The following is a 57,984-nucleotide window of genomic DNA, read 5'->3' as shown; positions in this document are numbered from 1 at the left end:
GTGAAACAATTTCAGATTAATGTTCCTCAATGTAAAACTGCGAATCTTTCTTAATATTTATACAAGTACACCAAGAGATTCAGAGGATCTGGAGAATTCTCTGTGCTCACGGACAAGACTGAAAATCAATATTGTAAAGCTGAGACTTCAGACTGTGATGGAAATCAGTGCACAGGAAGACTTCCAGAAATCCCGTCTGTGGTCACGGATCACCATGAAGTCCACAAATGCAGGTCAAAGCTCCAAGAAGGCAGAGAGAGAACATTCAGCTCGTTATCAGCACTCAGTACCAACCCACCAACCCACTGAGGGAGACGCAGACAGTCTGTACACAGCAGGAGATCAGTGTGTCATGATGCAGAGTGTTGATGTGCTGAGACTTTCATGTTTTTATTTTTATGGTGCTTTATTGTTTTAAGTCATTCTATTTTAAGGCCTTAGCATAGGTTTGGTTTTATTTGTTTTAAAGTTTTATTTTGTGGTGTAAAGTCTGACTGATTACGTTTCCCTCACTCAAGCTTGACTAATTTACTTAACTGAGTAGTCTGACACGAGGCATAAGGGCCAATCAGCAGTCAGGATGCGTTGCACCAGATGTCATCGTTAAGAAGGTCTGAACAGAGGAGACTTGATGTTTCCTGGAGAGATTTGTAGAGATGGGCTGAGTACTGGAGGGAGAGGGTACTGGGTTCTGGTTCAGCAGAACTTGGGACGAGAGAGAAGAACCCGAGAGTGGAACTTGAGTTGGGGCTGATCGGATTCTTCCTGTCTCTGACTCTGAGGCTGATGTGGCTCACTGCCTCAGCCGCTGATGGAGAACCTTGGAAGCGGTAATGGGAGGAGCTGCTACAGTCATGGACGTACTGCTGCTCTGCTGAGGACTCGTGGGTCAGAACCGAGGGAAGCTGAGCTCCTGAACGGTCGCAGGATTTAGGATTTCAACAAATTCTGGACTGAGTGGTACCGAACAGTCTGCTGGACGTCTCTGTTGTTTTGTCCTTTTATCGACTGCACCATTTTTTTCTGCACATTGTCTGGAAGTTTCTCACTGATACCAGTTTTAGGTTAACGTCAACTGTTTTATTGTTTTTTTATATCTTGTATTTATCCACAGGTACTTTGTTTATTGTGTGTGTGTTTTAATTATTTTTACAAATAATTATCTGCTTCACTCTCTGTCCGTGGCACTGTTCACACTGCTCTCCCCTGTCGAACCTAAATTAAAAAAAAAAAGAGATCTAGACTCATTTAAACCCAGGTGACATTGTCCACGCCATCGTTTGCAGCGCCACCACCTGCTCCATCGCCTGCAGCCACCATGCTGCCACCGGGTCTCGTCTTGACCCAGCCAGAGGTGTCGCCATGCCTGGTCTCATCTTGCCTGCCAAGCCACGTCCACGTCCAGCACATCCATGTCCGGGGCCTGTCAAGACAGCCCGTCCACGGAAACCCACCAAACCACCCAAGGTGTCACAGTTCGCATTCACACTATCGTCGACCACCTGCAAAGCCACCCGAGGGTTTTCGTACACGCCCATGTCACCGCCAGCCAAGCTGTCCAAGTGTGGTCAGTCATGCCCGCTTAGCCACCGCCACATACCATGTGGTCGCCCCCCTGATCTGCTCCGTGGCCACTGTTGGACTCTTGGTTGGCCCCCTGAACATTTGAACTATAGACCGTTGTGCCCTCGACCTCCAGGTCGGCCCCCTGAAAGGCTGAAGAACTGTCTGCTGAGCTTCAGTGCCTTTCACAGACTTTTGTTTTGCACTTTTTCATGACCTCCAGTTTTTTTGCTCTGACTTTGGTCAGTTTCAGTCTGTCATGTTATCATATGTAAGAGTGCAATAGAAGTGTTATAAAGTGTGACTCACAGCCTTCAGCTGAATTATAAAAACACACAGAGTCTCATGTATCTTAATCAACAGGTAGACTTCAGATTTTATGACATAACGCGTCATTTACAACAACTTAAATAACAGTTAGAGCTTTTTTATATCCGGCAATATAATGTTTACTGACAACCTGAGAATGTGGGCGTGGTTACAGTTTGTGTCCAAAGAAATTCAAAGCATAAAGTGAGCTATGATTCATCCACCCACTGAGCTGAGCTATAAACCTATTAACCCTAACCCTATTATGGTCTCCACAGGAGGCTGAAATGTTTTTATAAGACTTAATGCATGTGGTTTTTACGTCTGTAAACCTGATCCCAGAGATTTCCTGCTGAAGTCAGGTCTGAATGTAAACCTTCATTTGGACAGATGGTTTTTCATGTCCTACTGTCTTCCTCAGAAATCAATATGAATATAAATTTTCATTATTTCAGACTTTAGTTTTTACATGTTTTATAACACAGATTTTGTACTTTTTAAAACACGTTTCCTTCTTTTTATCTTTTTATTATTGTTATTTTTACAGATTTCAGAAAATCCCGGCACTGCCACTTTTCCTCTGAATGACACACCTGTGAGGAAATTAGATTTCACAACAAGCTGACTGCGTACAGAAGCCCTGATTTCCCAGATGTCACAGCCTGTGGAATAAAAGCCTTGTACGTCGGCCTTTGTACAGCACGTTATCTTGACTTCATAAAGAATCTGTAGGCGTAGAAGTTTCCAGTGACAGTTGTGGACTGAAGGTAGCCAAGCTTGAAGCTTGGTGGTATGAAACTCCCAAAGACACGAGATCCCTTCATCTCTACTACACAGCAAAATCTCCAGTGTTAAATTAACACTAGAGAGTGTCTATATGGGTCCACACCTCTGAGTGTTAAATACAACACTGTTGAGTGTTAAATTAACACTTTTGACAGTGTTATATGTTTAAAAGTAACCTAGTCAGTTTTGAAGATTAACAAAGACTAACACTGAGCAGTGCTGATTTTCTAACACTGGAATATTTCTAACATTTTGAGTTATTTTCCAGTGTTAGAAAATCAGCACTGCTCAGTGTTAGCCATTGTTAATCTTTAAAACTGACTAGGTTACTTTTAAACATATAACACTGTCAAAAGTGTTAATTTAACACTCAACAGTGTTGTATTTAACACTCAGAGGTGTGGACCCATATAGACACTCTCTAGTGTTAATTTAACACTGGAGATTTTGCTGTGCAGGTCTCATCTTAAATTTGTATTATTAATCACAACTGTTGCATATGAGCTATATATAATCTTCCCAGCAGCCCTGATAATGAAGATGATGGTGGTGATGCAGCATTAATGAAGTCTGATCCTGCATCTCTGCAGGATGGAGACAACACCCTCAGACGCTGCGCAGCTCTTTGATTCAGCTGCAGTAAAAATCCAGGAGGATGTAACCACATGACCTCAGCTGATGTTTCAGTATTGATTGGTGCAGTGTTGGGCGTAACATGCTCCAAAGGAATCTGTAACTTTAATCACGTTACATTTTTCAGTAATCCAATTTCAGTTATACATATAGTAGCTTGTTACTTCTATTACAAAGGTTCTTCAGTTATCTGCACACTGGCTGGGTACAAAGGGGGGAAAAAGTCAAGTTTTTTCTTCCTGGTTGTTCACACTGCAATCAGAGTAATTTAGTTCATGTGCAGAAGGTGGTGGTGTGATCTACAGCTTTTCAGGAGTCAAGATATGGACACCAATTTTAGTTTTATAGCACAAAAGGACATTCTAATGTGAAGCTAGCCAAGAACCCAGAGTGATGTTAAAGCTTAGTGAGTGCTGACCCGAGCCCAGGAGCCAGACCCTGAACTTCAACTGATGAGCAGTCAGGCTGTCTCATTAGGCTAGGGACTTGTGTTAGTTAAATAGTAATTATGCAACAATACGGGTGATGCAAACGTAATGTAACAAATTAATTTCTCTGGCAAGTAATTAACTAAGGTAAAGCACTTTGAGGGGCAGCACCTCATAGCGAAGAATCATATGTTAAGGTCTTCACAGTCATCCATTGCTGTGGAAGTCATCTGAGGAGGAAGCATCGCTTTAACACCGTTGGATCACTAATGAACAGTTACCGACTGCTGACAGAGAAACACTCATCCCAACACACCCTGTCAGTTAATAACTTCTATCTTCCTTTACAAAGGTTTGAACACACAAGCACATAAAAAAGTCACAAGAGTTTATTTTCATGTTTTTTGTACACTTGCAGAAATCTTTAAGCACTTTGTGAAATAAGTTTATAATACACAATCATCAGTTACAGCAGAAACACACTTACAGTACAAATGCAGTATCATCCATCCGCAGCATATGAGCAAGTTCAATAAGGAAGTTCTGTAATCACTCATCTTTGTAATCACTGTGTGTTCAGCTGCTAGTCTGACCACTACCACTTTTTGTCAATACTGACATCATTATTCTAGTCCAATCATCTTCTTGCACACTATCTTTAAGCCAATGAGCTTGCATGATTTAATTCTGTGTGCTCTGTATTCTCCCTTCTAGACTCTCAATTATGTAACCCACCTACTCCCCATCTCCACATCACCCAGTCACTCTGAGTCACTGGGATAACTGGGATTCCATTCTGCCATAAGATTATCATAGTCTAATTATCAATAAAACTGATTAATTTCTCAATAAATCATATTAAGTTCTCCCAAAGGATCTCTCCTTAATGAAATACTTTTATAAAAAAAAAAAGCATACAGGCTCATTTAAGATAATAGCAAAGCGATATGCATACTAAAGGAGGCACATTATACAGAGGTTCACCGACATTTAGAGCAGTTTCAGGGCTAAGTTCACCTTTGTTTTATCAGTTTAAGTCGGCTGATTCAGTGTGAGCTGCTGAATGTATTTCAGTCACTGAGCAATTTTATTTAACATGTTCACAATTCACCTTCAGATATTCATTCACACATAATCAAATGAACTGCTATGCAAAATGCAGTGTAACTCAATGAAAGGCTGAATTTCAACCTTTTCTTTCAAAATTCAAAAAAATTCAAAACAGTGATTTAATGCTCTTTGAAATTTGTTTGAAATTAATTTGCAAACTGATGATGATTCAGTTAATCAATGACGACACAATGCTCTCCCTACATAGGCTGCATTTGTAAGTTAAAAGTATCAGCATTAGTAATACTGACCCTGTAATGACTTAGTATTGGATCAAGATCAAAATTTGCTGTATCCCACAACCACTAAACTAACACAGAGAGGCAGACAATCTTGTTTCACTGTTGTAGCTTATTATATGATCCTGCTTCATCATCACATTACTTTTATAAAATGTCAAATTAAAATAAGACAACTTGCATTAAACAGCTCTGGAACAATTTTTAATTCTTCATAAAATTTGTCCAGGAAATAAAGAGTTCTTTATAACACATGAGTTAAACATTCTGGATAAAAGACATGGACACATACACGCATGCAAACTCACACTGAAGCAGCTGACTTAAATCCCCAAAATAGAACTGGATTGTGATGTGTGACATGGAGCTTTTCTTCCATCCTTTGCTTCAGACAACGTCAGGAGAATTTCAGAAGTGGAGAGATAATTCGATGAACTATAACACTCGTCTGTCAGACCCTCCTGGTGCTTTTGATCCCATTCGATTTGCTGTGGAATTGCAGAGAAAAAAAGCAAAACAAAAAACTAATGAATCTCAATAGAAATTTGTTTTCTTTAAAACAGGGTCAATGAATGAATGTATTATCCACACATCATGGGTAAGCTGATATTAAAGAAGACGATATTATACAAACTTACCTCGAGCATTGAGTAAAATTACACAACAACTATTCCAATTATTCCAAAAATGACTGAAACAATAGTAGCTCTCATCATCCCAGTCCCAGACCGCTCACCTGAAACACAACAAAAGATGAAGTCACACTCAAGATGTTACAGCAAACATGTACTTAACATAGGTTACAACCTCTGCATCGAAAACATATAAAAGGTGTTATAAAGTATATGGAAACTAATAAGTTAACAGTAAAACATGATTTACTAATGAAACCACAATAGCTAAAATCTCAGTTAAATTAAGAGAGTGTAAATACAAGTGTGTGGAAGTGTTTGACTGGGTCAAAGGAGCTTTCAAAGAAAAGCGCCTGAGAAGTCCAGACGCTTTTCTTTGAAAGCTCCTTTGACTACGATGACCTGGATGACTGAGAACCTTCACAGACAAGTGTTTGACTGTGCTGCCAACACCTGATGATTTATATATATGGATGTTCAAATTCATGCTGCCAACGGTCATTTTATTCACTTGTGATCAATCAGATAACTTCAAAATGTTTCAGTCTGTGTGATGAATACATCAATGTTACTGAACTGTATGACTCTGCAGGACAGATCAGAATATTTTTTTATGTTTTAAAGTCCAAGAGTGGATGGAAACTATTGGTGAAACTGCTAAAGAGGCCTAATTTTAAGAGCCACCAGTACCCCCAGCTTCCACTAAATTCATCACTGACTTTGAGTGAAGTTCACTGCATTGCTGAGTGTGTCATGCTCATTTAATACTATTACTTGTTAAGTTTGCAGACCTATAAAGTAGGTGATTTTTTGAAGTATAAAAAACAAAATACTTGCTTAATTTAACTTTAATGTTCTGAAATGTAGGTTTGTTTTTAGTTCTCATCCAAAGTTTTGAAAATCAGGAGACAAATAAAACGTAAAAGTTGCACAAATCGAAACTATTTACATTTACAGCTAAAGTTATTTTTGCTTTTCACCAAAACAGACTGTCGGGCTCATCAAAATGTGAGCTGAACTAAACCTGCTGCAGCCTGTTGGGCAGTGGGTTTACGGTTGAGTGGAGCGGCAGAAGTAAATGAAAAAGATTAGCTAGAGGCAAAAAAGAACATAATATTGCCACACAGAATGTAGCAGACTAATTATTCTATCTCGATTATGTTCTTTAGAAAGAATAATTGAAATTCAATTATGAGTTTTCAGAGATCTACTATACTAAGTGTTATAGTAGATCTATAACACTTAGATATGACAGACAAATCTTTCAGCTGCATATACACTTATACACAATAGAGTTTAAGCTTCACACCCGTTCTGTTACAATACCTATATAAAGTATTTACCCCGATGATCTGGTACCCTTTACTGCTTTAATATAAAAAGTCAGTATAGTTTGGCTTAAAACAAACAAACACTTTTCACTGGACATCCTACACAGGTCAGTTAAAATTGTCACTAAGATATGGTGGGAGAATGGCATTTGTCTAAATCTGCGTAGAGCTGGCTGTCCTCACAAACTGAGTGATCAGGTAAGACGACAAGTGTGTGTGTGTGTGTGTGTGTGTGTGTGGGGGGGGGGGGGGGGGGGGGGGGGGGGGGGGGGGGGGGAAGAGACCAAGACCAATGACCACACTAAAGGCCTTAAAAGCTTCAGTGGCACAGATGGGAGAGACTGTATATACAGAGTGTCAAAGAGAGCCCCTGTTGAATCAGGCTCATACTAAATATCCTGTGAAATTTGCCCAAACACACGTGGGTAAAGGTCAAGTGGCAGAAGGTTCTTTGGCCATCAGACTAGATGCTTTGTTTCACAAACACCAAACACTGCTCATCACCACAAACACACCATCTCCACTGTGGTGGTAGCAGCATCGTGCTTTTGGGATGCTTCTCAGCAGCTCTGGAACGCTTTAATATGTAGAGGGGAATATGGATGCAGAAATATAACACTAAATCCTGGAGGATAATGTCACTTACAAGAGAACTGCAACTTGGGTAAAGATTTATTTTTCCAGCAATGGTTCACAGACAACAAGGTTCTAGATTAGCCGAATCAAAACCCAGATCTCAATCCAGTCAAGAATTTGTGGTTGGAGTTGAAAAGAACCGTTCATGCTGGATCCTTAAATAACTTGACTAAGCTTGAGATTTTTTGCAAGAAAGATTGCAGTGTCCAGATGGGCCAGCCCGATTGAGACATATCCACACATACTCAATGACGTGACTGGAACTTAAAGTGCATCTACTAAATACTAACCTAAAGGGGGTTAATATTTATGAAATCACTTCTTTTACCTTACATATTTATAATTGTTTTAACTGAACTCGGTAGTATGTCCACTGAGTTGGAAATCTTTTTGTAGCCATCTCTTGACTTATACTTTTCAGTGAGCTGTTCTCCAAGTTGCTTGGTGTCATGTTGTCTTCATGTTGCAATTGTAGCAGAAATACCAATGAACCACAGACTGGACCTCACAGACACACGTGTTTTTACCGCAATCACCTGACACATACATCAATTGCACTCAGGCGATTTCCATTTCAGTAATTGTGACACTGATGGAGTCAGCTAGCTGAACCTCTGCTGAATTACATCAATCACTTTTATTTTAGACTATATATTTTTAATTCTTTCATTTAACTCAAGCTGAATTATGTTAACCATGATTTCATTGATTAATCCATAAAATAATGAAATATCCTGAGTAAATACTTTTTATAGGCATTATATAAAGTCTAATTGCATTACATTTGTTATGTTCAAGCTATCTGATAATGCTATTAAGGTTTTTATTCAATTATGTGTTTTAGCTCTAGTCTGACCACAAATGTCTTATTTTTGACACAGATTTAAAGCCAGTGGAAGTATACAGACTGTATAGTCTCAGGTATACAGTCTCAGATCTTCTTCTTCATTCTTCATTCACCACATGTATAAGAAAACAGCACTTCAGCTCTCTTATTCTATGACCTCAATAAGCACATAACTTAGGAGATTATGAACTTACTCACTGGTTTCAAACCTTGTAATGCAACATTTTTTAGTTATTTTGCAAATTACCATTAAAGCCAATTTGATTGGCAAGTCACGAGCCTATCAGGATGCAGTGGTTTCATAACACCATGCCAAAAACTCTCAGTTTGGGGCATCACTGGCATTCACTAACCAATCAGTGATGTGACTGCGGCTAAGTCTTTCTTATCCATTCACATCGATACACATTATAAGTCCTTTTTGTATTAAGTGTACGGTTGGGACGTTCTGGGAGTCCGTTTTCATCTTTGGTTTTCTTGTTTAATTTATTGATATTAGTTTAAAAACTGTCAGAACTCTCTCTCTTCTGTTTGTTTTTGTCTTTCTCTGTTTATATTTGATGCTATTTTTGTATTATTACATATTCTTTGGGTTTCAAGAACAATTTGGCACTCCATTTGTTGGGCTACTCTTAGCCTGGATTTAGGCACCAAAACATGACCTATTTTAAAAGGTTTGATGATTTCTTATCAGGAAACTTCCAGAAAGAAGAAAATTGAATTTTTTCATGAGACAGAGCTCAAATGTGTAATGTGTGTCATCTTACTTTTACTATATTGCCTCAGACATGTGCAAGACCACTGTGTATCATGTGTAACACTGATATAACAGCTTTTGTTTTTTCAGCTTAGTAGCATTTCCAGACAATTCACTACATGTCTTCACGAGTTAATTATTTGACCCTTTGTTTCTGTGCAGACATAATTCTGGGCATATATTCACATCTTTCAAAAGCAATAATTATCAGAATTGTTTAATGTTTAAAATGTCACTCACCACTAAAATATACATAGATATTCGTATGTGCCTGATGGTTGATTTCCTTCTGTGTGGCGACACAGCGATAGCGGTCAGTTTTTTTCACAGTAGTATTGACGGTGATGTGGAAGCGATCTCCAGTTTTAGAGACATGTGGCTTCCAAGAAGGAATGATTTGATTCTTACTGTCCTGCCACTCCACTGTAGGTTTGGGGTAAGCATTCTTAACATCACACTGAAGCAGCGCCCAGTCACTTGTATGATCACAATTTGTAACATAAGGCTCTTGAGCCGCACCTGTGAAAGCATAACAGACAGATTATGTAAGAACAATAGCAGTTAATTGGTTACTGCATTTTCTTTTCTAACACCACAGTTCTGACGCTTCAAGAGAAATTTAGTGTCTGAATTTTTACTCTAAACAATATTTGTGACTCACATAAAGAAATTTATACAGAGAAAAAGTTTGGACGTCTCAAAGTTTGAGTCATATAAAAAGATTAAAACGTTTTAGGCAATTAATAATGTAGTAACTGTTGAGGTTACAGAAAAGCCACTATCTCCAAAATAAATAAATAAAAAAAACACACATTTGAATCCACGTTTCCCTTAAAAAATTTGAAGTGGAGATAATTTTAATTTTTTAATTACACTGAGAGGGATGAGATACATTTTGAGCATATGCACCTTTAAGGTATTTTTCTATTGGACTGAACAGCTATGTCTAACAAACACAATGTCCGGATCAATAACAGATTTTGGGTTACTCAACTAATAATGAATTAGATAATGTAGCAAAAATAAAACAAAATCTATAAATATTTACACAAATTACAATATTTACAAATACAATTAAAACTGGTTTAATAAAAAAATGGGTAAATGCTTTGCAGGCTTCTAACCAACAGTAAAGTCGCTGGTGGATCAATGCATAGCTGGTTTAAGTTCATATACACACACAGAATATGACCATCAGTGACGCCATCTCAAACGTGACTCACCTGGCACGTTTCGGACCTTTAATATGCCCTCTGAAAGGAAACAAACACACACATGTTAGAGGTGACTGTGTTATCAGTAACTTGGCAGTCAGTTTGAACAGTCGTGCGTCTGATATATAAGGAAGAATTCACATTTATTCATTAAGTTATAGTTTATTTTATTTATTCCAATTTATTTTGTTTATTGAACCCTATGGACAACTCAGATCTTTGATAAGTAGACAGGTGCAATGTGTCACCAGGGTGCAGGGGAGGCATCCCCCCCTCTGTCCCCTTCTGGCTTCTTGTGCCTCAATTTTATCTCACAACTTAGACATTCACATTACTCACACTCTCATAACACATACATATAGGATCTTGGGGGTGGGCATGCTACACGGACTCCAAATTACCATCAGGGTGTACAACCTTACCCCTGGCGTCGTTGCCCACCTCTCAATTTTAAATACATGTAGACACTGAGGGCTATCAGGAGGGGCTATGCGTTTACCTGCTGCTCTCTGGCAGGTAGCTCCATGCCCTCCTGGGTTTTAAATGCACCTTAGAACACACATGCATCAACACTACATATGAGCGGGCGGAGGGAGGTTTTGGAGTCTTCTCTCACCCCCGTTCTCTGCGACCTGCTGGAGTGTGGGGCCTCCCTGCTGCTGCGGAGTTGGGGCGGTCTGCTTCTCCCCACCGCAGGGAAAAGGGTAACACCACCTGGGTCTGGGTGCAGTTTCCCCCTCCAGGGGCAAGGGTACCTAGACCCGGTTCGTAGAGTACGCTTGGGGAGTGTGATTGTGTGTACAGTGTCTCTTTATGTTTGTCTCCACGTTGGTTGAGTGTGGAGTAAGTGCATATGAGAGCATGAGGGTGGGAATGGATGTTTGTATCTGTGTGTGCCTGTATGTCTGTGTCTATATGTCAGGTTGGGTATCAGACGCCACCTCTCTGGGGACATCTCAGGCCCTCTAAGGTATGGAGGCCTATCTCCCCCCACCACTTCCCCTGCCGGTGGCAGACTCCCTCAGACATCGGTGTGTTGGTGGTTCTTTGTGTCCGGGGATGGGCGTCCAGGTACACACCGGCTCACTCCTTGGCGGCTGCTTATCGGGGCCTGGAGCCTGGGGCTCACTCGGGCCCCTTCGGAGGTGGGGTGCCCTCGGCCTCTCGGCCTGGGGCTCGGTCACTCAGGCGCAGCTGGCTGCCGGCGGAGCTCACGGGCATGTCACTGCAACCCCCCCTGGCTTCTGCTCCGCGGCTGCTGAGTGACCCCTCATCTGGGACTCTCCTCAGCTCTTTCTGGGACAGTGGCGCGGCTGCCCCTCTGTTGGTCTTCCTTGGTCTCTTGTGTTCTGGGGGCCTCTGGATGTCTGGAGTCTTGATCTCCTCCATACCTGCTTCATGCCCTGGAGGACGGGGCTGTGGCCCCCCCACACCCTCTAACAGATCATTACATGAAGGAACCTTTTAAAAACAAGCGCGTCCATGCTCACAGGTGTACACACGGGTGCTCACACACACAAACTACACCCTTTTTGGCTCCTACCTCAAAGCACACTGTGCGCTGTCGATCTTACGTGCTGCACAATAATGTTTAACATTTAGTATTTACTGTTATCCATATATCATCGTGATGTTGTTTATTGTATTACTCTCGTTTTCTTCTGCTTGTTTTCTTTTTTCTTTCTCAACAGGTGATCCAGGTGATTGATATTTGTATTTTTTTGTCTGCTTATTTAGTTGGTTTTTGTTTTTTTGCCCTTTATCCCCGTCCCTCTTCTCCGCTGTTTTTCCCCCCTCTTCCTTTCTCCCTTTTCTTTTCCTCATTCAAGTCTGTCCCGTATCTAGCAAGTGAAAATAAAAAAATAAATAAAATAAACAATAAAATGTGAATCAAATAGACCACTACGGCAAAGCTGGGATGGTCAATTTGGTAAAGTAAATCCGTTGGGCATCTTTCCTCGCCTTTAGACAATAATTCTGATGGCAAAAGAGCCAAACGGGACAGGCAAAAAAAAAAAAAAGTAGACAGGTGCAGGGCCAGCATGCACATGGGAAAGTCTCAGCTTTGTTCACTAAATATTGCAAATTTCACTGCAGGTGTACTATGGGGGTGAGGCCCTGCCAGATGTGCATGCTGACTGTTTCATCTGTAAATAATCAGCTGATTTATAACAGCACTCACCAACAACAAGCTCAATGCGGGATGTTTTTACACTGGACTGGATCATTGGAAAACTACAGGTGTAGATTCCGTTGTCCTCCAGCTTAGTTTTATTCATTCTTATGGAGGCGTTGCCGTGCTTCAGCTGTTCTGGAAAATGTGAGACTCGACCTTTGAATTCATCATCTTGACCTCTGCTATATGTGCCGGCATCAAACATGAACACCTCCTTTAGAGGAACTGTTCCTTCCTTCTTCCAGACAAACAGTGCTTTCTCAATGTTCTGATGGGTGCTGAGGGAGCAGGGTAAAATGACATCATCATCTTCCATCACAATCACTCTGCTGTCAGGTGGTCCTGAAAGACAAAACATGAATTAAACAATGTGTTCAGATACAAAGTGATGAGGATATAATGAGAGTCATTTATGAGTCAGAGACAGCCAATCAGAAGAAAGTTCATGCTTGATTTTTACTAATCATGAACGTAAAAAAAGGTCTAAGTTTAATTAAAAAAAAAAAAAGAAAAGCCAGAAGAATATAATCAGCAAACTTTTTTACTATAAAAATCATATATTTTAGCTCAGTTCCCCTTCATAAAAACAAACTGATTAAACTGGCCTGGACAAAAATTATGGTACCTCTAGAAAAGAGTAAAAATAAGATGACTATAGGGAACTTAAACCGAGGTGTGTCCTGTAATTATTGTCACAGATATCTTCTAACTTGTAATCAGTCGGCCTATTTAAAGGGTGAATAGTCGTTAATGTGCTGTTTGATGTTCCTGCACCGCACTGAACATGAACCACAGTGAGCTAAGGACAGAGCTGTCTCAGGTGATGAGACTGACAATTAAAGACAAGCATGTTAAAGGTAAAAGCTATAAGACTGTCTCCAAGCAGCTTGATGCTTCTGTGAATACAGAATAATATACTGTATCATTCATGTTTTTAGGGACACACTGGATATGAATGCAAGAGGAAAACTGATGACAAATTTCATCAATAAGTTCCAAGAGAAAAGAGATTATAGGTGAACTAAAGTGTAAAATCACACCAGCCGTTACTGTTTGAGCCAAAGTGGACTTAATGGAAGACGACCGAGGAGGACACCAGTGTTAAAAGCAAATCACAAAAAGCATGAATAGAATTTGCCATTTAGTCATTTTCTGCAATGTCAAATCAGCTCAGATGCAAAAATAAGGCTTATAAAGAAAATAACACAGCGCCTGCTCTGAAACATGGAGGAGCCTCGGTTATGTTCTTGGGCTTGCTTTGGTGCATTTGGCACAGCAGGTTTTAAAAATCTCAAGACTATCAAGGCATCCTGGAGTGAAACGTAGTCTCCAAAAGGCACCCTTCAAACCTGAGACAGCTGAAGCAGTTTTCTCCTGAGGAGCGTCGACGAGTGCAGACGTCTCACATTACAATGATCGCCTCCGAAGGTTGTGTAGTAAAGTAATTAAGGGGACCATTTTTGTCCAGGACAATTTCATTTTTTAATCATTCTGCTGAACAACAATTCAAAAGCAGTGTCTGGTTTTCATTAGTTAATTTTCAGTAAATGTTTATTGTCAGTTTAAAGTTTCTTTCTTTTTAATCGAAGGGTCCATATTTGTGTATTTGATGATACTGAAAAATGATTCTTTTTGTGTTTCCTGTATTATTCATCCTCTTCAGTCTCAAAAATACTGATTCCCAGTATCTCAGCTGTAACAGTTTTCTATAAGAGTTTATGCCAGGAGTTCAGGGCAGCTGTTTTTTGTTGTTGTTGTTTTTTTAACCACACAGACATGCTCTAATCATACAGCAATAATCAATAACATCAACAACTTCAAAAACACAAAGTGCTCAAATATCTAATCTTCATCTTTTGGGCACTCAGCAAAGTCTCTGACAGCACAGCTCAAATCCAAAGTCTTCGTCCTGCTCTCTGCTCTCCTTCCTCTTTTCAGCAGCACGTTTTTGCTTTGCTGTTCTTGTTAAACATAATTTAAAATGCTGTTAACTGCTCTATAAGACGCTCACTGAACAAAGTGCTGCATCACTGACAGAACACAGAGGGAGAGGTCCATTAAAGTGAACTCTCTCTCTCTTTCGGGAAATGGACTTCTGCTAATATGACTGCATCCGCTTGATGCGGTATTTTTACACAAACGACTGCATGTGAAGTAGAGGCACACTCCTTGATAGGCACTTTGACTGGCTCCTTCCTGCCTTTAGTGCTTCTTCCCCATCACACATTGTGCTTTGTGTGCAGGGGTGACAGAGGTGGAGAGGAAAGTGAACAAACAAGAGATTCTTAGAAACAGATGTGCATGTGCAGGACACACCTCATCCGTTTCCTGAAGATGCTGAAACTTGACTTTCTCGCTCAAGCGTGACTGAAAACAGACAAATATCTAAACTACTGTTGTTACCACAAAGCTGCGTGGAAAGATTGTAATGTCATTTCTTAATTTCTGATTTGATGCAAAGATCTTCACACTTTTGTGTTTATGGGGAAAACAAACACAGGAGAATTTGGCAAGATAACAAGAAACATATTAAACTCATAAACATCCAGCAGGTCACCAGTGAGCTACATGTGCTGGTGTTAGGTGTAGACTGGCTTTTAGCTACACGCTAAACAAGCAGTTTCAGAAAGTAGAAGATGTTGCCTCTCGGTTCAAGTGTCTCATGAGCATTTTGGTCTTGCAGTTCTTCTGGGATGATATTTCTATTTAAGTGTGGCAAGTGCATAAAAAATCCATATAAAGAGATAAAAGTGAACATAACCCTGCCTCTAACCAGGTCACTGGTGACCATGTGGCTCATCAGAGGTTAACGAAAGTTTCTGTGACAGCAGGTTTCTTCATTTCCACTTGATGAAATATCACCAATTCAAGCAGCAACAGTTTCAACACTGTGAGGCCAAAAATGTTTCACTGATAAAGATTTGAAACACATCCAATCTGTGTCCTTTTCACCAGCTGAGCTCTCAAAAATCTTCCTGAACCTGCACATCGCAGTCAGTAACAGCCTCATGTTAATGGGCCACAGAGTGTTTTAACTCTGACTGTAGAAAACCTCAGGAAATGGAAATGGAGCCTACTGTTCATCTTTGTAGTCATATTACTCCTACGGGCCTCTTCACTCATTGAATCACTCGCTCTGAGAACTGGGACTAAAACACAAACAGACCCTGAAAGAGTTAAAAAACTAAATAAAATTATATGTTATGCATGAGAGACCTGTGGATGAGTAAAAGCCAACATCCACTCTGACAGCATCCAGTAACTCAGCGCAACATTAGCAGAAAACAGCTGCTATTGAGACTGGAGATCCAGAGCCCACAGCTCAGTGGGATCAGGGCTGGACTGGTAATCCGGCCCGATGGGTCAATTTTCTTTTCCTTGTCAATATAATTATTCAGGCCACCTTCTCTGTGCACTGGTGCACCTTGCAGAACAGAGTTTAGTGTGGAAGACGTGTTTGATAAAGATGGACAAAGAAAAGAAAAAAAAGTGGAGCTGAAAAGCTGAGAGAGAAACAGAAAAAGAAAATGGAAACAGATGCAGCCAAATGTGTCACGTTAATAGTCAGGGCTGCTGCACCGTCACCAGCAGTACCACCAACACTTTTAACAAACCCTGGAGGTTCCACGTAGGTTAGCACTAGCTAACAAAATTAACTGCCATCACCCCTGTCTGTAGTTGGGCCAGATTGTTGGGGTAGAAGTGAAGGAGAGAGACACAAAGAGCTATTTTACTTACCTAAGTCCTGCTAAGTAATGCATCTTTTAAACAGAAAATAATGTAATTATATGACTAATTGTTCGATTTCCCTGTTTTTTTTTGCATGCACTACTCAGTGTTATCATTGCTTCATGTGCACATATTTAACCTGGGTGACCGATCATGGTGGGTCACCTGGGCCAAAATTGCTAGGGACAATATTTGTCCAAGTCCGGCTCTGAGTGGGATCAATAGTGAGCAGCATGGAGATAATGAGCTGACCCTGATAGAAAGGAGGAGTGGATCTGAACTAGATGATGTCCAGCAACCTCCAATCACAGATGAATGTACTGAGCTGAAGATGGAGATTGTGCCCAAACTCAAGGTAACCACCCAACTGAGAGCACAAGTCCCCAGGCTTACAATATCAAGGGAGATGCTCAGAGATGTGAACATTGACCTGGGCAAAAGGACGGTACAGAGGCTCTGATCACACTAACACCAGAACAGGATAGCGTACAGTGAGCACCACAACCAAGAAGCTGGGAAAGTGTACAAGAACATCTGTGCTGCATTGAACTGGAAGTCCAAATGTCCTGATGGGAGACACCACCAATGATGGTTGAGAGCAGCAGGGCTGTGGTTCTGAGGGACAAGCAGCTGCTGAACAACCAACCAGATACTGTGGTGGGTAACAAGGAGCAGAAGACTGCAGGTGTGACAGAAGACAGTGACAGGAAGAAGGAGTGTGAGGAAAAAAAGAGTACAGGGGCCAAAGAGCTCCAACTCTGAAACAGGAAGAGAGACAGAGAGACAGAGTGTGTGTGTGTGTGTGTGTGAGTGTGTGTGAGAGAGAGAGAGAGAGAGAGAGAGAGAGAAATAGAGAGGTTAATTATTCTCTGTTCTATGAGTCGTTTTATTGTTGTCGACCCACTTTAAGAGAACATAAAACTTTAGTTGCATTAAAAAAAATCGCATTCAGACACAAACAAACGTCACACCGTGTCAGCAGGATGAAAGCAGAAATGTGTTTACAGGAAGCGGCGCACCTGAGGTTAAAACACGTCAGGATGGAATAATGAGCATCTCTGATAACTGATCATAAACACTAAAGAGAATAGTTTCGTTTCATTGTTGAAGATGCTGCACATTAATCTGCCCTCTCATTATTTTACTCTGAAACGCGGCTGCGTTAAAAGCTGATGTCACAGGTGTAGACTCCGCAGTCATCCACCCACTAACGCAGCAGCCTGAGCAGCGTTAAAGCTCCATCCTCTGCTGTGGTTATCAGTCTAAATCAATGAGTTTCTTACCGGATTCAGCAGCAAACGTCAGTCCGGACAAAGTCAGGAAACAGAAGCTCAGAAACAGAAGTGGTGGAAGCTCCATGTCTGCAGAAACCCTCTGAGGATCAAACGTTACAGCATCTCTTTTTTAAAAAAGAAAAAAAAAGAAAAAAGAGCTCGGAGCCACTCCTCCTCCCGCACTGACGCACTCCACAACACTTTGAGTTTCTATTCTCTTAAAGCAGGAAACCATAACTGCACTTCCGGTGTGATATATCGCAACATCAGCGCCTTTTAGATTGAACTTGTTTAACAGCGACAGTTACACAGAAACGCGGAGAGAAGAAAGATTAATGAGCAGAGATGGCATATTATTATAAAAAGGTTAGGCTGAGGTAAAGAGAAAGGACGCTCCCACCACGGAATCTGCAGCCTTTAAGGTCAAAGACAGCTGCAGGTTTTTTTTTTTTTACACTAATATGACCTATATGATGAAAACACACACACACACACACACACACACACACACACACACACACACACACACACACACACAACTGAGGCTGTTCCTGCTCCTCCTCGTAATAAATACAGATTAACCAGGTTGTTCATCTAATACAATAAAAACTAAAACCGTGTTGTACAAATGGAAACATTAATGTAAAGCGCTCACACAGATTCATACAGTGTTTTGGACACTAAACTACTGCACAGAGCTTTTCCTCTCATATTGCTGATTTGTCTGCAGCATCTCTCTTACTTCTTCTAACCTTTTCATATTTTTCTAATATTATAATTTTAGTCTTTATTTGTAAATTCAGCTGCTGTTGCTGTGATGACTGTGATTGGTTGGATGTTTCCAACACCACCTCTTTCACATGAACACGTTCATGCTCAGAAACTTAAAGACTTTGGGTCAACTTAGCTGATAATCAGCTTTATGTGCCATCTTATCCTGATCAACAATCTCAGGTGAAATTAATCCAGATAACACAAAGAGACCCTGGTTATCTGCACCTTGCTGAGCAGAACGGTGTCCTGGTATTCAAAGTCACTGCCTCTGTTCCTTCCCCGTTACACCTGCCTCCCTCTCATTCACACACATGTATTCAGTCTCACGTCTACTGACTTCCATTCCTCTTCTCTCCAGCACATACCTCCACCTCTTCAGGCTCTCCTCCACCTGCTCTCTACTCTCACTACAGATCACAGTGTCGTCTGCAAATATCAGAATCCACAGAGACTCCTGCCTGACCTCCTCTGTCAGCCTGTCCATCATCACTGAACAAGAAGGAGCTCAGATCCTGATGTAATCCCACCCCCACCTTGAACCCACCTGTCATTCCTACTGCACACCTCACTACTGTCTCTCTGTCCTCACACATGTCCTGCACCGTCAGTTAGTCATCTGGACTAACCGTCTTTCTGCTCTTCATCGTCTTCGCGGTCCTCACTTCCTCTTTCATAAAGCTCTGTACTTCCTCATTCACTAACTGTCCTCCATCCATCCTCATCTCTCTCATAGAGCTAGAAATGAACAGAATAGATCAGTTTTAACCAAAATGTTGTATTTCTTCTATTTAACATGGACACATTAACGATAAGCAATAGGTCCACATTTCTGTCCATAATAGGAAAACACAACGAACCACTCATGAATCCTTGTGCACAGAGCTAATCTAATCTAACACTATCTTAATTAATAGGATGTGGTGGGAAATGACGTGGGTTAGATTCTGAAGAACAGACTTTATGACTCACTTGGCCTCATACCAGCGGATTTTTCAAATTGTGCTTTGTGTAAACAAGGTTTAAATAAAGTTTAAAGTCTTTTTACAGCCAGTAATGTAATGTTTACTGAGAACCTGAACATGTGGGCTGATAGTTTCATCCACCCACTCAGGATGAAGGAGTTGAACTATGAATCTACTAAGCCCCCACAGTATTAACTGACTGTTAACTGGCTGTAAGGTTAATAGTTTAAAATTACTTTGGGATTGCTACTGAAGGTGTGTATTTTATTATTATTGCTGAGTGTTATCTCAGGATTAAATACAGGAATGATTTATGACAAAGGCTACAAAGTCAATGAGGAAAAAAGATCCAGTTCCACTCTCATGTTCACTTTGTACCTCAGTTTGACAAAAACATGTGCAAGAACTGACGGCCTGTAGAATAATGGCTTTATGTGTCAGCATTATTATACACACATGCACTGACAGCATATTATCTTCAGTTATCAGAGAAAACTGTGGCACCTGTGACAGTGGAAGAAGTATACAGATATAGGAGTTATATTTTCTGTAGGACTGTCTGACCTTTGTTTCTGTGGAGGAGAAAAAGGAGATTATATTTTTTTTACAACAGAGCCATATCTTTGTAAACATGTGGGACGCACTAGTTATTAACCTGCAGTGACTCAGGAATGTGCAACCATATAAACAAGGTGAGTCATGAAGGTGGGCGAGTAGAAATAAAGAAGCATGAAATTTCCTGTTCAGTGTAAAAGACCAACCTTTGTTTAAAGATGAAGAATGAAACCCTGCGTGAAATGTTTAGTTGTGTTTGGTTTCTGACCTCGAGCTCAAAGCACAGATGATGGCATGAAAGGATGATGCTGACTGAATGTGACTGAAGAGCAGAGCTGGAGGAAAGCTGCATGTGTTTGCTGTCATTCAGGGATTCAGGCTTTTTTGTTAACAGTCAATCAAGTTTTTAATCAAAGGATTTCATCGCTTGCTCGGTGCATTTAAGACATTTTAAATCGGAGTGTTACCAGAGCTGTGACCTCTTCAGACCTCATCCTCTTCTCCAACATGAACCTTTTCCAAAATGTGTCTGTGACTCTCAGAGTAGAGCTTTGGGCCAATTCATACAGCAGCCACGAGGCTTTATGGTTTATATTTCCTGAAGATCATTTCAGCTCTACTACATGCCAGAGAGTGAAGATAAAACCTCTCGTGGCTGCAGTCGCCTCTCTTCCTTCTCGCTTATTCTGGGGTGATCCACAGTGACAAACATAAAAAAGGTTAAATTTCAGAGCAGGAGAAGGACGCATACTTTCTCTGAGAAAGTCTAAAACGATTCAGCGAATAAGAAGTTAAACCAGCTTCAGCTCAGATGAAATTCTGCACATTTTCTGAAAGAACTGCAGCCACATGGCGCCAGACTGGGAACAGGTTCGTGAGGATGTTTGGGACTAAGGAGGTACACAAGTCAAGACAAGTCATTTTATTTATTTAGCACATTTATGCACAGCCAACATTGATCAAAGTGCTTCACAGCAAATACAAACAGAAGAAACAATAAAAAGATTTAAAGCAATAATAGTAATGTTTTAATTAATAAAATTGGAGGATAAATACAAATGATAAAAGTAAATAATGATAAAAAGTCATGTAATAATAGCAAAAGAGATGCACTGTGAAAGTGACACAATAAACTGTAACTCATCTGAAGCTCATGAGGAGACGTGTGTTTTCAGGGGGAGTGGAGACGGTTAGTGAGGAAGACCTAATCTGAGGAGGAAGATGATTCAAGAGTTTTGGAGCTACAAACCTGGAATTACTAGAAGCTGCCGATCAGTGGACCTGCTGCACCATCATTATCTCAGAGCTGCAGTCCTCTGGTGAATTTCACCGAGCAGTGTCAGCATCCACGTCCTCCACAGGAAGTTGTAGCACTGACACATCAGCTCCCAGTTTATGTTTATCCAACCGACTGAATGCATCTTTTCCTCACATGGTATTTAATTAAATTCATTTTAAATGGCACCAAATCACAACAAAAATGACCTCAAAGTGCTTTATATTGTAAGGTAAAGACTCTACATTAATACACAAAAACCCCAACAATCAAAAAAAAAAAGAAAGAAAAAAAACCCTGTGAGCCAAGCACTTGGTGACAGAAAGAAAGAAAAACTTAATTTTAATAAAAAGAAATCTTTAGGAGAGACAGGCTCAAGGAGGAGCGGACAGCAGCCATGATGGGTGAGGGGTGAGGGGAGGAAGACAAGATAAAGACTGGCTGTGGAGGAGAGCCAGAGATTAATAATAACAAATAATTAAATGGAAAGTGATGTATAAACACATAGTGGCTAAAGAAGAAACACCCAGTGCATCATGGGAATCCCCCGGCAGCCTATGCCTATTGCAGCATAACTAAGGGAGGATTCAGGGTCACCTGGTCCAGCCCTAACTATATGCTTTAGCAAAAAGGAAAGTTTGAAGCCTCATCTTGAAAGTAGAGATAGTGTCTGTCTCCTGAATCCAAACTGGAAGCTGGTTCCACAGAAGAGGGGCCTGAAAACTGAAGGCTCTGCCTCCCATTCTACTTTTAAACACTCTAGGAACAACAAGTAGGCCTGCAGTGTGAGAGCGAAGTGCTCTAATAGGGTGATATGGTACTACAAGGTCATTTTCAGGGAGTTTTTATGACTCCTTGATAATTAATACATTACAGGAGACCGTCACCCTGAGACAGGACGCTTCTAATTTTGCAGATATTGCACTGATGGAAGAAAGCAGTCCGGCTCAACAACGACACAAAGACTCCTCAGAGTGTTACTGGAGGCCAGGGTAATGCCATATCTGGTTAGATACCATATTTCTAAGATATTTACAAAAACAATAAAAGTCTTTGTATTGCCTTTGCAGCAGTATTCTCTTCTTGCAAAATCTGTAATAAAATCCTTTGGTTCGCAGTCACACACTGCAGCAGCGCCAAGTCCTGTTTCTGAAGAAAAACCACAAACCCACACATTAAGTAAGAGTGCACCCTCAGGCTAATCTTCAGAAAGATCAACCACACGAACAGGTTGTGTTGCAACACTTGTGTTTGTTGCACGTCAGGTTTGCACACAGCGCTCAGAAACATATTAGCATTAAGCAGGTTTATAATCTGCAGCAGTGAGGACATCAAATGTTAACACTGACGTGTCTGTGAAGGTTCTCATTCATCCAGGTCATCGTAGTCTAAGGAGCTTGGAAAGAAAAGCGTCTGGACTTCTTTGAGTTGCTTGAAGACGTTTCACCTCTCATCCGAGAAGCTTCTTCAGTTCTAAGGTCAAATGGCGGAGAGTCCCAGATTTAAACCCAGTGGGAGTTTCCCCCCAAAGAGGGACAAAAGGACCCCTGATGATCCTCTACCTAATTACATGAGCCAAGGTGTGAAATCATGTGATTTCCTGAGGTCAGATGGCCCAGGATGTGAGTGGGCGTTAAGGCATCTGGGAAGGGAACTCAAAACTGGATTATAGATGGCAGACAGTTGGTGTCGTAAACCACCGCCTCTGTTCAAAGATGGTCGCTCACAGTGGACGTAAATGGCTTCTTTCACTTCTCTTTCAAACCATCTGTCCTCTCTGTCCAAAATGTGAATGTTGGCATCCTCGAAAGAGTGACCTTTGACCTTTAGATGCAGATGGACTGCTGAGTCTTGTCCCGTGGAGGTGGCTCTTCTATGTTGTGCCATGTGCTTGTGAAGTGGCTGTTTGGTCTCTCCGATGTAGAGGTCTGGGCATTCCTCGCTGCACTGTACAGCAAACACCACATTGTTAAGTTTGTGTTTTGGAGTTTTGTCTTTCGGGTGAACCAGTTTTTGTCTGAGAGTGTTGCTGGGTCTGAAGTACACAGCAACACATGCTTTATATGCTTTCACAACACATGAAGTACATATGCTTGGAGAAAACTCTCCTGAGTTTTATCATACAAATGATAAAAGTAAATAATGATAAAAAGTCATGTAATAATAGCAAAAGAGATGCACTGTGAAAGTGACACAATAAACTGTAACTCATCTGAAGCTCATGAGGAGACGTGTGTTTTCAGGGGGAGTGGAGACTGTTAGTGAGGAAGACCTAATCTGAGGAGGAAGATGATTCCAGAGTTTTGGAGCTACAAACCTGGAATTACTAGAAGCTGCCGATCAGTGGACCTGCTGCACCATCATTATCTCAGAGCTGCAGTCCTCTGGTGAATTTCACCGAGCAGTGTCAGCATCCACGTCCTCCACAGGAAGTTGTAGCACTGACACATCAGCTCCCAGTTTATGTTTATCCAACCGACTGAATGCATCTTTTCCTCACATGGTATTTAATTAAATTCATTTTAAATGGCACCAAATCACAACAAAAGTCACCTCAAAGTGCTTTATATTGTAAGGTAAAGACTCTACATTAATACACAAAACCCCCAACAATCAAGAAAAAAAGAAAGAAAAAAAACCCTGTGAGCCAAGCACTTGGTGACAGAAAGAAAGAAAAACTTAATTTTAATAAAAAGAAATCTTTAGGAGAGACAGGCTCAAGGAGGAGCGGACAGCAGCCATGATGGGTGAGGGGTGAGGGGAGGAAGACAAGATAAAGACTGGCTGTGGAGGAGAGCCAGAGATTAATAATAACAAATAATTAAATGGAAAGTGATGTATAAACACATAGTGGCTAAAGAAGAAACACCCAGTGCATCATGGGAATCCCCTAGCAGCCTATGCCTATTGCAGCATAACTAAGGGAGGATTCAGGGTCACCTGTTCCAGCCCTAACTATATGCTTTAGCAAAAAGGAAAGTTTGAAGCCTAATCTTGAAAGTAGAGATAGTGTCTGTCTCCTGAATCCAAACTGGAAGCTGGTTCCACAGAAGAGGGGCCTGAAAACTGAAGGCTCTGCCTCCCATTCTACTTTTAAACACTCTAGGAACAACAAGTAGGCCTGCAGTGTGAGAGCGAAGTGCTCTAATAGGGTGATATGGTACTACAAGGTCATTTTCAGGGAGTTTTTATGACTCCTTGATAATTAATACATTACAGGAGACCGTCACCCTGAGACAGGATGCTTCTAATTTTGCAGATATTGCACTGATGGAAGAAAGCAGTCCGGCTCAACAACGACACAAAGACTCCTCAGAGTGTTACTGGAGGCCAGGGTAATGCCATATCTGGTTAGATACCATATTTCTAAGATATTTACAAAAACAATAAAAGTCTTTGTATTGCCTTTGCAGCAGTATTCTCTTCTTGCAAAATCTGTAATAAAATCCTTTGGTTCGCAGTCACACACTGCAGCAGCGCCAAGTCCTGTTTCTGAAGAAAAACCACAAACCCACACATTAAGTAAGAGTGCACCCTCAGGCTAATCTTCAGAAAGATCAACCACACGAACAGGTTGTGTTGCAACACTTGTGTTTGTTGCACGTCAGGTTTGCACACAGCGCTCAGAAACATATTAGCATTAAGCAGGTTTATAATCTGCAGCAGTGAGGACATCAAATGTTAACACTGACGTGTCTGTGAAGGTTCTCATTCATCCAGGTCATCGTAGTCTAAGGAGCTTGGAAAGAAAAGCGTCTGGACTTCTTTGAGTTGCTTGAAGACGTTTCACCTCTCATCCGAGAAGCTTCTTCAGTTCTAAGGTCAAATGGCGGAGAGTCCCAGATTTAAACCCAGTGGGAGTTTCCCCCCAAAGAGGGACAAAAGGACCCCTGATGATCCTCTACCTAATTACATGAGCCAAGGTGTGAAATCATGTGATTTCCTGAGGTCAGATGGCCCAGGATGTGAGTGGGCGTTAAGGCGTCTGGGAAGGGAACTCAAAACTGGATTATAGATGGCAGACAGTTGGTGTCGTAAACCACCGCCTCTGTTCAAAGATGGTCGCTCACAGTGGACGTAAATGGCTTCTTTCACTTCTCTTTCAAACCATCTGTCCTCTCTGTCCAAAATGTGAACGTTGGCATCCTCGAAAGAGTGACCTTTGACCTTTAGATGCAGATGAACTGCTGAGTCTTGTCCCGTGGAGGTGGCTCTTCTATGTTGTGTCATGTGCTTGTGAAGTGGCTGTTTGGTCTCTCCGATGTAGAGGTCTGGGCATTCCTCGCTGCACTGTACAGCAAACACCACATTGTTAAGTTTGTGTTTTGGAGTTTTGTCTTTCGGGTGAACCAGTTTTTGTCTGAGAGTGTTGCTGGGTCTGAAGTGCACAGCAACACATGCTTTATATGCTTTCACAACACATGAAGTACATATGCTTGGAGAAAACTCTCCTGAGTTTCTCTGATACACCGGCTACATAGGGGATGAGAATTTTGTTAACACTGATAACAGCTTCAGAGGTAAACATGAACTGTCCCAGGAGTCTTTGCACTTGTTTGGTTCACTGCAGTCCTGTTTCATCAGGTATGTTTTCTGATCATCAATTAGCAAAAGGAAAAATTAAACCCATGAAAAAAATATTTAAAAAGTGGAAGAAAAGAGAACCTGAGAAAGTTTATTAAAAGGAAAAACGTGAAATATTCTCGGGTTGGCGTGAGACCCTGAATTAATTTAAATATGAGTTTCTGAAGAAAAGCCATAAAACCAAACAACAACTCTGACTGCAGCCTCGGGTAAGTTTTCCTCAGAAACAGCTGGCACGCGAACAGGATGTGTTCAGCATCCACTTCAGGTCTGGACACAGAAACATCTTACAAGCATCAGCCTAAAATTTATAACCCGCTCCGGATCAATAAGGAGAAAACATTTTGGAAAGACTGAAAATGAATTATTGTGATACAAAATTCAGCTCTCTGGCAATTAGACTCTGATGACCAGAGTCCAGATGCTGCTGGTGACGAAGATGAAACTGTACAGTACAATGCAGACAGTAAGTCATATTTTGATTGATAATACTTTATTTATCCCGAGGGAAATTGTTTTAAAGGCTGTCAGATGATCCAGCGCCAGGAATAAGTTGAACAAAGGGTTTTACTTTGAAATTAATTAAAGCTGCCAATCCCAGTAATGCTCCAGTTTTTTGTGGTTTGGGGTAAATGTTGTTTCATGTGGAGTCAGAGGATTGATATCAGAGTCACTCTGGACTCTGACTCACTGATGTGCCAAACCTGACCACCACAAATATGATGCATTCAAAATTTATGATGGTGAGATTTCATGAAAGCAGATGGTTGGATGGATTTAGGTGTACAACATCAGCACAGTCAGCTGAACGTAGTGGGCGTCTGTCAGCTGAAGTCACTGAAGTGTTTGTGGTGACTTTTGGAACATTTAATGCAATTATGACCTGCTGTGTGGTGCACTCCATTTAATTGTCATGGTTTTGTAGTTTCTGGACTGATGAGCAGATTCGGACAGCCGGGAAAATTTGAACAGTTTATTTAAAACTGAATAATTGATGGAAGCAGACTGATGGAACAGGTGTTCCTATGTAGGATGTATCAGAGGATTCACAGAGAGGGAGAGATGATATTAGCAAGAGCTGATAATAAAAGGTTGTCTGTATGTACAAGAGTCTAACTTATGTGTCCTTACTTGGAGTTAGATTAAGTTGAGAAGAGAGAGGGGGCACAGGGGATCAGGCTGGAATCTGGAGATGATAGAAGGCTGAGTGGAGACTGGGCAGGCAGGTGTGCTTCTGTGAGCTGAGAACTAGGAAGCAAACAGAGCAAAGGAATTATTGAGGGGTAAGAACAACAGCTAGAGATTAACAACCATGGTGGAGAAAATGATCTGGCAGAGAGCGACTTACACAGCAGGTCCTTAAACACTCAGCTAATGAGGAGCTATGAGCTCCAGATGGATGAAAGCAACTTAAGGAAGGGTAGTTTCACCCACAGGTGGAGACATGAGGAATCTGCCCACCTCTCCACCTGACAGAAGAGAGAGAATCTGATCACAAACAAGCAGTTACCCGTGCACTTTATGAACACAACCTGCTGATCTAGTGTTAGTGTACAGTTTAACTACAGTGTCAGCTCATGAGTTAGCAGCCCAGCCTCCACATTGTGTCACTTATGGAGTTATTGTAGTTTTGTTTTTTCTGCTTAGATTGTATTTTTATTTATTTTTATTGCTGTTTAGTTTCAGTTTGTTTCCACAGTAAATTGTCTTATTTCATCCCAGTTTATATTGTTTAGTCTTTATTAGTTTCGGTATTAATTTTATTATTATTATTTATTATTATTGTATGGAGGTCATATGTCAGAGGCAGGATTTAGAAAATCAGTACAGACATTACAATACCAACACAGAACCTTCTGAAAGCAGCCGACTCACAGTGTTGTAGACATTCAGAGGCTCAGTAAACATCAAAGCCTCATCAGACACACTGCAATAATATTTTTACCAAACTAACAGATAATTAAACTAAGAATATTCCCTCTGTAGCTTTTATTACATGTTGGTTGGTTTTCTAAGTTCACAAACTCATTTCAGTTAGTTTACTTTATGTTCGGACTCTGCATTTAATGGTCACAGGACAACAGACTCTGGACAGGTCACTGACCTGTCACATGGCTTTTTGACAGTGTGGAACGAAGCCAGAGTACAGAACACAAAACTCTGACTGGATCCTTGTTGTTGAGAGGGAACCATAATAATCACTGCACTATCCTGAACACAGTAAATCCTAAGATGCGGTTTTATATTGTTAAAACCAACAAACTCTTTATTAATATTTGTATGAACCCTATTGTTTAAGTCACAAATGACAAGTAATGCAAAGCCGAGCTGACATGAAAACATGGACAAAGTCCACTGCACATCAACACTGCAGTAAACCTGTGAGAGGCTCAGACTTCACCTGTGTGGGACTCAAGTAAATGTTAAAGTAAATGAATGTAAACACTGCATGAAAAGGATCTGGGTGGTGATCCTGATCCTTCTGTGCTGCACAGATGGTGAACGTAATAATAACTTTCACACAGAAAGGTGCTGAGTGACACACATAACTGCCCGAACAGGTACAAACAAAACCTGAGTAAACTGAGACTAACTACCTAACGAACCAACTGAACAACTTCACCTGTATTTTACTGCATTCAGCACCTCTGTAACGGTTAGAATATCAGCTCCAAAGTATGTGCTATGCAAAGACACCAATAATCATGTTGCTACACTGATGTTTTTATTCTTGACTCTTTACTATATTTACAATTATTTGATTATCTGCAAAATACACAAAAAGTATTAAAAGTATTCATTCTGTCTGAAAATGAAGAATTACTGTGATATTTTAATAGTGATGTGAACATCTAGTGTTGTGATGGTAGCTCAGTGGTTCCTAACCTGTCATGGTCCTGTGTTTTTTTTAGTTTGGGAATTTCTATTTTTAATTTTTTTAAATATTCTTTGTCAGTTCTTAGTTTGCTTTCATGTTCTATTTAGGAGCTTCCATTTATTTATTCATTCATTTGCAAGTTAAATTTCATCATTTATAGTAATCTCGCATTTTGAAGGTCAGTTAGTTTTCTGTGTACTTTCTGTTCTGAGTCAGTTTGCACGCATTGATTTCCTTCTTTCAGTTCTCTCGCCCTCTCTAGTTTCCTGTGATGTTAATTCTCAGTTTCTATGTTAGATGTTCTTTTATTTTATCACTTCCTGTTTTATTCTGACAGCCTCCTGTTCTTACATTTAGTTTTGCATCCTCTGCCTCAGTTGTGTCACATGTGATGCTGTCCTGGCCTTTCAGAGACTGCAGATCATTGTCTTTCACTTTGTGATCTGTGTTGGTTTTAGCGTTCCTTGTACAGGCACATTCAGTGAGATCGGGTAAAATGATTCAGGCCAGGCATTTGACATCATCCCAGGCTACTCTGTTCACAATGTAACAATGCAAAGAAGCTGTTCCTGTTTCAGCTCCTGTTTTAGTCTGACCTGATTTCTAACTGGCATCTTTCTCTTTTCAGTTCCTAACTCCCCATCTTTCTTACTTTATGTGATCAACCTGGTTCATCCTGTCTGCCTTGGCAAAGAGAGAGGGAGACACCAAAAGTGTGCAGTCAGAGTGGTCCATGAGCTGCTCGTTGATTGAGCTGACTGTCCATAACAACCCTTTGGCCTCAGGCAGGTACTCCTCATTGGTCTGTCCACTCCTGGTCCTGTGTTAACAGGGTAACAGGTCACATCCTACACCCCCAAGAAAGAAACCAGTGCTCACAGAAATGAGGTGAAGGTCTTAACATTCATATTAGCTAAAAATATGCTAATCAAACTAAGACTGTAGACAGACACTGCCACATGTAGAGTATTTGTCAGTTATGTACTGACCCTTTTTCCTTCACTATGAAATTTCAGCTTGAAAAAGAACATCACAAAGTCCAGCTTCAAAATAAAACTGAGGACCACCTCCACACCAACAACTCAAGGGGTGTATGTGATATTTAGTTAGTGATGTTCACTAACTAACAAACCCAGACCCAAAGTGGTGCTGCTGTGCTGGCAGATGATCAGACTGCTTCTTCACTGCTTTGAACAAAAAACACCAGAAGGAGCTACATCCCATCCACCACCAAACATCAACCACATCTTTACAGGTTTTTGACCCAGTGTTTTTCAGTTTGAGTTCAAATTTTTACTAAATATTCTCCAACCTCTAGTTTGGTTTTTATGTATTTTAGAGCTTTTGTTTTATTTCTTTTGTATGCTTATTTTTGTTATTTGTGGTTTTGAGTTCGGTTTTCATTTAAGGCAACTGGCAAGAGTGAAACATTTTCTTTCCAGGCAGTACCTTGAAACAGTGATCCATGCTTTTATTTCTTCCCATCTGGACTACTGTGACTCACTTTATGTGGGGGTCAGTCAGTCGTTGCTGTCTGCAGCTGGTTCAAAATGCTGCTGCATGACTCCCAACATCCATCCATCCATCCATTCGCTTCCGCTTATCCTTTTCAGGGTCGCGTGGAGCGCTGGAGCTGGTTATTTTAAAGTGCCTTATAAATAAAGGTGATGATGATGATCAGTTAATTTTGCTTTGTAGTTTCTGTTCTTGGTTATAGTTTGGTGTTCCCTTCTCCTGCCTCCTGTTCTCCGTTTCCATGTTAGGAGTCCTGTTGTTTTGCTTCCTGTTTTATTTTGGGAACTTCCTGTTCTTTGTATCTGCCTCATTTGTACCATCTGTTCATAATGTCTTTACCAAATACTTTGGAATTTTATATTTCTTCTAAAAAGATAAATCCATCCATTCTTTTTCACTTATCCAAATCAGGGTCACTGGAGCCTATCACAGCTGCGAGAGGCAGGGTACACGCTGAACAGGTCACCTGTCTAACACAGAGAGACAGACAACCATTTGCACTCACACTCATGGACAATTTAGACTCCAATTAACCTAACCCCACTAACTGCATGTCTCCACACAGAAAGGCTAGATGGTAGAGTTGTTTGAATTCAGCTCTCTGTAGATATATAAATTTAATTTCCATCCAACTATGTAACATCCTTTTGTTGGTAACATATTACCCAGTTCCTATCAGTGTAGATATCCAGCACGATTTGTTTCCCCTTAAGATCTGATGTGCCTTTACGTTTTTAAGCTGTATATTTACTACAACTGAAAACCACGGTGACTGGCTTGGCGACTGACGAATGAATCAAATCAGAAAACTTAGAATTCATCTTGTCACATCATCAGTAAACAATAATGACCCAGTTTTCACAAAGCCATACAATAATACTGCCTCCACTTTGACAGATGATGTGATGTGCTTTAAATAATAAGTCATGTCTCTCCTTCTTTATACTTTTCTCTTCCCATTATTCAGATAAAAGTTCAACTTGGTTTCTTCTGATACTTTTCCTGATCTCTGCAGGCTCTTTTTTAGGTGTTTTCACTAAAAGCATGAACATGATTTTCAATATCAAACATCAACAACATTCAATGGAGTGTGTGTATCCTGATTCACATTTATTTACAGCAGACCAGCTCAGGGTTATAGTTAATGTACGTTTAGGGTTAGAAAACAAAAGAAAAACGTTTCCCTTGTTTGGAGCATTCTAAAGGAAAGAATTAACTTGAGACAGTTGTTTGACAAACCTGCTGTTATCAGACAAATTTATTTTTAAATATTATTTAGATATTTACTGAAATATGAGTGCAGCTGGAAACACAAATCCATCCAGAGTATTGATTGTGTGTCCAAATCAAACATGCGGCGCTACCCACTGTGGCAACGGAGCAGCTAAAAGTAGTTTTCTTTATTAGTAACATGTTATGCACCAAGAGAAGGTGGAGCCATTTCTCTACTCCGTCCTATTAAACTGCTGCAGAAGAGGAAAAAACAGGAGGATGACCTCTGATTTCTTATGGAATAAATACAACAGTTTTTATTTCATGAAGAAAGCATTGATGCACTGCATCTGTTTTCATTCAAATAGAAACCCCCCCCCCCAAATGCCCTGTTTCAATGTTGAAAAGATGCCATTAGACAGGCAGCTAGTTAGTGTAGTGGTAAGACTACACACCTCTGGATACCGGGTGGGTATCCTGACTGGATACCCACCCGGTATCCAGTCAGGGCCCTGGCATCCCCCATGCTAAAAAACAGCCCTGGAATGGCGCAGCTACATCTGCAGTTTAGGACACAAACATTTCACTATATGTTGTACTGTGAATGTGACAAAATTTGTTTTTGAACGGGGTTTGTGTATCAAGTATTGAGCACTATGAGTCATTTATACTTTTATTTTTTATATAAAAATATGGGGTGATTAGGATGAAAGTATAACAAAAATGGCTACATCCCTCCATCCTGACATTTAACCATGTGCTAAACCACAGGATTAAAAGCTGTTCTGAACTTTTAAACTGCTGAAAATACCAAAAATAATCCAACATGTCGTCACTGTTCTGCTCAAAAGCTTAACTTGGTTCTCATAAAACAAACACATAAGCTACACACACACCGTACTTCACACTTTGGGTTCACTTTGATCAGTGTTGATTTTCTGTTTCTCGAAGGGGGGATTCTGTTTCTTCTTGTCTTTCTGCAGATTGGAAAACAAAACTGTGTTAAAAAGTCATAACTGAGCAGAAATGTAGTGCTGTGAATCTAAGTAGTGGAGTGCACGATGACACATGAGTAAGTTTGAATTATACTCGTTGCTATGGTAACATAAGTACAGTGGGAAAATTCACCCAATTTTATTATGATTACATGACAAGACGCTAAACTGTCTTTATCAATAAATCGTGATGTTTGCTGTTTAACCATCTTCATCAGCCTCTACAGTGTGTTCCTCCTCTTTCCTCACAATAAGCTTTAGTTCATTTCAGTTCGTTTCATTAATATATTCAAAAAATGTGAAAAGTGAAATAAACAAGATTATAAACATGACAGTCACACAAAAATATGAGAATGTTCATAAATACATTAAACTTACTTTTTTTATTCTTGATGTAACACCAGACAAGAATCACAACTACAACAGCAAGAACACCAGCAACACCAACAGCAACACCAGCTACAATCCATCCAGTGTTTGGTTCTGGAACTGAAGAGAAAACATTTGTGTAACTCAGACTGTGACTGCATGTTAGGAACAAACAGCAGGTTTAAACAGCGAGCTCAGTGATGTCAGCATGGATCCAACTTCCTGTTTCCTCCTGCTCGTCTCCACAGCTCACAGGCTGGTTCTGGTTCTGCTCTCAGCTGTAAAGATGATGTTGGAGTTTTGTTTTGTATGAAAGATGTTTGAATCTGTGCTGCTGCTCACAGACTCCTGCTTTCCTTTTACTGAGCCTCACATCTGAAAACATGTGTGAGTCTGTCTGTAATCAAGGTTTCCTCCACCCTGAGCTTCTTAAATACACACATCATTAAAGTGAATCTCTTCAGACTAATGATTGTAGAAAACAAGAAATACGAATCTGTCTAATGACCGCCTGCTGCACTGCAGAATTTTGGACTGTTAGGATCGATTTTTTATGCAAAATCGTTTTCTTGTTTTTATGTTATATTTAATCATCTGGCATGAATATTACATTCAGAAATACTGATCATTAAGATGATTTCTACTATTTTATTCTTTTTTTTTTAATGATACAAATGCATACAGTATGAATACATGTGGATTGTCATGCATGCCCCTGCAAGGGCGACTGTAGATACATAATTATGCATTTAATTGCTATGAAAAAGTATTCACCCCTTTCTGATTTCCATGTTTACTTTAACCATATTTTTTAAAGCTCAGTTCCTTTTCACTAAAAACACTTAGGACTGATTAGATTATTGCCAGACCTGCTGAATCAAGAAATCACCTACACAGAACCTATCTGACAAAGTGGGCTAAAAGTTCTCAAAAACCACCACGTCATGCTATGATCTACAGAAACCACTGAAAAACAAAGTCACTGTCACCTATTAGTCTGGAAAGGTTACAAAACCATGAATAAGGCTTTGTGACTCCAGCGAACCACAGTGGTGATGGTGGCCGACCAAAATTACTTTTAGATGCTAGAGCATCGATGACTCATCCAGGAAGTCACAGAAGAACCCAGAACAAATTCTTCAGAATCAAAGGCCTCACTTGCCGTAGTTATTCAACAATAAGAATGAGACTGGGGAAAAAATGAATCCACGGGAGAGTTCCAAGGAGAAAACAACTATTGAGCGAAAAGAACACAAAGCCTTTTGTCACATTTGCCAAAAAATATCTTTACTTGCAATTCAATGGACTCATCCAGATTATCCTTCACTCACCACATGTATAGAAAAGAGCTCAATTACTCTGTGACCTCAGTGAAAACTTGTTCATCTTTACTATAAAGTATATGATTGGGATTCCTATTCCATTGTTGGCTCTATTGTTTAATGCATTAACATTAGTTTAGAAAGTCTTCTCAGACTTCCCTCTCTTATATATATTTTTAATATTTGCTGCTGTGTTTGTATCATTAAGTTTTCTGTGGGTTGCAGCAATGGTTTGGCACTTCATATGATTGGCTGGATTTAGGGACAACAACAGACGTTATTAAAATAGTTTGATGATTTGCTATCAGGAAACTCCCAGAATATAGGAAAATTACTCCTTAATGAGACAGAGCTCAGAAGTGTAATGGGTGTCATCTCACCTTTTAGCATCTGCCCTCAAACATTTGCTACAGCACATAAAAAATAAGGAATATAATCACACTGTGCATCATATATGTAACACTGATAACTGTTCATAATGATACCTGTAAGAGGTCTTGTATACAAACAAAAAACAACTCATTTATGAGTTGAATTCAGACTAAAGTTACTTTTTGCTTCAGCTCCAGTGAATCTGTCTGCTGGAGTGTTTTATCACACACCTCTACTTTTTTCACCTGAGAAACATTTTCCAGACATCTGTCTTTATGATTTCATTAGTTAATATTTAGCTTCTTTGCAGACATCATTCTGTGTATTCAGTCTGAGCACATTTCACATTTTTGAAAAACAACAATTACTTAAAACATTTTAAGATTAAAGTTTCACTCACCATTCAAACGCACATTGATTTCCGTATGTGCCTGATGCCAGATTTCCTTCTGTGTGGCGACACAGTGATAGCGGTCGGTCTTTGTCACATTAGTTTTGAGGGTGACGTAAAAGCGCTCTCCTTTTCTAGAGACCTGCGGCTCCTCTGAAGGAATGGTTTGATTGTTACTGTCCCACCACTCGACTGTAGGTTTGGGGGAAGCACCTTTAACAACACACTTAAGGAGCGCCCAGTCATTTGTTTGATCAAGATTTGTGACAGAAGGCTCTGTAGCTCCTGTGAACACACAATAGTAATATTGTATAATTATTATTTTTTCATGTTTAGCTACTCTGAGTGCCAATGTGAGGGTACTAACTCAATACTGCCTTACAGGACAGTATTGATGTTTTAAAAAGGAATTTAATTTCAAAGTTTTTACTCTAATCAACATTTTAGACTCACATGCAGACATTTATACGGAAAAAAGGTTTGGATATCTCTAAGTTTGTTTAGAGTTATACAGAAAAAGATAGGAAAGTGCCAGCAAAATGGCAAACATATCATCAAAAATCTGGCACTGTAACCTGGATAACTACTTAAGGAGGATTTCAGTGTTATTTATTATTGCTATAAATATGAATATAAATAACTACTTGAACAATTGTAGATGTTACAGAAAATAAAGCAAAACCCCCCTGCAATCTCCAAAACAATTCCACTAGTCTTATAAAACTTATTGCTAGAAGTTGCTGTAAATTTTAATTACATTGAGAGGGATAAGATACTTTTTGAGCATATGTATCTTAAAAGGTAGTTTTCTACTTGGATTAATAACTCAATGCAGACGATTAGGAGTGAGTAATGAGTTCACATATACACACGAGAATGCGAATATCAGTGACGTCAAAGGCAGGACTCACCTGAGATGCTTCGGACCTTTAACTTTTTAAAACGCAGAGGTTGTATGCGACCCAAGTTTGCATGGTAATATTAATAGATAAACATAATGTATATTTTCATGATGATCGGAAACATAGACACGGACATGTTATACGTCGTTTCAAAGTTCAGATGTTTATCTTTCAGTAGATTCATGAACCTCAGTAAAGAATTTACGACATAAAAACAGCAACGTCTTAATTTACGGCAGTAAATACTTCTGTGACCCTGAAATGAAGAGATTGTGTTAAAATGCTTTAGTTTCTCTAGTTTCTCACATGGCTTTTTAAAAACAAACAATTGCTTGTTTAAAGGGAAGACCCCCCACGGATTAACTTCAGTTCGTTTGCGTTCAAGCGGGAGTAAAAAGAACCTGAAAAAACAGTAAATTTGTTTTGTCGGAAAGTTTTATCGGAGCTACGCAAACTAATATAAGTGCGGTTTTAAAGCCAATTTTAAGCGATTGTTAGATTATTTCACCAATCAAGTTTGGTATCGCTGAAATCCTTAAACGCCCACGAACATCAATAACCTATCAGCATCTTCCGCCAAAGTGAAGCGACGCGCCATGGAGACCGTTAATCCAATCAGCCAATCAGAAAAACGAATCTTATACCAATTGCACGGCAGTTTGAGTGACAGCTGCTGTTATCCAATAGAAAGTTAAGGCAATGAAACCACTCTCCCTTTGAAGCCGGGAAAATCACCTGTCTGACCATATATGGAAGTTTACGTAGTTAGCCTCGCTGTTTCAATGGAACGAAACGAAATCATAGAAAACTATTTTATCTTTGGAAAAATACCCGATTAGAAAACAAAGAACAAAACAAAATCATGATTTTAGTTATTTAGGAGATGGTTTTGTGGTTAAGTTTAGTATTTAAGAACATTTAAAGTGCAAAAAACAAAATGAATCATTATTATTTGTTAACTTTGAAGAGATTTTTTTGGGCGTTTTGAGGCAATTGATTAGAGATGCTCGGCTTTGCGCTTTGAACTAAACTGTAATATCTTAAAGCCATCTCTGTATATCAGCATGAAACTTGGTGCATTTATCGGAGGCAGAATGAAGAGGATATCCTGTAAATTTCAGCCTCCTAGCCCTTATAATGACTGATTAATTCTAGTTAACATTTTAAGTAAAAGGTTAAAAACATCAAGGCTTCAGTCATTTCCTGTATAATCCTCTAACAAATGATCTGTGTTAGAGCTAAAGGTAAAACTGAAAGACTACAATAATTATCACAGATTTTAGTTCACAGTGATAAAACAGGCAGGTATCAGATATTTATGATTTGGAAATTTTTCTTAAGTTTATTCTGGTAGTTACAGACATGCAGAAGTGCACATGCTTGTGAGAGGCTCTAACAAGTTAATATGGGCTCTGAAAGGGAAAAAAGCACAAATATTAGAGGTGACTGTGTAATTATCAAGTTGGCAGCCAGATAAAACTGGAGAAAAGAAACTCAGAAGTGTTAATCTGCTATATTAGCCATATTTTATAATCCTAAACTTAAAGAAAAAAGAAAGAACAGTCACATATTTCATAATTGTCCTTATACATTTACACAAGAGACTGATTTATGGTGGTGGATGTATTATAATGACACAGTCAGAAAACACCCTGAACAGCTGTGTGTCTGATATATCAGGAGAAGTGAGAATTTGTTTATTCAGTGTTTACAGTTGCATTGACAGAGATTTATTCTGTTTAGTAAAGACTGAAAAAACCTGTGGGCACCTCAGATCTTTGACAAGCAGACAGGACAATTTATTTACCAAATATTGATAATATTTCTGCAGGTGTGCTGTGGGGGTGAGACCCTGCCAGATGTGTGTACTGACTGTTTCATCTGTAAGTAATCAGCTGATTTATAACAGCACTCACCAACAGCAAGCTCAATGTGGAATCTTATATCACCGGACTGAGTATTTGGAAAAATACAAGTATAGTTTCCTTTGTCCTCTAGCCTAGTGTCTGTTATTTTTATGGAGGCGTTGCCATTCTTCAACTCTTCTGGAAAATGTGAGACTCGACCTTTGAACTCCGCAGACTGATCTTCAAGGTCATTATTATGATGTTTGCCATTATTGTACGTGAACACCTGCTTTCCGTCTTTCTTCCAGTCAAACACCATCGACTCAATGGTCTCACTGGTGCCGAGGGAACAGGGTAAAATAGCATCAGCATCTTCTTTCACAGTCACTCTGGCCACAGGTGTCCCTGAAATACAGAACATGAATTAAACAGTGTGTTTTCATACAGATTGATGAGGACAGAAGGAAAAAAAACTGTAAAATGGCCTGCATTTGTATAGCGCTTTACTTAGTCCCTAGAGACCCCAAAGCGCTTTACACGTCCAGTCATCCACCCATTCACACACACATTCACACACTGGTGATGGCAGCTACATTGTAGCCACAGCCACCCTGGGGCGCACTGACAGAGGTGAGAAGGAAAGTCAGGTATGAGTCAGGGACAGCTAAGAAAGTTCACGCTTATTTTTATTTCCAAATTAATCATGAACAATTAAACCGATCGTTTAATTGGGCGATCGTGGCTCAAGAGTTGAGAGTTCGCCTTGTAATCGAAGGTTGCCGGTTCGAGCCCCGGCTCGGACAGTCTCGGTCATTGTGTCCTTGGGCAAGACACTTCACCCACCGCCTACTGGTGTTGGCCAGAAGGGCCGATGGCGCGATATGACAGCTTCGCTTCTGTCAGTCTGCCCCAGGGCAGCTGTGGCTACAACTGTAGCTTGCCTCCACCAGTGTGTGAATGGGTGGATGACTGGATGTGTAAAAGCGCTTTGGGGTCCCTAGGCGGGACTAGTAAAAGCGCTATACAAATACAGGCCATTTACCAATCCAATTTAAACAGAAAAGAAAAACAGTTACAAGATGAAATCCACTAACTCAGCTTTATTTTTTTCTTCCTACAAACATCTCACTTATGTGCTTTACCTCTCCTTCACATTGTTCTTTGTAGTCCATGCCTCACTGCACAGTGTGAGACTGACTGGTTTAAACTGAGGCTGAAGGAGCTGAAGAGCTTGTTTCAGAGAGGATGAACTCAGAGGCTGCACCAAGGCCCAGACTGAGATAAACAAGGATCATTGTGAACTGTGAATCCTGCTAAAGTGTTCAAGAATCAAACATGGAGCTGGAAATGAGTATAATAGCTCACCTTTACTTTATGTATTACATTTCTGTTTACAGAAGTCAGAGGGTGATGTCCATTAAAGAGGACTCTCTGAATACTGATTTCTGCTGATATGACTGTATCCACATGAAATGCTCCTCCATCCTACCAACACACAGCTCCACCTGAGTAACATATATGTGATCATACTTATCACATAAACTTTAAATATCTTTAAATAGAAAAATCTTATTATTCACAATGAAATTTCTATTATTAAAATTTTGATTCCTCAGCTTTATAACTGTAACAGCTATCAGAATCACAATGAGAATATTTTATTAATGCCTATGGAAATTATGCAGTTTCAGTTGATCCAAGAGAAGAAGAACAGTAACAGACTGAACAAAATAAAATAATACTATATATTATAAAGTTAGAAAATATAAGAAAAAGCTTTAATTATTAAAATGAAAGCTAGAAATATTATAAAAAATGATTGACATTTTATTCTAAGCTGCAAAACTTTTTTTTTCAACTTTTCAACTTTTTTTATTTTAGTAATGATCCCAATATTGATCACAACAAAGAGGGGAAATACCTCCAACATGCACAAACATTTGACCAGACAGCCTGTAATTATTTTATATAAAAGTAATGTCTTTGATATGCTGCTTAGAGATGGTGGTGACCAGTGTTGGGTAAGTTACTTTAAATTAGTAACTTAGTTACATTACTAGTTACTTCTATCAAAAGTAACTCAGTTACTTCAAGTTACTCGTTACTTTCAGAGTATTTAGTTACTAGGGAAAGTAACTTTGGTTTTACTCAGAATTCTCTTGTTAATGTGTTGCTTCCATAACTTTGCCAGTCTTCTAGCTTTCTTACTTGCCACACGTGCACTGTGCCACCTACCAATAGAAAGGAAAAAATAATGTGCACATTTCCACGAGAGAAATCCCACGCCCGAACCGTCGTTGACCGTTGCATGATTCTAGCCTGCTTTTTACATCCAACACAAAAACTGCAGTCGTGGTGCTTTCGATTGTACTCAGAACTCGGAAATTCTGCCTTCTGAATAGGAAGATGTAGGTAACACCAGACTGCAGATGAGCTGCATACAGGGCTGGAAATCGTCCCGGGCATTTTGACTAGAGACCGGCTGCCATTACAGGAAAAATCATAAAGCCTTTGAATGAAAACAAACGCTGTTGTGACAGTGATGTACACTGTTCTGATGGTATATATGTATCAATCTAGCAATCGTTTGTTGTAAGACTCAGATAATTATTTTTTAAAAGCTAGACATTTTAAATGAGAATAAGAAAGAAAAGTATTTCCTTGTGCCCCCCTCTCCCTGTTAATGCCCTACCTGGCCCCTTGGCAACACTTTGCTAGACCCGCCCCTGCATAGTTACCAGCTGTCAGCTATGTAAAAAAGGATCCTGGTGTTATTTGTCTCTCAGAAACAGTTCATAACTTCCCTTCAACTCATTCATGTCACCTAAAAGGTAAACCTGTTTCTCCATCACCTGTTCAGCTCTGATGATTCAGTAAGATCTCCTGGTTTCACCTTCATGTTTCCCTCTCACCAGATATACAAACCGATATCATGACCAGCAGCTTTACAGCTGTGGCTCCAGCAAACATCAGCTGATACTAGAAATTAATATTAAATAAATTCTAACAACAGCTGATCAAGCTTAAACGTGCTGCTGTTGTTTAGCGCGACCTCCACTAGTTTCCTCTTTCTGGCGCAAAGTGGGCAATAAATAAACAAGAGAGAAAAGCCGATCAGCTGATCATTGATCAGTTTGATGATTGAAGTAGAAACAGGAGAGGGAGGGGGGAGAATGAGAGAAGAAGAGGCAGCTGTGCAGCGTAAAGACAGAATAAATCAAGCTTTGTGTCTTTTTCATTGTAGCTGAAGTCCGGGACAAACTGCGTTCCTTTTCAGCTCAATATGAAACGTGTAATATTTTCTCTGAATACGAGACGATTCTATTTTTTACAGGACGGTTGGAAACTCTAATAACTAACCTTATGAACAAAATTAAGTTCAACATCAGTAACATCATAGCACCCACCCAGCTGTATAGAAACTCCGTCATGCTAGCTAGCACGCAGTACGAAAAAGTCAGAATAACGAAAATAAACTCCACCTAAACTTGGTTTATGTCTGACCCAGAGAGACTGCAGGTCATAACTTCTTACCTGAAGTTCAGTTCACCTGACACTCAGACCAGCGGCTGCCTCGGGTCTCTCCTCCTGTCTCCCCTTTCCCTCATCCAGCTGCTGGCCTCCACCACTTGCTAATGTTACTGAATCTGTGGAAGCTCCACGATGCCACCACACGAAGTAACGAATAACGAGCCTATCTAAATCCCAGCAACGAGTAACGCGTTCCTGGTTTTGGCATAATAACTAGTTACCGTGCTCGTTACCACAATAATAACGTAGTTACTGTGACGCGTTACTTAATAACGCGTTAGTCCCAGCACTGGTGGTGACAATGGGCCAATATGAATCGATAAGGAACTGAATCGATAAGTGATATTGATAATGGAATCGGAATCGTCTAAATCCTTATTAATTACCATGCCTATGTGACTGTGCAGTATTTGTGTTGTTTTCAGACTTTTAACCTGCTCTATTGGCAGAAAAAAATCATACAAAGTTAGCTTTAAAACTCCACACCCAATAGTCTGGGGCCCTAAACAGCACAATGTAACAGAGCAAAGACAGCACCTTGTATTCTCTCTCTCTCTCTCTCTCTCACACACACACACACGCACATGCACACACAGTATTTTTATTATTATTATTATTATTATTATTATTATTATTTTTCCATCCATCCATCCATCTTCATCCGCTTTATCCGAGGCCGGGTCGCGGGGGCAGCAGCCTAAGCAGAGAGGCCCAGACCTCCCTCTCCCCAGCCACCTCCTCCAGCTTATCCGGGGGAACACCAAGGCGTTCCCAGGCCAGCCGAGAGATATAATCTCTCCAGCGTGTCCTGGGTCTGCCCCGGGGCCTCCTCCCGGTGGGACATGCCCGGAACACCTCACCTAGGAGGCGCCCAGGAGGCATCCTTGTCAGATGCCCGAACCACCTCAGCTGGCTCCTTTCGATGTGGAGCAGCAGCGGCTCTACTCTGAGCCCCTCCCAGATGGCCGAACTTCTCACCCTATCTCTAAGGGAGAGGCCAGCCACCCTTCGGAGGAAGCTCATTTCTGCTGCTTGTATCCGCGATCTCGTTCTTTCGGTCACTACCCACAGCTCGTGGCCATAGGTGACGGTAGGGACGTAGATCGACCGGTAAATTGAGAGCTTCGCTTTTACACTCAGCTCCCTTTTCACCACGACGGACCGGTGGTGCGTCCGCATTACTGCAGCTGCAGCCCCAATCCGTCTGTCGATCTCCAGCTTCCTTCTCCCATCACTCGCGAACAAGACCCCGAGATACTTGAACTCCTCCACTAGGGGCAGGAACTCATCTCCGACCCGGAGTGGCCACTCCACCCTTTTTCGGCTGAGAACCATGGCCTCAGATTTGGAGGTGCTGATCCTCATTCCCGCTACTTCACACTCGGCTGCGACATGACACAGAGACCGCCGTAGCAATGGGCCAGACACCCCATACTCCAGCAACACCTCCCACAGGACACCCCGAGAGACACGGTCGAATGCCTTCTCCAAGTCCACAAAACACATGTAGACTGGTTGGGCAAACTCCCATGCACCCTCAAGTATCCTTGAGAGGATAAAGAGCTGGTCCAGTGTTCCGCGACCAGGACGAAAACCGCATTGTTCCTCCTGTATCCGAGGTTCAACTAGCGGACGAACTCTCCTTTCCAGCACCCTGGCATAGACTTTCCCAGGGAGGCTGAGGAGTGTGATCCCCCTGTAGTTGGAACACACTCTCCGGTCTCCCTTCTTAAAGATGGGGACCACCACCCCGGTCTGCCAGTCCAGGGGTACTGCCCCTGATCTCCACGCAACATTGTAGAGGCGTGTCAACCAGGACAGCCCTACAACGATGCCACCACACGAAGTAACGAATAACGAGCCTATCTAAATCCCAGCAACGAGTAACGCGTTCCTGGTTTTGGCATAATAACTAGTTACCGTGCTCGTTACCACAATAATAACGTAGTTACTGTGACGCGTTACTTAATAACGCGTTAGTCCCAACACTGGTGGTGACAATGGGCCAATATGAATCGATAAGGAACTGAATCGATAAGTGATATTGATAATGGAATCGGAATCGTCTAAATCCTTATTAATTACCATGCCTATGTGACTGTGCAGTATTTGTGTTGTTTTCAGACTTTTAACATGCTCTATTGGCAGAAAAAAATCATACAAAGTTAGCTTTAAAACTCCACACCCAATAATCTGGGGCCCTAAACAGCACAATGTAACAGAGCAAAGACAGCACCTTGTATTCTCTCTCTCTCTCTCTCACACACACACACACGCACATGCACACACAGTATTTTTATTATTATTATTATTATTATTATTATTATTATTATTATTATTATTATTATTATTATTTTTCCATCCATCCATCCATCCATCCATCTTCATCCGCTTTATCCGAGGCCGGGTCGCGGGACAGCAGCCTAAGCAGAGAGGCCCAGACCTCCCTCTCCCCAGCCACCTCCTCCAGCTTATCCGGGGGAACACCAAGGCGTTCCCAGGCCAGCCGAGAGATATAATCTCTCCAGCGTGTCCTGGGTCTGCCCCGGGGCCTCCTCCCGGTAGGACATGCCCGGAACACCTCACCTAGGAGGCGCCCAGGAGGCATCCTTGTCAGATGCCCGAACCACCTCAGCTGGCTCCTTTCGATGTGGAGCAGCAGCGGCTCTACTCTGAGCCCCTCCCAGATGGCCGAACTTCTCACCCTATCTCTAAGGGAGAGGCCAGCCACCCTTCGGAGGAAGCTCATTTCTGCCGCTTGTATCCGCGATCTCGTTCTTTCGGTCACTACCCACAGCTCGTGGCCATAGGTGACGGTAGGGACGTAGATCGACCGGTAAATTGAGAGCTTCGCTTTTACACTCAGCTCCCTTTTCACCACGACGGACCGGTGGTGCGTCCGCATTACTGCAGCTGCAGCCCCAATCCGTCTGTCGATCTCCGGCTTCCTTCTCCCATCACTCGCGAACAAGACCCCAAGATACTTGAACTCCTCCACTTGGGGCAGGAACTCATCTCCGACCCGGAGTGGCCACTCCACCCTTTTTCGGCTGAGAACCATGGCCTCAGATTTGGAGGTGCTGATCCTCATTCCCGCTGCTTCACACTCGGCTGCGACATGACACAGAGACCGCCGTAGCAATGGGCCAGACACCCCATACTCCCGCAACACCTCCCACAGGACACCCCAAGGGACACGGTCGAATGCCTTCTCCAAGTCCACAAAACACATGTAGACTGGTTGGGCAAACTCCCATGCACCCTCAAGTATCCTTGAGAGGATAAAGAGCTGGTCCAGTGTTCCGCGACCAGGACGAAAACCGCATTGTTCCTCCTGTATCCGAGGTTCAACTAGCGGACGAACTCTCCTTTCCAGCACCCTGGCATAGACTTTCCCAGGGAGGCTGAGGAGTGTGATCCCCCTGTAGTTGGAACACACTCTCCGGTCTCCCTTCTTAAAGATGGGGACCACCACCCCGGTCTGCCAGTCCAGGGGTACTGCCCCTGATCTCCACGCAACATTGTAGAGGCGTGTCAACCAGGACAGCCCTACAACGTCCAGAACCTTCAGGAACTCGGGGCGGACCTCATCAACACCAGGGGCTCTGCCACCAAGGAGTTGTTTAACTGCCTCAGTGACCTCGCCCCCGGAAAATGGCGGGTCATTCCCCTCATCCCCAGACTCTGCTTCCTCCTCGGAAGACATGTCAGTGGGATTAAGGAGGTCCTCGAAGTATTCCTTCCACCGCCTGACAATTTTCTCAGTCGACGTCAGCAGCGCTCCGCCAGCACTATACACAGTGCAGGTAGAGCACCGCTTTCCCCTCCTGAGACGCCTGACGGTTTGCCAGAATCTCTTCGAGGCAGTCCGAAAGTCTTTTTCCATGGCCTCTCCAAACTCCTCCCACACCCAAGTTTTTGCTTCAGCCACTGCCCGAGCCGCATTCCGCTTGGCCTGTCGATACCTGTCGGCTGCCTCCGGAGTCCCACAGGCTAACCAAGCCCGATAGGACTCCTTCTTCAGCCTGGTGGCTCCCTTCACCTCTGGTGTCCACCATTTGGTTCTGGGATTACCACCACGGCAGGCACCAACCACCTTGCGGCCGCAGCTCAGTGCAGCAGCTTCGGCAATGGAGACGCTGAACATGGTCCATTCGGACTCAATGTCCCCAGCCTCCCTCGGAATGCTGTTGAAGCTCTGCCAGAGGTGTGCGTTGAAGATCTCGCGGACTGGGGCCTCTGCTAGACGTTCCCAGCACACCCTCACTACGCGTTTAGGTGCACCGGGTCTGTCCAGCGTCCTCCCCCGCCACCTGATCCAACTCACCACCAGGTGGTGATCAGTTGACAGCTCAGCCCCTCTCTTTACCCGAGTGTCCAGAACATATGGTCGCAGGTCTGGTGATACGATTACAAAATCGATCATCGACCTACGGCCTAGAGCGTCCTGGTGTCACGTGCACTTATGGACACGCTTATGTTCGAACAAGGTGTTCGTTATGGCCAAACTGTGATTTGCACAGAAGTCCAATAACAAAACACCACTCGGGTTCAGATCAGGGAGGCCGTTCCTCCCAATCATGCCCCTCCAGGTCTCGCTATCGTTACCCACGTGAGCATTGAAGTCTCCCAGCAGGACAACAGAGTCTCCAGGTGGAGCACCTTCCAGCACACCCCCCAGGGACTCTAAGAAGGCTGGGTACTCTGAACTGCCACTCGGTGCATAAGCGCAGATGACAGTCAGGACCCATTCCCCGACCCGCAGGGAACAAACCCTCTCATCCACCGGGAAAAACCCCAACGTATCGGCAGCAAGCCGAGGGGATATTAGAATACCCACCCCAGCCCGCCGCCTCTCACCAGGGGCAACTCCAGACTGAGACAGAGTCCAGCCCCTCTCCAGGAGAGTGGTTCCAGAGCTCAAGCCATGCGTAGAGGTGAGCCCGACTATATCTAGCCGGTACCTCTCAACCTCACGCACTAACTCAGGCTCCTTCCCCACCAGAGAGGTGACATTCCATGTCCCTATTGCCAGTCTTGGCAGCCGGGGATCAGTCAGGGCCTCCGCTCCTGGCCGCCACCCGGCACACAATGCACCCGACCCCTATGGTGCCTCCTGCGGGTGGTGGGCCTGCGGGAGGATGGGCCCATGTCTCCTCTTCGGGCTGTGCCCGGCCGGGCCCCATGGACTAAGACCCGGCCACCAGACGCTCGCCCTTGGGCACCCTCCCCGGGCCTGGCTCCAGGGCGGGGCCCTGGTAACCCTATCCCGGGCAGGGTAAACTGTTCCCTCGATGTTCTCTTCATAAGGGTCTTCTGAATCGCTCTTTGTCTGGTCCCTCACCCAGGACCAATTTGCCATGGGAGACCCTACCAGGGGGCAAAAGCCCCCAGACAACATAGCCCCTGGGATCCCTGGGACACACAAACCCCTCCACCACGATAAGGTAGCGATTCACAGAGAGGTATTATTATTATTCTCTATAATAAAGCCTTAACGCAAATTCCTTTTGACGCCTCTAATTCTTAGATGCGTGATTAACAAGATCAAGCGCAAATTCAGTTTTAAAGCTCTGCCAGATGGTTCTCTTGACAAGACCACTGCAGATGTGAACTGAGATACTACTGAGGTACACTGAGCTTAGAATATCACTTGGTGATGTGAAGAACCTTCCTTCCACTCGCCAAAGGGAGGCCATGCTGGACAGACCATTCTACAAACAACAGGCTTTCAGCCATAGCTTGATCTGTTGAAGAGGAGACAAAGAAAACTGTCCCAGCAGTGGTCCAAACGTGAAACAGCACACAGTGCACAGTCTTGCATTTTGCACATCTATCCCATGCAAGAGGTTGTTTTGACTGTCAGGCATGTTGTTCAGAAGAAGTAAGCAGCACTGCTATCTAAAAATATCAAAATGGTTCTCTGTTTGAAAAAACTGGCTTAGAGCAAAAAAACAAACAAACAAAACAACAGTAATGAGGAGTATAATCTCAAGTCCAGACACTTTTCTTTCCAAGCTCCTTAGACTACAATGACCTGGATGACTGAGAACCTTCACAGACAATCTCAAGTGTACTTTTGGAAGGTTTTATGAGCATGTAGTACATTTTACAGAATGTTCTGTAAAAGGTTTGTTTTGTTGTTATGTTTTGGATTGTTCAGAGAGTGTCCTTACAAAATAATCTTGACAAATGACAAACGAGAGCTTATTTTTAATTACTCAATGGGTATTACAAAAGTCAGTGCATATTATCAGCACAAGTGATAAGAGCGTTTCAATCCTTTATAAAAACACGAAAGCCAAAGTCCTCATCCTGCTCTCTGCTCTCTTTACTCTTTTCAGCACCACTTACCATCATTTTAAATTATTTGTGTGAATGACTTCATAAAACACTCACTAAATAGATAACGTGTAGTATCGTTGACATCAGGACACAGAAGGCAAGGTCCATTAAAACTGACTCTCCCTGCATATTGACCTATTCTTATATAACTGCAGAAATTTTTGATGAACAGTAGAGATCAATGTTAGGAAGTACAGGTAATATATTTCCCAGCATTCCTCTCTATCCAGGAAAAGCCTCTATGTTAATGAGTGGAGTTAAAATCCCAGAGCAAATATTTTTAAGAAGTAAAATTCCATAAAAAGAGTTAGGCATAATCATATAATACTTCTAGCTTTACCATGACTCCAGTAGCGTGGCTGTCTATTGTAATGTAGTAAACACTCTTTGATAATGATTGCCTGAGATGAAATTTGACTTTCTCTTATTGTAAAGTCATTAAAAAACAAACAAACACTACCTCTACACTATCTCTGTATTAGTAGAAACAGTGTATATGTGTTTCAAACTGAACATGAAGTTCATTCGGAAACAAATGTCACGCAGTCTAAACAGAGACCAAAACAGATGCGTTTACAGGAAGCAGCGCACTAACAAAGACGCACACACGTACGCTTTAAAACGCATACAAATGAAATAATGAGTATCGCTATAACGATCAACAAAGAAATAGATTCGTTTCGTTGTTGCAGGTGCTGCACATTAATCTGCTCTAACTCTCGTTATTTCAACACTAAAATGCGGCTGCATTAAAAGCTGATGTCACAGGTGTACTCTCCGCAGTCATCCACCCACTAAAGCAGCAGCCTGAGCAGCGTTAAAGCTCCATCCGCTCCTGTGAAACGTGACTGCGCCTGCACACATGATCAGTCTAAATCAGTGAGTTTCTTACCGGATTCAGCAGCAAACGTCAGTAAGGACAAAGTCAGGAAACAGAAGCTCGGAAACAGAAGTGGTAGAAGCTCCATGTCTGCACAAATCCTCAGAGGATCAAACGTTACAGCATCTCTTTAAAAAACACAGGAGCTCGGAGCCACTCCTCCCAGCGCACTGACGCACAAAAAAGAAAGAAAGAAACATTCATTCTCCTTCTATTCTCTTAAAGCCGTAAGCTATAACTGCACTTCCGGTGTGATATGTGACAATATCAGCGACATTTAGCTCTAACACGTTTAATAACAGCGACAGTTACACAGAATCGCTGACAGCAGACAGATTAATGAGCAGAGATAACAGATTATTGTAACAGTTTATGTACAGGTTGAGGTAAAGAGAGAGGACACCCCATACTTCCAGAATCTGTAGCCTTTAAGGTCAAAGACAGCTTCATTTTTTCACACTAGCATCTTTATATGACACACACACAAGGAAAAAAAAAACAGGCACAAGTTGGGGTGTGAAAAAGTGTTTGCCCCCTTCTCCTGATTTCTGTTTTTTGTTTGTCACACTTAAATGTTTCAGATGATCAAACAAATCTAAATATTAGGCAAAGATAAAATAATTAAACACAAAATGCATTTTCTAAATGGTGTTTATTATTAAGGGGCAAAAAATCCAAACCTACATGGTCCTGTGTGAAAAATTGTTTGCTCCCTAAACCTAACAACTGGTTGTCCTACCCTTAGCAGCAACAACTACAATCAAGCATTTGTGGTAACTGGCAGCAAGTCTTTTAAAGTGCTGTGGAGGAATTTTGGTCCATTCACCTTTGCCAAATTGTTGTAAATCAGCCACATTTGAGAGTTTTCCAGCATGAACTACCCTTTTAAAGTAATTTCAAAGCATCTCAGTCGAGTTCAGGTCAAGACTTTGACTAGGCCTGGACTGGACCTACTGGTGTGTTTTAGATCACTGTCCTGTCGCAGAACCCAAGTGCACTTCAGCTTGAGGTCACAAACATGGCCAGACATTCTCCTTTCGGATGTTTACAATTCCAGTATTCATTCTATTTATCACATTAAGTTTTCCAGGTCCTGTACCACCCCCATCCTCTTCTCCGTCACTCCTGACTTCGTCATTCTATACCCGAGTTTTTCTGTTATAACCTGCTTACTCAGATCCACAAAGACAAAGAGAACCTGCTTCTGGCCTTCTCTAAACTTCTCCATCAACACTCTCAAAGCAAACATCTCAGCATGAATCTACACTGCTACTCACTGATTATAATCTCTTTTCTTAGCCTAGCTTCAACCACTCTTTTTCATATTTTTAGCTTTCAGCTTTATCATCAGCTTTATCCTTCATCCTTGTTCTTTAAAACTTACACTAGCTCACTTATTCCTCATTCCTGTAATGCCCACAGTGTGTATTAAACAATCTGTTTTAAAATACCACTGGTCTCTCTGTTAGACACCTCCATACCTCCACAGGTATCTGGACTAACTTGCTTTACTTCAATGTAATCCAATTTTATTTATATAGCACAAAATCACAGTCTCCTCAAGGTGCTCCATACTGTAAGATAAAGACCACTCAATAACAGAAAGAAACTACAACGATTACACAAACCGCCAGTCCCCCAACAACAAGCACTTGGTGACAGTGGGAAGGAAAAAAAAACCTTTTAACAAGAATACATTTCTGGCAGAACCAGGCTCAGGGAGGGGCGGCCATGTGCTGCAACTGGCTCGGAGGAAAGGGAGAGAGATCAAGAGAAGCACATGGGAGAAAGCCACAGAATAATAATGGGCCTTTCCACTCTCCATCCTCTTCATCACTGCCCTCAGTTGCTCCTTACTAATCATCTGTACTTCCTGATTCAACTGCCCTCCATCCCCCCTCTTGCATTAAAAACAAAGCTGGACATTTTAATCTGGGTCCATATTTCTGTCTGCATGCAGGAGTGCACAATTACCCACCCATGAACTACAGATCATAGTACACACAGTGAGGTTCTCATGTTCCTGAATGGTGGGAAATTAAATGTTTTACATTCTGATGCCAACAGATCCATCCACTCAGGGACTATGAAGCTATTAAAATCTCCAGAGGAGAGAGAAATTCAAATTTCTTTAAAACATAAACTGAGTGTTTTTAAGGCATGACTAATCATTTTAAAATTAAACGTGAGATTACTACTATTCTGAGAATTTACAGCTGAATTTTTTCTCAAAGTCAGACAGAGGAACGGTACTACAACCCAGGCTATGAAGTCTTTAAAAAAAAGAAAAAAAGATTTCACCTCCACTCTCACTTTCACTTTAAATGACAGACTTCCTGTCAGGCAATTAGATTTCACAACAAGCTGGCCGTCATCCAGAAGGCAAGACTTCCAAGAACTGACAGCCTTTGGAATAATGACCGTATGTCAGGAGCTGTACTGATCCATGCACTCACAGCATATTATCTTCATGATGCAGCATCTCTGCTATCAAGGAAACTGTAGGCATTCATGAGAACTGATGACAGTAACAGGAAGAAGTAAGACGAGTTTATGAGTTGTTGTTTTTTTTGGACCACTAATCATTTTCACTTTTCATGTGAACAACATGAATGAAAATGCGTGTCAAACCACTTATTCTGCCTTGTTGTCATCTACTGTTCAGAAACCCGGATTAAAATCAGAGTTAAACCAGTGAATTAGAAGCTTATCACACAACAATCATCCAGAAGGCCAGACTTCCAAGAATCAGATTCAGATTCATGAAGGCAGAAGAGCAGAGAAAGAAACAAGTGAGAGTAAAAAAACAAGCTTCATAAAGAATGAAACCCTGGCTTTGCACTGTTGTGCATTCATACTCATATATTCGTATTTGGTTTGAAAAGACGAGCTCTATAATGAACTCTCTTTAGGCTCCTCTGGGTATTGTCATTCATTCATTTATCTATCTTTATTATTTATATGAGTACATGTGTAATATAGCAGTAGAGCTGATAGGCTGGAAGGGGAGGAGAGAAAAAACAGACTGAAAGAAAAAAGAAAAATTGGAGAAATGAGGGAATTCAATTCAATTCAATTTTATTTATATAGCGGCAAATCACAACAAAAGTCGCCTCAAGGCGCTTCATGATACAGAGAAAAACCCAACAATCATGTGACCCCCTATGAGCAAGCACTTTGGCGACAGTGGGAAGGAAAAACTCCCTTTTAACAGGAAGAAACCTCCAGCAGAACCAGGCTCAGGGAGGGGCGGGGCCATCTGCTGCGACCGGTTGGGGTGAGAGAAGGAAGACAGGATAAAGACATGCTGTGGAAGAGAGACAGAGGTTAATAACAGATATGATTCAATGCAGAGAGGTCTATTAACACATAGTGAGTGAGAAAGGTGGCTGGAGAGGAAAAACTCAATGCATCATGGGAATCCCCGGCAGCCTACGTCTATTGCAGCATAACTAAGGGAGGATTCAGGGTCACCTGGTCCAGCCCTAACTATATGCTTTAGCAAAAAGGAAAGTTTGAAGCCTAATCTTGAAAGTAGAGATAGTGTCTGTCTCCTGAATCCAAACTGGACGCTGGTTCCACAGAAGAGGGGCCTGAAAACTGAAGGCTCTGCCTCCCATTCTACTTTTAAATACTCTAGGAACAACAAGTAGGCCTGCAGTGCGAGAGCGAAGTGCTCTAATAGGGTGATATGGTACTACAAGGTCATTAAGATAAGATGGGGTCCGATTATTTAAAACCTTGTATGTGAGGAGCAGGATTTTGAATTCAATTCTGGATTTAACAGGAAGCCAATGAAGGGAAGCCAAAACAGGAGAAATATGCTCTCTCCTTCTAGTCCCTGTCAGGACTCTTGCTGCAGCATTTTGGATTAGCTGAAGGCTTTTCAGCGAGTTTTTAGGACTTCCTGATAATAATGAATTACAGTCGTCCAGCCTGGAAGTAATAAATGCATGAACTAGTTTTTCAGCGTCACTCTGAGACAGGATATTTCTAATTTTAGAGATGTTGCACAAATGGAAGAAAGCAGTCTTACATATTTGTTTAATATGTGCATTGAAGGACATGTCCTGGTCAAAAATGACTCCAAGGTTCCTCACAGCGTTACTGGAGGCCAAGGTAATGCCATCCAGAGTAAGAATCTGCTTAGATACCATATTTCTAAGATTTTCAGGGCCGAGTACAATAACCTCAGTTTGATCTGAATTAAGAAGCAGAAAGTTAGCGGCCATCCAGGTCTTTATGTCTTTAAGACATTCCTGCAGTTTAACTAATTGGTGTGTGTTATCTGGCTTCATGGACAGATAGAGCTGGGTGTCATCTGCATAGCAGTGAAAATGTATGCTATGTCTTCTAATGATGCTGCCTAAGGGAAGCATGTATAATGTAAACAGAATTGGTCCTAGCACTGAACCCTGTGGAACTCCATAATTAACCTCAGTGTGTGAAGAGGACTCTCCATTTACATGAACAGATTGGAGTCTATTAGATAGATATGATACAAACCACTGCAGTGCAGTACCTGTAATACCTACAGCATGTTCTAATGGCTCTAATAGGATATTATGGTCGACAGTATCGAACGCTGCACTGAGGTCTAGCAGGACAAGCACAGAGATGAGTCCACTGTCAGAGGCCATAAGAAGATCATTTGTAACCTTCACTAAAGCTGTTTCTGTGCTGTGATGAGCTCTGAAACCTGACTGAAACTCTTCAAATAAACCATTCCTCTGCAGATGATCTGTTAGCTGTTTGACAACTACTCTTTCAAGAATGTTTGATATGAAAGCAAGGTTGGAGATTGGCCTATAATTAGCTAAGACTGCTGGGTCTAGAGATGCTTTTTGAGTAAAGGTTTAACTACAGCCAGCTTGAAGGCCTGTGGTACATAGCCGACCATTAGAGATAGGTTGATCACATTTAAGATCGAAGAATTAATTAATGGCAGGACTTCTTTGAGCAGTTTTGTAGGAATGGGGTCTAAAAGACACGTTGATGGTTTGGAGGAAGTAATTATTGAAGTTAACTCAGAAAGATCAATTGGAGAAAAAGAGTCTAACTTAACATCAATGGTACTAAGAGTAGCTGTAGACGATATTACGTCTGTGGGATGATTATTGGTACTTTTTTCTCTAATGATAAAAATTTTATTTGTGAAGAAGTTCATGAAGTCATTACTAGTTAACGTTAAAGGGATGGTTGGCTCAACAGAGCTCGGACTGTTTGTCAGCCTGGCTACAGAGCTGAAGAGAAACCTGGGCTTGTTCTTATTTTCTTCAATCAGTGATGAATAGTAAGATGTTCTAGCTTTGTGGAGGGCTTTCTTATAAAGCAACAAACTATTTCTCCAGGCTAAATGATGATCCTCTAAATTTGTAACACGCTGGTTGCACAGAAGAGGGGCCTGAAAGCTGAAGGCTCTGCCTCCCATTCTACTTTTAAATACTCTAGGAACAACAAGTAGGCCTGCAGTGTGAGAGCGAAGTGCTCTAATAGGGTGATATGGTACTACAAGGTCATTAAGATAAGATGGGCCTGATTATTTAAGACCTTCTATGTGAGGAGCAGGACTGAACAGGTGCTAACTTCTATGTAGGATGTATCAGAGGAATCACAGAGAGGGAGCGATGTTATTAGCGAGAGCTGATAATAAAAGGTTGTGCTTCAAGAGTCTTACTTGAGTGTCCTTACTTGGAGTTACATTAAGGTGAGGAGAGACAGGGGACACAGGGAATCAGGCTGGAATCTGGAGATGATGCAAGGTTGAGTGGAGAATGGGCAGCTGAAGGTGTGCTTCAGGTTTGGGTTTCCATAGAAGAGTGGAGGTGAGGCTTTCCAGGAAAGCGATATGTTTATGTGAGCAGGGAACGAGGAAGCAAACAGAAGACATGAATTACAGAGCTAGAGATTAACAACCATGGTGGAGAAAACGATCTGGCTGGCATTGACTTACACAGGCGGTCCTTAAGTACTCAGCTATTGATGAGCTATGAGCTCCAGATGGATGAAAGCAAGCTAAGGAAGGGTAGTTCAACCCTTAGGTGGAGACATGAGAAATCTGCCCACCTCTCCACCTGACAGAAGAGAGAAAATCTGAACACAAACAAGTTTTAAGTATTTTTTTGGTCTGTTGGCTCCAGTTGGCAGTTACCTGTGCACTTTATGAACGCAACCTGCTGATCTAGTGTTAGTGTAACATGATTTAACTACAGTGTACTGTTTAGTCTGCCTGAAAATGAAGAATTACTGTGTGTAATTTCAAAAATGATGTGAACATGTAGCAGTTCCTAACCTGTCATAGTCCAGTGTTTTTTAGTTTGGGACTTTTTAAATGTTTACTAAATATTCTCAGTTGACTCTTAGTTGCAGGTGCAGGTTAAGTTTTGTCATTTATAGTAACCTGTCATTTTGAAGGTCAGTTAGTTTTCTGTGTATTTTCTGTTCTGGGTCAGTTTGCACGTATTGATTTCCTTCTTTCAGTTCTCTCGCCCTCTCGTGTTTCCTGTGTTGTCAATTCTCAGTTTCTCTGTTAGACGTTCTTTTATTTTATCACTTCCTGTTTTATTCTGACAGCCTCCTGTTATTACATTTAGTTTTACTTCCTCTGCCTCAGTTGTGTCACATGTGATGCTGTCTTGGCCTTTCAGAGACTGCAGATCATTGTTTTTCACATTGTGATCTGTGTTGGTTTTAACTTCCTTGTACAGCCACATTCAGTGAGGTCAGATTCAATAATTCAGGCCAGGAATTTGACATCATCCCAGGCTACACTGTTCATACAAGTCATCACACTGACCCTGAGCTCCAACAATGTATAACAAGCGGTTCCTGTTTCAGCTCCTGTTTTACACTGACCTGACTAACTGGCACTTATCTCTTTTCAGTTCCTAACTCCCCATCTTTCTTCTTTTATGTGACCAACCTGGTTCATCCTGTCTGCCTTGCCAAAGAGAGAGAGAGAGGGGGGGGGGGGGGGGGGGGGGGGGTACACCAAAAGTGTGCAGTCAGTGTGGCCCATAAACTGGTTGTTGATTGAGTTGACTGTCCAAAACGACCCTCTGGCCGGGCGGGTACTCCTGATTGGTCAGTCCACCCTCCCACAAAAACTGAGCAAACAGCAGTAGCAGATGTGCTGACTAGGTTCTAGGTTAACATTCAGATCCGTTCAGAGTTTTGTGCACACGGTTTAGTCAAAATGAAAAAGATTGAGGTTTTAAATTTATTTCAGCATTAACTATTTTCTGTGTTCTTCAGTTGTTTGAGAGAGCACCATTGTAACAAACATGCTCTTGCCTTAAAACATGGGCAGTGGATTTTTATCTAGAATTGTCTTTTGGAAAAACACTTTACACAAGTTATGGCTCGAAAAGTATTATTTGTTTTTTTACTGTGCTGCAATTGTTTACCAGATTATCTGTGCAATTAATTACTGCACAACTAATTTTTATGGGATATGCTTGTGAAGGTGGAACATGAGGAGAGCAGAAGTACGTTAAAATTCCACAAAGTGATGAATGGAGGACATGCATATTGCATTGAAGAAAAGAGTAATGAGCATGCTGTTATTTGCAATGACCAGCTCACCCTTTCATAAACAATATTGTAATGAAAGTGAGAGCATGCACATTGTTCCATATTGTTACATGTTTTAGAAAATGCCTTGAAATAATAATAATAATAATAACAACAATAATAATAATAATATATTTTATTTGAGGGCGCCTTTCTAAAACCCAAGGTCCCCTTACAAAGAGAAAAAGATATAAATAAAAAGTAGATTAAAATAGATTCTAATAAATTAAGTAAGTGGCAAGTAAAATCTGCATTAAAGCGAGTAAGCCAGACTCTGGGACTCTCCACAATTTGACCTTAGAACTGAAGAAGCTTCTCGGATGAGAGGTGAAACGTCTTCAAGCAACTCAAAGAAGTCCAGACGCTTTTCTTTGCAAGCTCCTTAGAAAGCAGAAAGTCTACTCATAGTTAGAAGCTCCTACAGAGTTAAGTTGTTGGTGGATATCAGTGATTTTTATGAGTGAAAAAAGATATGAGAGAGTTTCAAAAGTCAGCAGAGTCCCTATGAGAGGGGAAAGAGTCCGGAGGTTTTGTAATTTTACTAAAAGATGAAAAGAGAGAATTGGAGTTACTTTCACTGGACCTGATTAAACCAGAATAGTATGCAGATTTGGCTGAAGCAAAGCAGTCCTTATAAAACACGATATGATCATTATACGTTTGTTTGTGTATGGTTAGTCCAGTTGGCATTCTTTAGCTTTAAGATGGCGCAGGTTTAGAGTAAACCATGGTGCTGAGTGGAAAAATTAGACAGTTCAGTGTTTAAAGGGAGCAAATATTCATATTTATCAGGAAATGAGGAGCTGTGAATAAATGAAAGGTCATAAATGGCAGATGAAAGATCAGCAGGGTTAATATTACTAATTTTCCTAAATGTGATGTCATGGGGAGTACAGGATTTGGAGGCTGTTGTATTTACAGAAAGTTACTGTAATCACATGTTTATTTCAGTTACAGAAATAAACATATGAGCAATTGTGGTGTATAGTTCAAAATAAATGTTTTTTTTTTTTTCAGAAAAACATCGGCTCTTTTTAATAAATGTTTATTTCCCAAGGAATTTCTAAAAGTTCCGAACAGTAGACATTCCAGACAGATTTGGTATTTAACGCTAAATCAGAGTTAACGTACTAACTCTCCAAAAAGAGTTAAATTAACACTCTCTGGAGTGGACTCGTATAGACACTTTAACAGTGTTAAAATCAAATCTGACCGTGTTAATTTGGCCATGCTGGATTTGCTGTGCTGTGTTAAGAGGGTAACAGGTCACATCCTACACCCCCAATAAAGAAACCAGTGATCACAGAAATGAGGTGAAGGTCTTAACATTCATATTAGCCAAAAATGTACTAATAAAACTAAGACTGTAGACAGTCACTGATCACCACACGTAGAGTATTTGTCAGTTATGTGCAGACCTGTTAAATTTCAGCCTGAAAAAGAACATCACAAAGTCCAGCTTCAAAATAAAACTGAGGACCACCTCCACACCAACAACTCCAGGCAGGTGTGTGTGATATTTAGTTAGTGACGTTCACTAACAAACCCAGACCCAAAGTGGTGCTGCTGTGCTGGCAGATGATCAGACTGCTTCTTCGCTGCTTTGAACAAAAAACACCAGGAGCTACATCCCATCCACCACCAAACATCTTCACAGGGATTTGACGTGGTGTTTTTCAGTTCAAATTTTTATTAAATATTTCCAAACATTTAGTTTGGTTTTTATGAACTATTTTAGAGCTTTTGTTTTATTTCTTTTGTATGCTTATTTTTGTTATTTGTGGTAATGTTGAGTTCAGTTAATTTTGCTGTGTCCTCCATTTCCATGTTAGGTGTCCTGTTGTTTGTATCTGCCTCGTTTGCACCATCTGGTCATAATGTCTTTAGCGACTGCAAATACTTTGGAATTTTATATTCCTTCTAAAAAAATAAATCCATCCATCCATTCTTTTTTACTTATCCAAATCAGGGTCACTGGAGTGTATCACAGCTGCCATAGGGTGAGAGGCAGGTCACCAGTCTGTGTCTCTCTAACACA

The 57,984-nt window shown here is 41.3% G+C and overlaps 2 protein-coding genes across 4 annotated transcripts; both read right to left on the bottom strand.

The window, feature by feature from the left end:
• Positions 1 to 4,090: 4,090 nt before the first annotated feature.
• On the bottom strand, positions 4,091 to 17,984 carry LOC146387778 (CD276 antigen homolog). Of its 2 annotated transcripts, XM_084929618.1 has the most exons (6): positions 17,674 to 17,984; positions 12,668 to 13,003; positions 10,495 to 10,524; positions 9,512 to 9,790; positions 5,707 to 5,804; positions 4,091 to 5,556 (listed from the first exon to the last, which is right to left on the bottom strand). In XM_084929618.1, the coding sequence occupies exons 1-5, from the start codon at positions 17,747 to 17,749 to the stop codon at positions 5,725 to 5,727; spliced, it is 801 nt and encodes a 266-aa protein (XP_084785744.1). In that variant the 5' UTR covers positions 17,750 to 17,984; the 3' UTR covers positions 4,091 to 5,556; positions 5,707 to 5,724. The 2 variants fall into 2 exon arrangements, with proteins under 2 accessions (XP_084785744.1, XP_084785745.1); XM_084929619.1 differs by lacking the exon at positions 10,495 to 10,524 and having other exon boundaries at positions 17,674 to 17,974.
• Positions 17,985 to 20,862: 2,878 nt separating this feature from the next.
• On the bottom strand, positions 20,863 to 48,567 carry LOC146387777 (V-set domain-containing T-cell activation inhibitor 1-like). 2 transcript variants are annotated; one of them, XM_084929608.1, is made up of 7 exons: positions 48,387 to 48,566; positions 37,688 to 38,023; positions 34,879 to 35,154; positions 32,794 to 32,904; positions 27,164 to 32,397; positions 26,947 to 27,063; positions 20,863 to 25,521 (listed from the first exon to the last, which is right to left on the bottom strand). In XM_084929608.1, exons 1-5 carry the CDS (start codon positions 48,460 to 48,462, stop codon positions 32,345 to 32,347), a joined length of 852 nt encoding a protein of 283 aa, XP_084785734.1. In that variant the 5' UTR covers positions 48,463 to 48,566; the 3' UTR covers positions 20,863 to 25,521; positions 26,947 to 27,063; positions 27,164 to 32,344. The 2 variants fall into 2 exon arrangements, with proteins under 2 accessions (XP_084785734.1, XP_084785735.1); XM_084929609.1 differs by lacking the exons at positions 20,863 to 25,521; positions 26,947 to 27,063; positions 27,164 to 32,397; positions 32,794 to 32,904 and adding an exon at positions 32,916 to 33,062 and having other exon boundaries at positions 48,387 to 48,567.
• Between the last annotated feature and the right edge of the window lie 9,417 nt (positions 48,568 to 57,984).

The sequence above is a fragment of the Perissodus microlepis genome, chromosome 5 (genome assembly GCF_051167445.1).
Source record: "Perissodus microlepis isolate ML-2025 ecotype Zambia chromosome 5, ASM5116744v1, whole genome shotgun sequence".
Lineage (NCBI taxonomy): Eukaryota > Metazoa > Chordata > Actinopteri > Cichliformes > Cichlidae > Perissodus > Perissodus microlepis.
Note: the sequence above shows the minus strand (reverse complement) of the source record. Positions and strands in the feature narration are given on the sequence as shown.

Bases quoted from the DNA above. Each gene is read 5' to 3' on its own strand.
- LOC146387778 (XM_084929618.1), bottom strand. From the start codon at position 17,749: ATGGAGCTTCCACCACTTCTGTTTCTGAGCTTCTGTTTCCTGACTTTG. The intron at 10,525-12,667 runs GTGAGTGCTGTT...GTTTCCTTTCAG, and splicing joins CCGCATTGAGCTTGTTGTTG to AGGGCATATTAAAGGTCCGA. The intron at 9,791-10,494 runs GTGAGTCACGTT...ATGCTTTCACAG, and splicing joins AAAGGTCCGAAACGTGCCAG to GTGCGGCTCAAGAGCCTTAT.
- LOC146387777 (XM_084929608.1), bottom strand. From the start codon at position 48,462: ATGGAGCTTCTACCACTTCTGTTTCCGAGCTTCTGTTTCCTGACTTTG. The intron at 35,155-37,687 runs GTGAGTGCTGTT...GTGTGTTCACAG, and splicing joins CCACATTGAGCTTGCTGTTG to GAGCTACAGAGCCTTCTGTC. The intron at 32,905-34,878 runs GTGAGTGAAACT...TTTTCTCTTCAG, and splicing joins AATCAATGTGCGTTTGAATG to TTCCAGAACCAAACACTGGA.